This window comes from Protopterus annectens, chromosome 5.part1 (genome assembly GCF_019279795.1).
Source record: "Protopterus annectens isolate FY-2018-M chromosome 5.part1, PAN1.0, whole genome shotgun sequence".
In the NCBI taxonomy this organism is placed as follows: Eukaryota; Metazoa; Chordata; order Ceratodontiformes; family Protopteridae; genus Protopterus; species Protopterus annectens.
In genome coordinates, this window is record NC_056736.1 from 546,421,661 (window position 1) to 546,493,749 (window position 72,089).

The following is a 72,089-nucleotide window of genomic DNA, read 5'->3' on the forward strand; positions in this document are numbered from 1 at the left end:
TTTTATGTTGGACAAACCTCAAGGGCTTTGAGACTAAGGATGAATGAACACCGTAGCGATATGAAAAACCATAAGGAGACTAGCGCCTATATCAACACACATTAAAGCATCCTCAGGCTAGGTTTACCTTTATGGTTATTGACCGCATTTCTGGAGATAGAACCAACAAACAGGGCTGGCATGGGTTACTGGACCAAAAGGAGAAATACTGGATTACCACATTGGGGGGTTTATTTTATCCTGGATTGAATGACCATTTATAGGAGAAGTTGGTTATAGGAGAAGTTCGCTATTTGATAACATTCATGTTGACTCAACTGACTCCAACAAGTGGATTATATTTCTTTAGGATATCTTTCATCTAGGGACTATGATCATTTAGCATCTTGGCTGGTATTGATTATGGGCCCCACGTTAATTATACATAGCATATGGATTATGTGCAGGTGTAATGTAATATAATGACCAATTTGAATCAATGTGGTCAAATAAACTTTTCACAGTCCTTCATACAGTATCCCAATTGGTTCCATATATCAACATACTTGTTTAGATCTTGGTGGTTAAGAACATGTCTTTTGATTTCTATTTTTCAATACCTAACTGATGATTCTAAGCATGGACCATTTAGTATGTACAATGGCATATTCATATTTAATTATAGGTTTATATTCACTTCATTTCTTGTATACATATGCCTTTGATTTCCCCATTGTTCGGATATAGATTGTTTAGGCCTCTTACCCCAAGTACTTAATATTCAACATTTTTGGTGTCTCAAATGAATAATTGTTGAAAAGCTAAGGATTATTGCCATACATACATTGATTGATACAATATGAGTACAAGACAGGATGGATAGACCACATCATGTAAATAAGTGGCTATATATCATGAACACATTTTTCGATGTTCATGTTAATTCTCAGGACTGTTTTCACTATTATCTTAGACAAGTCATTAATACATAGCTACATTTACTATTACATTATCAGTCTTGGAAGCCAACAACACATATTATGGGCCTAATCTTTGGTATCAGCTTTTCATTGTGGATGTTGCTGATTTTTATTTATTATTTGTTTTATTTTTATTTCTCATTTATTTTTCTATTTTTTCAGTTATTTTGTATACCCATATATATTCATATATGTATACTCATTACCATTTCTTATATATATGTTTTATTTTCTTCATTTTGTCAGTCCATTCAATTTGAGCACTTGATGTATTACACTTTTGGTGCATTTGATGAAGATTGGATTAGTAGCCAGGGTTAATGGCTATCCAAACACTGTTCTTTACTAATATGAGCATGAGAATGGATATACCCTAATATTATAATAACTTTTCAATTCTGTGTAAGCACCTCTTTGGGGTGTTTAGCCTTACATTCAGGAATGACTTATTAGTATACACAGTACCCTTTGTATTTTTTATAAAATGAAGATGTTTCAAATTTATTAATATTCATGAGCAAATGATTGTGATTGGCTCTGGATAAGTATTTAAAAGATGATTAAAATGTAACTTGACTACATTGTGTTACACTGAGGAAGGCTGTTTGCCGAAACTAGTCTGTTATGGACACAAGTATTTAATAAATTTATTGAACTCTGTGCTGCTTTGCTGGTCTATTTGGTTAATTTGGTTACATTTTCTTAAATTTCATCCTGTGCCATCTGTTGCTCTGTCATATGGGAATTCACTGTCCTATCACTCCTCAACATTGACTGTGTCAGAGTTTCCATGGTTTCCTGTTCCTTCCTTTGCTTTCCAGCAATGTGAACGTTTGTACTGGTTATGTATGTATGGATCTGCTGCTGTTATGCAAGGAAATATAGTTGGCTATTTGGACAGCTATAACATCCACATGGGACTGCAGATACCCAGTCTAATAGTATGTGTACCTTAATAGTCACTAGTCCTCATGGTTGGAATATTCACTACATCAGTCAAGGGAGATGGTAAACAGTAGGCTCACATGATGTTTGGACTACTATATATACCAGCAGATCATGTGCTATTGTTCCCCCACCCCCAACACAGCAGTGTACCCATACCCTGCTTTAACCTATCACCAATGGTATATTAGTGGAGCAGGCAATCTCAGGGCTGTAACATATATATTCTTATACCATTGTATGTCTCTCCTCATGGAGGATAACAATGTACATATTTATGCTGTTGATTGTGTGATGAATGTCTCCTCCTTCTCTGGTGACTTGAGTGGCTCAGTGGACTAGGGAAGCTAGCATGGGTGATGGTGTTGATGGTTCTAATCTGGAATTACTCACATCTTTTGCATGTGAGGAAGTACTATGTTGGTGTTTTCATAGTCTGTCATACCTCTTATTGTAAGAAATCTGGAGAAAGCCAGTAAGATTGGGGGGACAAAGGCCCAATCATAGGGACAGATTTCAAATAATGTCCCCATAAACCTAGAAAGTCAATGGCAATAAAGGAGTTGCATTAATACATATGTTCTGAAGGAAATAATATCGGAAACACAAATGTTTGTCTGTAAGTAGTATAATGTAGTGACGTCAATATTCAATACTCTACCAGAAGACCACAAATGTATGAGAAACAGACCAAACATATTAGGCAAAACTGTGGACATTCTGTGGAAATCAGGACGGTTGAGAGGTATGCAGACTGACAAGTCTGTTGGTGGTGTAACATTACCAAAAGCAGTCACATGTTAAGTACAGCACTCAGCTGGAGAATGCTGTGGAGTGGTTGAGTGAAGTGCAGTACTGCAGAAATAGGGGTGGATGTTAATGTCTGTTACATACAAAATCCTGGACTGGAGTACAGGTACTGTAGGTGTGAACTGGAGTCACCTTATTAGGAATTACTGTCCCACTGGGCATGCCCATACACTTAGTTAAAATAAGAGCAATCATGTTGTCCCTTCAACAAAATGACCTGTTATGTATAAATGTGCATACATACAGATATACGTGTACACATCCATCTGTCATTATCTCTCTCTCACATGCATAGTATATCTATCTCTATGCAGTGTCAAATAGATATGTACAAATATATACCTATATATATATATATATATATATATATATATATATATATATTAAAAGGATGTATACACCCCCCCCCCACACACACACACATATATATATATATATATATATATATATATATATATATATATATATATCTACAAAATACATATGCATGTTATACACACATGCAGCTACAGTTATATATACATCCCTGTTATATACAGAAATATGTGTGTGGATGTCCATATTGTCTGACTTACCCTAATAATTGTAAGTAAATTTACACTCTCACACAGCCATACTGTTGCTCAAAGGATCCAAACTAAGGGTGCATCAGTACAAATTCCACTTACCTACAGACCCCTGTGCCTGCTGGATGTTATTGCATAGACAAACACAGGTGAGCAGGTGCTGTAATGTATAATGTTGTCAATGCAGATATGGACAATGCAGCTTGTCCCATCTCACAGGTATGCCTTTGTAACTGCAAGCAGAGACATATGGCCATACTGGTAAATGTGCACACATAGCTAGGGTAATTGCAGGTATCCCACTGCTAGGACACTAGATGCAGATAACACTATGAAGCAATATCACACTGCAGGGCACAGATGCTGGTCAACACAGGCCTAGTTTGTGTAATGCACAAGTACTGTTCATGCAATCACACAATGCAACACTCTTAACATGTGGTGCATGCGATAAGTACCATGATCTATAGTATAGGAGACTAGATAGGGGTTCCAAACTTACTTCAGTCTGCTTGCTACATTACTGTGTCAAAATGTGTATGTGTCTGTGTATCTTCCTGTAAATGAATGGCCATGTCCTCATGGGCTATCCACCTACAATGGTTATGCAGATTTTTGGCCCTGTAACTTGCTGCTGGCTTCCACACTGGCCTCTTCTACAAGGACTGATGATGTCAGACACCTTAAGACTACCACCTGACAGTGTGCAATCAGATGTAAGCTATGGCACATGTGATAAGTACTGTGACCTACAGCGTATACGATTAAGATAGGTGAGTATTCTAATCTCACTCCTACCCACTTGGTGCATGTGTATATATCCATATGACATAGTCTTGGTAGCCTAGACATATGTAAGGCTTTGCAGTGTTATATTTATAGTGGGTAATGTGCCCCCACCCAAAGGACTGACCACAACAAGGCCGGTGTATGTCATCAAGCATATTATGTCCTAAAATGACAGAACTAGCAGACATGAGGTGTGTTGCATGCACCACGTACTGTGATCTGTAGTATGTACCATTACATAGGTAAGTGTACACACCTACATACAGCCAGCCTGCACTATGTGTGTGCCTTGGTGTGTCCTGTATGCACTGATTGGAAGTGGTGCTAGCCTCAATGTAGCCATGTATTTGTGTGAGCCTGTTAGAGCATTTTACAACCTGTCATAGAACCATGTGATGTATGGATTGAACACAGAGTACTTTAGCCTTCAATTGTCACTGGTCGGAAAGATGTGGATGAATTATCTGTTGAACAACCAATACTGACAGGTTTGGGACATACATCCCAAACTGACACTGGTATACTGAATGTGGCAGTCATCATAGCTATCATTGTATGCAATGGCACCCTTGCCATGTCACTGCATAGGCATATCGTACAACTGTAGCACCCACACAGGTGCCAAGATACACAATGCACATTGTATAGAACATGTTCTATGGAGTCCATGTCAGGACCATACATGTATAGTCTGTCTCTAAAATGTTTAGAGGGAATGTGTATGGCTCCATACAGGGAGTTGTCAGTTCCCATTGTGTACCTCTTGTGTATCCATGACAGGAAAAACACATGTGTCACCTGTGCTACACACCAAAACATCAGTGTGGTATGTATAGTACATGCTGGTGACAGAAGTATGTAACACAGGCAGTACACCCTACATGACACAGACCTCCCATGTATGTCATGCACACATCTGCTGTGACACACATCATGTGCAGGTTACACATTGGGATGCAGAACACAACAATCATAACTGTTGCTGGGCAACGGTTGGTACTGGATACAAGATATATGCAGATGCATCATCTCCATCAGAACCCTGGTGGCACTTATGGAGGATAGCAGACCTTCTCATAGGTTAGGGATTCATGAGTATGCTGGATGCCAACATTGTCCTTGTTAGCCTGTTATACACATAAGGACCTATGGATCCATGCAGTTATAGTGCTGTACCTTGCTGACGACATATGTCCTCTGTGCTGACATGCCATCCTCTGCTGCTTTTTTTCCAGTGTCTATCCATAGGTTATCCCAACAGACTCCTGTAACAGAAACATAAACAGGTCATTGACACATCTGTCATTGTGTATCTATACAGCCAATTCAACAACATACAACATAAGGACTGCATAAGGTACAGAAATGTTTGTAGCATACATGTGACAAATGCCAGCATTCAGTATCTCTCATTAACCACTACAAGTGGCATGGTGAACCAACGCTGCATTACACAGGTACATGTTAAGTAATATAGTCACCCTCTGCATCAATCACATAGCTGCATTTCCCTGCATCAATCTCATGGATGACAGGGATGTGGTACAGGTATCATCTCTTGCACAAAATGTTGTGTGGGGGGTGCAGGAGGACTATGCTCACCCAAATGGTAGATAACATGTGTGTGAGTCAGGGAGTAGCACATCAAATGGACCATGTAGGTGTGCTTTGGGTGTCTCTAGGTGAATTGCATATGACAGTAGTGTGTGAGTGTGTACTGAGTTAAGCTCAGTACTAGCCCTACAAGTGTGCATGCTGGACAGCTGTGGACTGTACGTGGTTGAGTTCACAGTTCACCATCTCCGGCCCTGAACATAGGAACTGGCTCTACCAGGAGTTGCACTGGCACCTCCATGCCCAAGGTCAGAAGTGATGCTGGTACCTAATGGTGAGTGCTGAGACTGTGTCCCCTACATGACCACAAGCCCATTGCCTAACAGATTGTGGTGTGCACAGCACACTCCCCTGTGTAGCACTGGATGTACTGCCAGTACAGGAGCATGATTGTGCATGGCTACAAGGACTCTCAGGAGATGTTGTTGCTGACCTACGTCCATGGGTCTGATGCTCAACTTCAACCACACGTTCAAGCATAGACAATGTGTGACCCAAGACAGACACTGTCCCAGCCCACCGTCTGTCCTCTGCATCAGTCAACTGATCCAGGGTGTCCTCAATGTGATGGAGGCTGTCACGGATGTCAGACTGTTTGGCATCCATAACCCTGAGCATACGCCTGGTGTTCCATTCAGAATGTGACTGTGCCTCCATGATGGCCCAAAACATGTGCAGGGTGACCCATGATGTGACACCTGCAACAGGTGGTGGACAGACAGCAAGCCTCCTCCAAGCACCCCTGTCTATCCACCTGTGTGGGACCTCACCAGATCTCTCGTTATGGCCAGTGTCTACACTCACTGGAGCCATAATTGCCACACTTCCCTGTTCAATGTATCCACCCTCTGACTGTCCAATATCTGTGGCTTCTAGGGATGGGGTATGTGTGGGCATACAGACTGTGTGCAATGACAATGGAGGCAGAAGCATGATGTCTACCTCTGGGACAGATTCATCCCCTGACACCCCTACATGTGCCTCACTGTGGCCACCACCATCATCAGAGTCTGAGGAGAAACTGATAGGTTGTGTTGGAGATAGGCACCAACCCCCAAGACCACCTGCAATAAGAAAGAAAAAAGCAGTACATTAATACCTGGATGACTGTGTATGAAAAGCCACCAGGACTCATGAAAATGAAGACGCACAACTGGATTAGTGGTCAAACAACTTTCTTCTCTGCTTTCATCCACAAAAAACTTCCTCTGAACAAGATAAAAATTCAACTCAGGACCTTTATAACAATCACTTGAGTAAATCAAGTAAAACATGACTATTAATATTTACCTTTTAATTAATTATTATGACACTGTACTTGAAAAAAACAACACATGAAAACCCAGTACAACTCTCTTAACAAATATATGGAAATACACATTTCACTGTGTAATGTATTTACCTTCAACTTGTATTTTAAAAGCCATTTTAGATTCATTGCCTCATTTAAACCAGGTGCCATATCTGCTCTTAACTGTAACTGCCAAAGTTTATTTGTTTGTTGAACTACACTCCTGTGACTACCTCTTCTAGAAACCTTAGATACCTGCTCCAGACTGAAATTTAAAAACATCCTATGCTGTTTACACACATAGTTATGTTTACATAGGGCATTATTTTGGTCCGTAACTGTACTAGAATATAATTGTTCCTTAACAAAACAAGTGTCATGCTTACCAGGAGCAGGACCACTGCCTTGGGCAATACCTGATAGCCTTGTGAAAAGCTGAGGGTGGGATAATGTCACTAGCACCACATATTTCAGCACAGCAATGTAATGCATCAATATAGCTCACATTTACAGTAGCTATTGTATTACTTATTGTATTGGTCATAATCTGAGGATGCGTGTATAACTGAGGTTAAACCCCCACCAAAGAACAAAGACTTGACAGCCACACAAAAGTATCTACAGCCTGACACACTGACTGCTACAGTATTACAGTGCTGATCACAGTAAGCTTACCTGCATGCTCATCAGCTGTGGAAACTGTGGCACCCACCTTGACTGTGTATTGTGTGATGGATGCCTAGGGGCTTTTGTGTGTGCCTAGGTACACCAGGAATTCCTCAGTGACTGAGAGTGGTTGTTCCACAGCAGGGTCTCCACCAGTGACAAAACAATCCCAGGCTACATCTGCTGCCCATCGTTGCACAGCATTTATCATGTCGGTTGCTCAGTGTCAAACCTGCACATGTGTCCTGCCCTGTTGGCCCATGCCATTCACATCACAAACAAGGTCAGCCCACAGTGCAGCCTGCTGTTCCCTGCTTTGTCTCTCCCTGGATAGTAGGATGTGATGATGTTGCCTTAGTGCTCACAATGTAACTTCATTATCCACAGCCAAGAAGAGTACATGGCATCTACAGTACATAATTACTATAAGACAACAAAAGGGGAACACATTACAGGATCACATATGTGGACATACACTAGGTACAGATACAGCAAGGCCAATATTGCTGGTGCTAACCACTGCTTGCTCACATATGTCATACTCCACAGTGTGCAAACAAACAAAGTGTGTGGATACAACAGAGATAGTGGCAATAGTCAGGTATTCCCATGTGTACAATGACAGCTACTGTTGTATTATCATACACCCAACACTCAGGTCTACTGTGGTGTGTCCCTTATGGGCAACCCATCGATAAAATGTCATATGAACAATGAACAATACCTCATGAATAGCAGTGTGCTATTACAACCACTATAAAGGGACAGTCCAATGAGACCAGTGTGTCACAATAATAAAATACTATACACCCTTGATGTTTTGTATGTCCTGTGTAGGTAGCAGGAGGTCACTGACATGTCCTTATCACAGGTCTAACACAGGCATAAAGCTATAATCACTATTCCCCATAAGTCTATTCACCCATCTGCAACCTGTTGTACACAGAAACATTTGCATACCTGATACCTGATGGAGTGCAGCACTCCTCTGTTGACATGTGGCAATAGTATAGTCGTGACAATGGAATGCTCTGGGTGAGGAAGGTCTCATACAGAATGGTTCCCCATAGCTAGCTGCTTGCGTTTTAAACCTGCTTCCCAGCAGCAGGTGATTACCTTTTAACCAATCTTTGCTTCTAAAATGCTAACTGCAGCCAAAACAGCTGCTTTGCACTATCATCAGGCAATGACATGCAACCACTGCAGAATATATAAAGCCTTCATGTAGATTAGGGCCCCATTCTGATACGTTATGCTAGAAATTATTGGGGTGAGGAGACTACATCATTTCAGAGTGTAGGTCTGCAGCAGACACCTTTACATAGAGATGGGTGTGCTACAGGCTACAGCTACTGTTGCAGGTAATAGACATAGGCAGAGATTGTGAAGACTTTGGATGACAACAAGTTGTAGGAGTAACTGTGTGAGCTGTGCCAGCCTTATTCCAGAGCCAGACCCGGAGTGAGAGTACCCGCTTTACTCCAAAGAAGGCATGTATTTAAGGTAAGTATGTTAGGCAATGGTATCAATAAGAGTACTAGGAAAAATGTTTGTTGTGTCCTTCAGCAAGATGGGTGTGCGTGAGTGTGTGTGTGTGTGTGTGTGTGTGTGTGTGTGTGTGTGTGTGTGTGTGTGTGTGTGTGTGTGTGTGTGTGTGTGTGTGTGTGTGTGTGTGTGTCTGTGTGTTTGTGTGTGTGTATATATATATATATATATATATATATATATATATATATATATATATATATATATATATATATATATGTCTATATATATATATATATATATATGTATATATATATATATATATATATATATATATATATATATATGAGTCCACTTCAAAATACTAACTTTCAAAATCCCTAAATTCAAAATACTGAGACCAAAATCACTAAAGCTCAAAATACTGAAAACTCAAAACACTGAAACTCAAAATACTGAAAACGCAAAAGATACCAACACATTATATTCCAGTACAAGTACATACTGAAGCAAATAAAGCACAAACCGTATTACTTTTCTACAAGCCCCCCTGCATCCCGCCACACCCTCTGCTACTTAAATATGTCAACTCCGAGATTGCACTTTAGTGTAGTGAATATACTTGCAGAAGAGTAATATGTTTCTGTATGTAGTTCTGTTGCAATATAGCTGTGTTGCTGCACTGTTTTTTTTTCGATATTTTGAGTTTCCGTATTTTGAATTTTCAGTATTTTGAGCTTTAGAGATTTTGGTCTCAGTATTTAGGGATTTTGAAAGTCAGTATTTTGAAGTGGACCCATATATATATATATATATATATATATATATATATATATAGGCTCACTACATAATCTCAAAATTTTGAAATATCGAATTTCAAAATCTCAAGACTATATAGCCAAAACCCCTAAGAAAGACCAGAAGAGCGGAACTCAAAATCCTGAACATACAACACACACACACACACACACACACACACACACACACACACACACACACACACACACACACACACACACACACACGCGCGCACACACACATATACATCACAGTCACAAAACACACTGACACACACTAAAGCCCCTAACCAACACACTTACACAGGGATACTTACCTGAACTTCCACCTATCCATCAACAAACCGTAACACCAGAAGCACTACTTCAATATCACAGAACATCAGGATTTTGAATTTCGTGTTTCTGGTCTTTCGGTATTTAGGGGTTTCAGCTATATAGTCTCAAGATTTTGGAATTCGATATTCCAACATTTTGAGATCATGTAGTGATCCCACACATATATGTATGTGTATATATATATATATATATATATATATATATATATATATATATATATATATATATATTTATAGATAAATGTGTGTGTGTGTGTGTGTGTGTGTGTGTGTGAATATGTACACCATTTGGTCATCTGCCAGGCAATGTATTACAGTCTAGCAGTAATTTGCAGCATGTATAAGGGTAGTCCTTGTTGCAAGCAGAGATTTCAAATGTGTATAAATAATGGTGACCCAAAATGCGTACAGGGTACTATTTTGGAAAGGGTGGAAAAATATAATGGATTTGTTGATGTTAAGAAGAAGCTTATATATGAAGAAGCTCTTTTTATTTTAAAGTATGGTACTATAGCCATTGTGGGGATGAATATTGGTTGTAATTGGAAAGTTTTAATATGAGTATTGCTATATTGCATCACTGAATTACTAATTGAGATGGTTAAGTGTTTTTTTGTGTGCATAAAAGGTGTGATTTGGCTGACTTTTTATTCCGTTGAAGGCATTGTGTGTTGATAAGCTAGAGAACATTAAAACATCCTTTTAAGTGGATGCTAGTTTGTCGTATTTGTGCATTTCTTCTCCTTTTTCCATCATGTGATGTTGTCGTCGGTGCTTCATTTATGTCCAGCAATCCTTCTTATGACCTGCCAAGGAAATTCATGCTGGATCTCCATGATTCCACCCAGCAAAGTATTGAACAATATGCAGTTCACATGGAGGAGCAGTCTATCAGTCGTGGTACAGCTTCCCGTGAGATGGACAATATAAAACATTGGGAAAAAATTTTATCAGAGGAAAATAAGATGAGAATTAACAATCCATTCTCCTCTATTGGACAGAGTGCAGCTGGTACGTTATCTGCAGAAATGCAGAAAATGTATGACCAATTGGAGGGATTCATGAACAAGGAACTTATGGTACATTTTAATATCATGAGCTTGCAGCGCTATTTGGAATTAGATGTTACACCTAGGGTACTAAAGGCATTCCGCAGCCCTTCAACAACGTTTGATATTAGTGATGAAGAGGATGTAAAATTCCAAAAAAGTCGGGTTGCTGCAGCTCACAAATATTCCATAGAAGGGGTTACTATCCTGGTGGAATGGGATATATTAAAACAGCATAAATTGAAGGAAAAAATAGCATCAATGTGTGATGTGTTAGCAAGAAATATCTCTGCTGGCAAGCTGGAACAGTACTTATGTGATACTAATCACAAATTAGCAGAATCAGTGAAGCATTTCAGCTTTAAAAAGGAAAAAACTGCTAAGAGATTTGGGGGATACAAGAAAGGTTCGGTCTTTTTGTGGAAATCCAGTCTGAATATATGACATAAGTACGTCTGCTTCTGGATCCCAGAAGAGAATATAGAACAGTGAGAAGGCGTGCATGCATTCTCTGAGTACACGGAAGAGTCTATAGACTGAGACAGTGACTATACGGAATATCCTGAGTTGCCAGCAGCAAAAGAACCGAACTACATGTAGCATACATTTTGGAAGGAAACAATGGAAGAAAATACAACAAAAAAAAAAAATGGGGGAGAAATGTATATGAAGTTCAGAGGAATACCAGCAACGACAACCTCCATATCAACTGCAGCAGCCAAGGTACAAAAAAATTTAAGAGGAACTGATGCAGTGACTGTATTTTATGTTAATCATGTGAGTGGTGACTATATTATATATTTATCAGGTTATACAGTAAATGATTATGAGCCAGCGGTGTTAAATTTGGGCCTCAACTTTATTCTTACTGTAATGCCTAGGTTGCATATGATTAAGAAGGATATTTTTTGTTTATTGAGAAAATTGCATTTATGGAATTTATTTCACAATGAGAGGGATAATAATGTTGTAGAACAATATCTAAATAAATCATGGGAAACAGATTCAAGCTTTTATTCATGTGTCTCTGATATTGAAGATTATGGTGAATGTAATGCTTATTGTAAACTTAATACTAACATGATGCCCTTTAAAACACACCCCGGGATTCATGAAGCTTGCACCAGGCGCAGCCGTAGCGTAGGCGGAATAACGCCAAATATGGCAGTCGAGCAATTCAGGTACGATCAAATACCATGTGCACTACCGGCGTACGCCAGAACTGCGCAGCCCTCGGCATAGGTATGCTAATCACCCCATGCGCAGTGTCGCACCATGCAAATGAAGGCATATAGCGATTCATGAAGTAGTGCAAGTGTAGCGTAAGGCCACGGAAATGTAAACCAAAAAACACGGTTTACATTTTCCCAAACAGAACATCTGAACTATGGAAGCAGACCAGACTCATGTATTACAAAGTTAACATATGCCAATGGCTAAATACACAGCCAATGGCATAAGAAAGGATGCACAACACCTAAGAAACAACTTTAATGTCATATCCATGTAATGCAAAGTACAACCGCAGGGCATGTGTGTGCAAACTGGAACATAAAGAAAATATATAAAAATGTCATAAAATCGCAATGTAATACAAATCAGGTGTACACCATAAAACACAATGGTAGGCATGGAACACCACATCCAAGGTGCAAGGGTTGCTAAGGGCCTGCATCAGTGTTCAGCATGGTAACTATGAAATAGTAGTCAATGCCATGCAAATGAGGCAGATAATACTGAATCGCAAATGTCCCGCCGGATGAAGGTTGAACCATACGGCACAGCGCTATAACACCGAGGATTGGCTCAGAGGAGAGACATGACATCAGCAGAGGGGTGTGCCACCGTAGCAGTAAGCATATTGGAGCAATGCAAATCTGGCCTGTCCATTGCTAAGCAAAGCTGCAGGACAGGGGTGGGGAGGAAGGTATAGAAACGTTTAGTTGAGAGCACACATGGTGCCCAAAAGCGCATGTGTACGGGGATGAAAACATGCCCGAAACCCAGTAAGCAGATGCACGCGGCACGAACAATAGCACAAACAGGAAGGTCAGGGGAAGAAAAGAATGAAATGCCGAAATAGGGTAATAGGCATACTAATGAGTAATCAACACCAATCAACTCGCGGTGGCCAGTCGACGGCAGCTGTCAAGTCTGCTCGCAGAAACCTGCAAAACAGGATAGGGGAGGCATTGGAATGCAAAGAAAGGAGGGGAGGCATTGGATTGCAAAGATAGGAGATCTGTCATAGCAGAGCAAAGTAAACCAACAGTAGACTGGCAATAGCACACATTACGGAAAATACGCCAGGTCTAGGAAAGTACAAATTAAAGCAGGCTGCCGTATGCATGCCAGAAAATGGTAGGTGGAACATGCAGAAATGTAAAGGGAAGGTTAAGAGGTAATCCACAGCAGCCAAATGTAATTCAACACCAAAGGCACCACAATAGTAGTTCTGGTAGTAAAACACATAAGATATCCTGTAGCTATGATCGTACATACACACCCTATGACATCATCGGCATTCACAGCACAATAGTATAAAGTGTGAAAGCACCCTACACACACCTGTGAATTCCCAAACACTGCACCATAGGTGTAAACACACGGGGAACTTTTAAAATGTACATGTTGGGAGCTGCCATAGCTGTGATTCATCAGCATGTGTTAGAGACTGACGGTGTTGTGGAGGATGATGCCGACAACCACCGCAGGCCCCGGAGGAGGAGAAGAGTGTTCAAACCAAGGGTAACCTACCAGGGGCTACATGATCTGGAGATAGTAGAGCATTACAGGGTGGACAGGGACATCTTACAGCAAATAGTGGAGCTGTGCCGGCCACGCCTGAGAACCAGAAATAACAGAGGGGAACCCATCCCAGTGGACACGAAGGTATATGTAAGCATGCGAATACTAGCCACAGGTACCTTTCAAAGGCCAACTGGAGATATAATGGGGATCTCACAGGCATCAGCATCCATGGTACTACACCAGTTCCTGGATGCCATGTTACCACATGCCAATGAGCATATATACTTCCCCCGAACTCAGGAGGAGTTGGCCAGCAATATGCGTCACTTCCACCGTGTGGCACACTACCTGGAGGTGCTGGGTGCGATAGACTGCACGCACATACAAATCAAGTCACCACCCGGTGAGCATGGTAGGCGCTACATAAACCACAAGGGATTCCACTCCATCAACTGCCAGGTCATGTGCAATGCCCAGGGCATAATCATGGATGTGTGTGCTGGCAGCCCTGGAAGCTACCATGACTCCCATATCTGGCATGCCTCACAGCTGTATCAGGTATTTGTCAGGGGGGACATCCCACATGGCCACCTTGTGGGGGATGCTGGCTATGCACTGGAGCTGTGGATGATGACTCCCATCAGAAATGCACACACACCCATGCAAGAATGCCATAATGAGGCACACGCACAAACCAGAATCATCATACAGCATGTGTTCAGGATGCTGAAATCACGGTTCCAGTGCTTGGACACATCTGGTGTAGCCTTGCAGTACTCTCCAGGCACGTGTGCCCACATTGTCATAGTATGTGCCATGCTACATAATATGATCCTGCAGAAACAGCTGCAGCAGGGACAAAATGGTGAAGGCCCTCATAGTCCACCGCATTTGCCAAGGCCATCACAGGCACAGAGGGATTCAGACCATGAACACACTGTGCCAGCCCCAGTAGGCAGATGGAGGCATGCCCAATATGCCTACGCCTTGGAAAAGAGGGAACGTATAGCACATATGCTGACAGTGTAGGCCCCTACGGACTGACACACCTCTTCACCTGCACACACAGTAAAATGGATGGCACACAAGCACGACCACCTGTAAATTGTAATGTATAGGTGGCCCACTGTGTGAATCCTACATAGGCAGCCCACAAACATTGTACACACAACAGCTATTGGAACAGGGAATGTCAACACCTGAACAGTACATGCTCCTATCACCATATGTTGGTGCTGTGTGTATAGGTTCCAAGGTACATCGGTGGGTACATGGACGATTGTCAGAGGCTATACACCAAACGGGGCAAACAGTGTCTGCTGTCGCCACAACATCGAGTAACCAACTGCCACGTAGAGGAGCAGAGGCAATCGTGGGAGCACATGTGTTTAAGCACTGTTCTGCAGACACTCAGCACGGAGTCCCTGCTGCATTAATGAGGGGCTCCACATAATATAATCATGGATGTTGTGTCAAGGCATGCTCCACCCATGGTCATTTGAAGGTGTAGCACAGTACTGTGTGTGGCTCACTGTGATATACATACCCAATGCCGGAGCACATACAGTAAACATCACATGGACATACCATTAACTGGACTCATCAACATGTAAACTAACTGAGCTACTGATGTGACTGCAGTATGGAGTAACAGCTGTAGTGTACTCCACGTACAAAATGACATAACATGTGTACAAATCCCAGATGGCCATATGTTAAATGCAGTGACCGTCATGCATGTTCCCAGTCCGACGTCCTGCAAGGGATGTAACGTAATCCCGAAGGCACGAGTAATGCATGTCGGATGCAGGTCATCAGATCATATGTTTAGCACACATTAATGGGAATATGCATTGCCCACTGCTGGTAAGCGACGTTTAAATATGACTATATGGATATGCGCAAAACAGGGATAAGCTACTCCAAATATCGCGCAGATCACGGTGAATGATGTCCAGAACAGGTGAAACCAGCATTATTTACCCCTGTACTAATAACGCCTGCTCTGAAGGGTAAAACGACCACTGCCAGGTGTAGAACAAGCAATCATGTATAGAGTCACCTAACACTATTGCTAGGCAAGATGTACCTATGGTAGGGTTGCCACCTCTTCAAAGTACTAATGTGGGACATACGTCAGATGTCTGCAGGCTGACACATACACCCGGCCAGTACGGAAAGCAGAACTGCACTGTTTTGCCTAGATAAAAGCTCTTTCTTGTAATGTTTACTTACTTATTCTGTTTGTTGGTTCAGATACAGAATAACTGTTTTATGCGATTATTACATAAACTATAGGAAATAAGTATGTTCTAAAATCACAGGACATTTGCCATGTTTACAAATATTTTGCAGGACACAACTGCCTAAAGAGGGACTGTCCCTCGCAGAGTGGGACAGCTGGCAACCCTAACCTATGGCAGGTGTGTAATGTGACAAATACAGACACAAATGTGCAGAGTCCAGGAAATAGTATACACCAACAAGTACACAATGAAAGGTGTAGCTTGCCTGTCACTTTCCCCATCAGATATATATATATATATATATATATATATATATATATATATATGTACACATATATACATATATATAATACAGATAGAAAGGGCAATGGAGTGATATATGTTGATATATACGGATTCAGCGATATCTGCAAATATATATTAATAGGTCAATGACATGCATAATACCTTGGAGGTACAAATACTTAGGATACCGCCAACTATGGAATGTGTAACATACCGACATGTGTAACCACGAGGCTGAAAGACCGAAAGAGAACAATGCAATCGCGAGTAATAGTATGATAATATGAATGGATAATTCGGTACCGCTGCCGGTATTGTGGTACACATAGGTACTGTGTTCAACTGTGTGTGTGAGTGCCGTAGTCTGTGTATGTGTGTGTTGAGGGTGCCGTGTGCATCCCTGTGTGACTGTAATGTGTGTGTGTGTTCGCGTCATGTGTCTGCTAGTGCCATCTCGGAGGTAGATGATTACGGTAGGTGTGGGTATAGCTAGCCGTAGGCATACGGTCACCACCTGTCCCACATTAGGAGGGACAGCCCCTCCCTGGGCAGGTGTGTCCTGACATAAAACATTACAAAGGGCAAATGTTCAAGATCATAGGACATTAATATGTCCCATACATAATGTAATAGTTGCATTAAATAGTTATGCCTGTATGTAAGAAACGTGAATGTTACATGCAATATGATAAGTAGCCAAAGTCCAACAACAATAGGTATGTATTGAGGATAAAAGTATGTGCTATCCTGTGTACTGACCGTGGCTATGTGTTGGCCTGTAAACACCGCTGTGTGTCCCGGAAGTGTCCAACAATGGCCATATGAAAAGGTGTCAACCCATGGCAAAGAGGTTCTGTTACCAACACAACCACAATGACTGCAAATATCTGGGACAGAAATACATGGGATAGCTGTCATGTAGACATATCCCTTTACATATCGCTGCAATTCCGGAGGTATGGAAGTATCAACCTCACCTGCATACTATATAGAAACCAATTAACAACGGCCCAATGTACAATCCCGTAACATAAGTCTACTAACTGATAGCTCTTTAATAAGGGACAGAGCCCACACACATATATATGGAATATGTAGAAATGCAAGCCCCACAAACCTGTATATGGTATGTACACCCACCGACATCTCCCACACTAGAAACTATAGCAATACAGACTGTAATAACAGCACAATCATCCAGTTAGTCAATTACAACTGCATATCCGTCAACATACCTTGTGAGAGACACAATTAAAGGCGCCATGCAAAATTGCAGCTATTGTATAATGGAACAAATGGTGATTTTACAGGTTTTGTTTGCAATAGTCCGTTAAAAGATGTTGGGATGACAGGTACACCCACATGTTGAACCTCATACTCTAGCTGTCACACACAATCCACAGGGGGCATGAATCCAAAGTATACTTGTCTCTATGCATAGCAGTTGCAATTACACATAACAAAACGCAATACAGGCTGTCTCCCCGAAGGTAGGGCAAATGGCCAACGCCCAAGTGGAGAAGTCAATTATACCCCACTGTTGCCATGTAATTGGCAAATGTAGTAGCTGCAAAGCTGATATGCAAGTAATTAGTCACTCAGAATCACCAATAGGCGGCAGGAAACCACATGTTACAGGTATCAACGTATATAAGGAAGATTTGCCAGACATTCAAACCGTATGCTCATACAAAATACCCATGTAAGCAGTGTGAGAGAGATAGAGACAAAAGTACGTAATGATAACAAGGTATGTAGAACACTCGGTATGTAAGTATATGTATAGCATGTTTTGTATTAATTATTTACTGTATGTATAGCTCGTTTTGCATTAATTAAAAGTGTCTGCAATGCATAACGTGGGAAAAGGTATTTATATAGTGATGTCTTGCTGAGCATACTTAAGCTTGTAGAAACTGTGCATCCAGCTGTGGGCCACAAGGTACACATCACAGACACCACAAGGGATGCTACATGAGGGCTTTAAACAGAACAATTACATACAACCTGCCGTCAGTGGTAGGGTATGTCCAACAAGTACGTGCCATAGCCGGGGATAGTATATGTTGATATGCTGTCACAGTAGGCATGTGTATGGGCATATAATGACAATGACATGTCTAAGGTGGTCCCGCTGTGCAAGTATGCTTTGCATTATGGGATACTATGTAAAATATGTGTAATGTATAGTATTGTAGGTAGATATGTCAGATATTCTACACAGCATAACAGGCATATCATGCATACCACAGGTATCGTCTGTTGGCATGTACAATAACAGGATACATATGGCTTATAGGCATGGGACATTGTAATAGCATGATAGCTAATCTAAATGGAAGGGCTACCAAGTAACCATGCACAAAGGACATGTAATAGCTTCACAGTTTCATAGTGGGCTACCAAGTAACCATGCACAAAGGACATGTAATAGCTTCACAGGTTCATAGTGGGGTACTATGCAGTCTGGCAAGTTTATGTGTAAGCACAACCACAGTGTTCACACCAGTGGCACCTCTCTAGGGTAGTGTCCTGTGATCAGCAGAGCCATGTGTTACCTGCACCTCTGCACAGTACAGCCACTGCAGTGATCCCTGGCGTACATGTGTGTCCCAAACACCAAGGGAGGTATCACATGAACAGTGCTACTGAGTGTCCCTGCGTGATGTACATAGGAGTCATGTTCCAAAGCATGGTGAGTGTCTGATTTGGGAATGTAACCCTCAAGCACATCCCACTCATTGTTGCGTGTGTGCACATATCCATGAGCATGTTGCTCACAGTGGCATCTGCGTATGTCGCGTATGTGGAGTATATCCATTAATATTGTTGTGGACATGGGCCCTGTCTGTTCAGCAGAGGTCACCCCTGAGTATGTAGTATGCAAATGTGTACAGACGTGGTGCCCGTAGTTCAGCCGCATACCTTAGCTGTCAGAGCTCAATAAACATCATGGCGTGTTAATGTTGTGGTATGTAAAGCTGTAGCTGTTGTGTAAGGCACACCCTAAATGGGGTGGTGTACCCTTGAATGTGTGTAGAAGTCTTGAGTTCAGAGGTACAATGGGTGCCTATGTAGCAGCTACACACCCAGTACAGATAAGTGTGGCCATGTAGAAGGATATCCACGCCACAGTGGCAAAAAGGTAATCACAGGAGTGGGTGTGACATACGTGTGTACTAAAAACATGTACAATGTGACATGTATGTACTGGACTTCCACCTATGTGATAGTGGGTGAATGGTGTAATGCAAAGGTGATGTCCATGGACCTTGTGTCATGCAGCTTAAGGCCACGATATTCATATCAGGTATCTGTCACAGTGACACCCATATGGATGGAGTCAGTATCAGCTGGTGGATCAATCATGGTGCTTTGTATGCAGGGGTTTGTAAAGCTAGGCAGGGAAAGTCCCTCTGTGCTAGCCTGTACCTCAGGGAAGCATATACTGAACATGAGGGGCCCTATGACTGAGGACTGTGGTATGCCAAATGTAACTGAAATGCAGTAGGTACTATGGTATGCTACCCTCATTGTGTGTCCTGGCCATGAGCCACACTGCATAACATCCTGAAACATAGGGTAAGATGTGCAGGTGGATGTGTATGTTGTCAATACCAGAATGGAGAACGGTGCTGAGAGGCAATGAGAGGACAATGTAGGATGTGTGGACTCCCATACCATCATCAACTACCCTGGTAACTGTATGAAAGGAGTCCACCAGGTGTAGGGGCCATGCTCTGGCCCTAACAAGTCCAACCCAGGTGGCATCAAAGGACTGGAGCCCAACAATGTCTCTGTGAATGATGTCCTTGATGATGTGCCCCATAGCCGTGCAGAACAGTCCAGTCAGGTGTGTAGAACTATAGTCCCACTCGTGCATTGTGGTGCCACCTGTGTGGAGTGTGATGAGTGTTGCTGTGTGCCATTCAGTGGCCACAATGTCTGATACAAGGCTATTACTGAATATGGTGGCCTAGTGGGGAGACATGTCATTCAGAGGTCTGTGGACATCACGGCCTGGGACTTTGGAAGGTGACATGGGGCCAGTGTCCCAGGACATATAGAGTGCAGGTTAGTACTGTGTAGGTGTCACTGCAGGGACACCGCAATGTTTCTGCATGGATTGTGGCCCTATAGTGAGTGAGAGGGTGTAATGTTAGCATTGAATCCATCCACCAGCATGTTGCCAACATCACCTGGGTCTGTAATGTTCCTGAGTGACTGCTGTATGTGACAGCAGATGTGGGTATTGCCAGTGACTACTGACATACCACCATAATGTCTTGTGGTACACCCCGGAATGTGTCGCAGTAATGTTTACGTAGCTAGTCATGGAGTATGTGATGAGGGATTCTGTGGCCCTACCGAGGCTGACCAGTGAGCTACCCCACCCATGGGATTGTACACCACTGTGCAACAGCCTCCACCTGTTGTTGTACATTATGTCCATGGAACTTGACCACCAGAGTGGCGTCTGTTATCTGGTGTGTACCATCATGGCTCTGTGTGGCATAGCATGATCCATGCAGTCATGTACGTGCTACTGAAGTGCACTGGGGTGTGTTGCAGCATTTGTATGTGCAATGTCCATCTGCACGGGTGTCATGATATTAACAACTGCTGTCATAAGACGACTGTAGTAGGTGTTGTAGTACTCATATACTGTGTATGCCATGAAGGGTGTGGTGCCGGGATGTGGATAACAAGGTTGATTAGCATATGTTTGGAATCCACCAATGAGGGGATGACCACAGGTGTGGAACACCAGTCACATGTTGGTAGTGTTCATGTCAAGGTTAATGTTGGTCTTGGAATTGGTATGTATGGGTTTATCCAGCCGAGTGTAGGTTATGACTCATGGATGTGTCAGTACATGAGTGGCTATCCCAGTTAAGTGTGGGTTAGTGTCAGTTACACATCAGTAGTAGCTGTCTGAGCCCTACTGTCCAGTACACCAACAAATGAGGTCTGGTAACCATGGGGTATGTAGTGGAATCTGTAGCTTGTTACAATGTGTATAGTGGTTCCGGACACAGTTAGTTGCATGTGGAGCACCTCTGATGCATTGTGCTAAGTAACTAGCTAGGATGTGTGTACAACATAGTGGGATGTGGGAACACCTCAGCTGTGGGGGTGCCAGTCCAGGTATGTGCCTGAAAGGTATGGTCTGTCTATAACCTGTCATTGCAGGTGTGCTCTGCAGAGCCGAGAGGCAGGTCCCAGTCACTGCAGAGATATTGGAGTGGTGCATTCTAAGGTGTGCCTTGTCTGTGTGCATCAAAGAGGAAGATGCAAGCATTGTGTCACATGACCCCATGTCTTGCTTGCCAGTTCCTGTTCTGCCAGTGACTGTTATTGGAAACTGTGCAAGACAGGCAGTATAGAAGCAGCAAGAGCCTTACATATGAGCTGTACTCCCAGGGCTGACAAGTGCAGGTCATCTGTGCCAAAACATTGTGTTTGACCAGGTCAGTCAAAGCGGATAGATACCAGATGCCTGTGGAATGACAGCAGAAGCATAGGCAACTGCTGAAGTGACACAGTCAGGCGTTGTACAGTGGTATCGGGTCTGGATGAATGCATAATGCTCCCCAGGGCTTGGTGCACACCTTCAGGGCTACAAGACTGGTGAGCTATTGCATGTCCCTGCACACGTAGTCTGTGAAGTGGCATCTCAGGGCAGTCACACTAACATGGAGAATGACAAGTCACAGCGTACCTGGTGAGATGTGGCATGGGTGCATAGGTTATGTTGCAGAACCAGTTACCCGACAGCAAGATGTAAGTGACTATTGCCTTGTGTAGCCTGCTGTGTGGAACTGCAGTGTGACCGCCTACAGAGTCACCTATGACTGGTGTGTTGTGTATGTTATAACACACTATTGGCTGTATGTGATGGACACACATGAGGCTGTGGGCTATAAGTTGGTGATGTTGTGTTCTGTATGGGGGCTTCCTCTGGTGCCTACACAGAGTATGGAGAGGTACTGCACACATTGTCCTTGTATGTGTGCCCTGTGGTGGAGATCATGTGAGACTATGTGATGAGTGGGGTGTGTTGCGAATGTTACACATCCCCACATGACTGTCAGGTGCAGTCAGTGTTGGTGACAGCATTACCCCCAGCAGGGCTGCATAAGTGCATCCCCCACAGGCTGTAGTGTCGTATGTCGGGAGGTGAGCATTGAATGTGTACATGAGACAATTGCTCTATTGTCACATGTACGATATATCCATCTTATAGACAGGCAATAGCACTGGTACGTGACAGTTGGACATGCCTGTATATACAACCATGTCTCACAGGATATTTGAGTTACGTGTGTACAACAGTTGTTGTACCATAAGCAAGCTGGAGATCTTAGCACAGCCAGTGTACCTGTGGGAAATGGTGTGCAATGGGTGCTATATTAATCAGCAGCTCATGACATGCTCACAAGTTCTGTACAAGTGCCTAGCATGACCATAAAATACAGATAGGGTGTTGGATATCAACCCACAAGTAGTGACGACAGTCATAATGTGTGACACCACACTATAACCCTGCTGAGTATGGTGTGCATGTCCATAAACCATTATCACTGTAGATGTTAGCAGTACAGATGTACATGACAGTACGGATGTTTGATTACAAATACCTTTGTATGTCACAGGAGTGTTCTACCAGTGGCCTGTTGACAGACTCACAACTACAAATGGTGCCAGAGTGACATGTGCATATCCCACCAGTGCCAGCTACAGTAGAACAGGGTTAATGTGTTGTACTCCACCCTCATTGTAGCCCATACCACACAGACAAATGTTAGGCATCTGTGTATGTAAGGATGTGAATGGCCATGACCTATGAGGAATAGCTGTGTCAGTGTTGTGAACAACATACAGAATGGGCTGTGTGGGTGAGGTGTGTGACATATGTGCACATTCTGATGGATGATATCAGCATTGTCATCGCTAGGTGAACATCCCTGTACTCATTAACTACCACCTAGGCTGTGGTCATCATTATGGACACCGTGTAAGGGATGGTGCTGTGCAGTACACTTCCCTGACTTGGTGATGTCTCCAGGCCCCTTAGGTATTCATACGAGGTACCCATGTCATGACAGGGTGCCATCCTTGAGCACGGAGATCATTGGACAGGCATATACAGCACTGGGGTGACCAATATTGGATCACATATCACCTTTAAGGGGTAATGGCCATGCGTGTATGGGCGATACCAGCCATCACAATCCTCACCTCCACTATGCAGCATGCTGTCTACCTTACATAAAGACATCTGCTACACCATGATGATGAACATGCTACATGTCCATATCCTGATCTATAAGATATATGTCATGGACATCCACCATCCAAATACTAGGATCGCCACATGCTGGACAGATCCCTGTGCCATACATGTGACATACTCCCGCCAAACCATGCAACCCTGTCCATCAAAGCTGCACGTCAACCCAGTCATACATGGTGTGATGCCGCATGGTAGATGTAGTATCAACTGCCTGGATCAGTAATGTGGCACTGATGCACCTCGCAGTGACATAATGGCTGTCTGTTACAACTAGGAAACCTTGCCCATACATGCTATGGTTCATAAGCATCCCTGCGAATGACGTCCGACTAACCATTGTCCCATGTCTACCACATGTGCAACACAGGCCATCCGTGGCAGGATGTTGAACAGCTGTACAGTGCTGTGTAGATGTATATGGCAAAACACATGTATGCACAGGTTTCCATGTGTATGTGTGCATTGTCACTGCTCAAGTCCATTAAGGCTGTGTCTGTGTTGATATGTGACATATACACAGCATCAAGGTCAACAGCATTACCATGGACACATCCAGGCATGTGCAGATAGGTAAGAACACCAGTGCAGGCAAATAGACATGCCCACATCAAGACAGAATTCACACTGAGTATGAACACTGTAATGAGGTGACACACATATATGGTGATATCCAATGCACAACGAGTGTTGCATGTGTATGACACAAACACGTCAGTCGTGTCCATGTCATGATGATTTGCAAAGATAACTGTGCAGATATACTAGATGTCATAGAAATGTATGTGCAGCAGTATCTCTGTACATCTCTGAAACTGTGACCTGTCACCATCATTATGTCTTACAGATAATGCCTCGTACACGCCTTCCGGCGTACAGCCGCCAGGAGGATGATGTCCTCATGCCGTACCTCCATGAGAACTACGAGGTGTTGTTCAGCCATGTGCCACAGCATGCCCAGCAGCGGGATGACTTGTGGCAGGATCTTCGCAGGAGGGTGAACAATGTGGATGGCCATAACCGCACCTACCAGCAAGTGCGCAGACACTGCATGGACTTGATACGACATGCAAAACAGCATGCCACTGCAATTGCCAGGGAACAAGGTGGAACAGGTGGTGGGCCAACAACCCAGCCCCCACTCACACACACCGAGGAGCTACTGGCCAGTCTGGGGACACCCTCAGAACAGCATCCAGAAACTCTAGCTGCCATCGTGGAGGTGGGTGTCTCCCAACCAATGAGCCTGGAGTTGCCTGGTAAGTCAGTACTGCACATATGGCTATTATATCCCATTTAGTTGCATGTGTCACTGTACATTATGTAAAGTAACAACATATGCAAGGTATGTGGACACACAAGCTGCATACTACAGTATGCTACCCTGTGTATGCACACATGTGCACACTATATGCCATTATACAGGTGAATGTGTTAACATGCACAGTGCACTCTGTGGCTGTCATACAGTCATGGATAATGTTCATACTGCTGTTGTCACCCCTATACAGGTACCTCTGGCATGCCGCACAGACATGAGTCCGTTGCAGGTAAGACTGTTATCAGTATCAGGCATGTTAAAGTATTGATCTATTTGCCATGTGGCTAGTTAACACTTGCACACTTGATGTTCGTTCCAGTCACGATATACAGGTTGCAGCACCCATCATTCACACAGGCCACCCATGTGCAATATATACAAATGAAATGATACACCAACGTGAAACCACAGTATTTGTCATTGCTACATGTGTGGTCAGCTGTGCATACAACGGTGGAGGTGTTCTACAATGGAGGAATATGTAGTATGCATTGGAACAACATGTGTGGTACGCAAACAGTACCACACAGTGAGCTGTGATATGGGCAACCCACAGGTGTCACCATTGTGTTGTATGCCCTTGCATTGGGTGCACACATTGTGATGTGCCATCTGACATGTCCCAGACATGTAGTGTTCTGGCTGCAGTATTGTCACACTAGCCCATGACCCATACCCCACATACCAAACATACAACCCGTTGTCTGCATAGCCCTGTGGATGGTGACATATCTGACATCTATGGGTGTATGTCATATGGGACAACACAGACATGTGAGATAGATGGCCATCACACACATTTGACCAACACATGTGCACATATGGCCATGGGGGATGGCCAGAGACATGTAGCCACACAGTAGATGTGATGTGTATACACCCTGTTGCACATTGTCCACACATGGTCCACTTATAGCCTTAGTTGACTGATTATACAGTTGATGAGGTACAGTGGACATCCTAACAGCCTGTGCACAGCTAGTGGAGGTGTCACTGAAGTCTACCATAGAAGATCAGTTGCATATCACGACTGTGTCATAGCATGACAGTAGTCACCTGTACAGCTTCCACAGACATTGACACCACATCAGGCCACAGATACTGTACATTTCACTTGCTACTGTAGGACATCACCGTTAGCTGTGCACCTCGTGTGTGTGTGGTACATCAATGTCATGTGGGAAATGGTGAATTGACATGTCCGCTATGTGTGGACATGGTTGCCAGGTAGCTAAGACTCTGTAGTTGTTGTGCAGGGGTGTCAGCTGTAGGCCTCCAGTGACCTGTCACTTGACACAGCATGGTTTGGTGTGCATACACCTGAGCATCATGGGTCACAATCCACAGTTATGTCATGGGTATGCATGCAGTTATGGCTATGCAATGTGTACATATTATGCATTGTACAGCAATATAGATGCCTCAAGATGCCATGCAATGGCACAGTGTCTGTACTTCACAATGTATAGCAAGGTAGATGGCTCACACTACCCTTCCATGCTCATGCACATTTGCTAAACATGCATTCTATCTGTAGGGCATACAGACAACACCACAATGTGATGCCCATTACGATGCTATACATGTGTCAGGACACCATTGTGTCAGACATGTATGCATGTTAATGCACACATCAGCAGAGTACATGTCAAGGTCACATCGGCCATGTGTACTGTGATCCTGTGCTGGTCCACATGGTGTATCACGGGGATGCATGCATACTACCATGATTGTGTGAACTGCATGGCTACTGATATGACACCTGCTTGCTGTAGTGTGCACCCCAGGGAGGTATGCTTACTAACACTATTAATGTCCGAGCTGCATGCCCTCTGCTGTACCACAGGCATGCTGCATGCCATCTGTCAAATCACGTGCATGGTGTGTCTGTGTGTGTGTGTGTCTGTGTGTATGTGTGTCTGTGTGTGTGTTTGTCTGTGTGTGTGTCTGTGTGTGTGTGTGTCTGTGTGTGTGTGTGTGTGTGTGTGTGTGTGTGTGTGTGTGTGTGTGTGTGTGTGTGTGTGTGTGTGTGTGTGTGGCTGTGTGTGTGTGTGTGACTATGTGTGTCTGTGTGTCTGTGTGTCTGTGTCTATTGTAATTTAGAGTCTTTCTTTGCATTCACATGTGATGTAGGTGCGTTACCCTCCTGCTGTCCATCTGATGTTAGTGTCCCCACAGATACTAGCAGTGATGAACATATGCATGAGGTACAGGCAGGGTTGTCAGGGGCTGAATCTGTGCCAACAGTTGCCATCCCATCTATGCCCCCCTCTTCCCCGCACACAGTTTTGCTGCTAACACATACCGCATCACCAGTGGCCATAGAGGAAGAACAGTCAGCATCTGTTAGCGTGGAACAGGAATGTGTGGTGGCTACAGAAGGTGTGTCTCTACACCATGTTGTCAGTGTAATGACTGCAGATGTGCCACACAGGCATGTGGTCGGTGCTGCTCGTAGGAGGACCTCTGGCAGACATGCACCTGTAGGCCAGAGTGCAGCAGCTGGTATCACCAGACGCATGTTCCAAACTGTAATGGTGGCACAGGCACATGCTGAACAGCACACAAGGGAAGGGCAGAGGCTGCAGAGGGCTGCTATCTGTACCCTAAATAACAACATCCAGGCATTGGCAAATGCTCAACAGCAGATTGCTGATGTTCTTGACAGGCGATTGGGTGACATGGTTGGAATCCTTGACCGTGGCATGGCAATCCGCGAGCGTGAGCTGTCTGTGCTGGAACATCTGGTAGGAGTGAGGCATAGGCCATGTGGACGTAGGCCAGCCACACCACCTAGTGCAGGTCAATGTGAGTGTGCCACCTCACATGCTCGCTACCATAGTGCCGGTAGCAGTGGCAGTGCAGCTGGTGCTGCGCTGTCCACACCAGGACACAGCAGGCCACATGGACATGGCCCTGGACGCTCCCAGCGAGGACACGGTTCCAGTGGACATGTGTCATCGGACAGTAGCCAATCTGTACCTCTGCCTCGTAATGCCAGTGCAGCCCCTGGCAGGCACAGGTCACGTGGCTGTGGCCGGACAGAGTGAGCTGTACAACCTGGTCTGTACAATCTGGAGCTGTCAATAATACCCTGTGTAGGCCTCACAAAAGGCAGATATGTGTGCACACATACACGCACACAGCAAAGACATCTGTAGGGCACAACAACAACCACATGCATACTGAACAGACATGTCCAATCATATCACTGGCCTTTACCCACACACATGATGTCATCCACTGGTGCAGCCTATGCCCCTGGCAAACATTATCACCCTGTGCATATGATGAAGCCTGTGCTGCATCCCTGTCATCCTCACCATCAGTGCAGGGACATGCTCAAATGGTCTGATGCACAGATTGAACAGAATAGTGAGAATTGTAATTTACATTAGTTGTGTAAGAATAGTGAGAGAAGTGTATATTACAATAGTTGTATGAGAATAGTGAGAGACATGTATATTACATTAGTCGTGTACTGTTGACACGCACCAGACATACCATATAGTACAGGTTTAGCATGCATTGTTATATGTTCACAGTATGTGTCATGGTAACAACAGTAACAGTATGTTGGTAATGATGTCCTGGTTCCCTCCTTATGGTCTACTTGCAAGTGCCTACAGGTAGCACTGTTTGCAGTCTCCCATGTGTAACTGTGGAGTACTCACAGGCACATATGGCAATATCAGCATGCTAAACGTAGCCTCAGCCTGACTGTCTGAAAGTCTAACATACCACAGATGTCCACACATATACTGATCCAGAAGCATGTGGGCAGTTTAAAAGGCTACAGTGGCTAGAGACATAACATCCATACCAGGTCACATCACAGGTATGTTGACATGGTGCAGAGGTTGTACACAGCGGTCTGGCCAATGATAATGTTAGAGGCCACTTGATAGCATGAGGCCTCACTGTGTAGCAGTAATACCCTGTCACATTACAGGAACATGCTCACACTAATGGGGTCAACAACACTATAACACACACCCCATAGTGTTGAGGTGAGGACCCTTGCCTATGTGGTCATCACCCTCACAGTACTGTGCACCCACACAATGCGACTCAGAGAAAGAACATGTACAGGTAGCCAGTGCGGTTGAGACCGATGGCATCAACAGGGTAGTGGACTGTATCACCAGGAGGGGTTAGGGATCCTGTGTGTTCTGTATGGTAGCATACACCCTCACTCCATGCACCAGACAGCCATACATACCTACATACACACACACACACACACACACACACACACACACACACACACACACACACACACACACACACACACATTGTGGAGACCACAAATGTTGTACACATTTGGATAGCTGATGTGTGTGATACACACACCACACCTGCCTATGTCATGCTTTCCACACTGCAGTATGTACAGATCTCTACAACAGTGTACAGGGGTGTGTGACAATTGGGTTGTATTCCACACCATATGTGGCATATATGGTCACACAAGCAAACACACATGGCAGTACTGTGAATGATACACCTGCTATATGATGATACGTCTGACAGACATGCAGCAGTATTGGCCGCATTATGTGTACCAATGCTACCTTCGGCAATTGTGCTGCTATATGCACACAGGAGGATGTAAGTGTTACAGGTGTCAAGTGACGTAATGTCGGTAACACCTGACCGCCATGTAGGTGTTATGTCTCCACTGTCAAGTAACGGTAGCATAGCGTACTGTTTGCACATGTCATGGTTGGATGGTGTGTGACACACCTGTGAGCCATCCCTGGCAAACATCCATCTACACAGGTGCATCACCACTTTATGTACACACATCCATCCATACCTGCTGTACATCCAACCGTACTGTCAGTATGTCACCATATACAAGTGTCAATTATGGGGCTGCATTGCAGCTGCATGTTGTAGTTAGGCACAAATGAGTTACTTACATCAGCTACTGTACATGCATGGTAGCTGCATGCACACTACAGATTGTACATGTGTGTTGGTCCTACATGCCTGTCATGTAGCCATGTTTGTATGTATTGCAATTGGTGGACATGTGTGTTGACATACATAACACATGGACTGTTGTATGATATGATGGGTGTCATGGGTAACTAGTACAGAGGGAATGTGTCCTCAGTCAACATTGCTACCTCATGTACTGTTAGCATTCAACAGCCATGGACCCACCTTCCATTTGTGTGCGTATGATTGCTGTAGCCACTTGTCTGCACAGAGGACAGCAAAAGTTATGCTATGTACATATGTGGTGTGTGTTTGGTCCATGCACATATCCACTGCAATTACATGTATGACATAGCCAAACATGTGTGTTTGTTGGTGTACAGTGACAGTCATCTGTCACAGCTGTGTAAGACCCAGGGCCTCTGGTATGTGTAGAGTCGACCTGGTTATGTACAGTGGTATCATTGCAATGCATAACACATGATGGAACCCTGTCGGTACATGTGTAGTCTGCACAGTTGCTGTAGACCTATGTACAGACCACTGGTCATGAGTCACACGGTGTTGTGTTAATGTATGGCTGTGTATTGCTGGTGCAATGACATGGTGATGTGTGACGGCTACATTGTAGATTGCGGTGTGTACCTCTGTGATCTACACCTGAGACAACTGTGATAGCTCCTGAGTGTGTACTGGTCAGTACATGTGAGTGGCCTTCATGTACATGGGGACAGTAATACCATACTGTGCCCTTCTGTGTTTAGAATCCGTGTGCATGCAAGACGGCCCTTTGCAACTGCTAAGTGTGTGAGCAAGCCCAGTAAGCCGTTGTGTAGCTGGACACACAGTACATTCCAAACTGTGCACTTCCATGATTAGAATCCGTGTGCATGCCAGACGGCCCTTTGCAACTGCTAAGTGTGTGAGCATGCCCAGTACGCCATTGTGTAGATAGACACACAGTACATTCCAAACTGCACCCTTCTGTTAGAATCCGTGTGCATGCAAGACGGCCCTTTGCAACTGCTAAGTGTGTGAGCATGCCCAGTATGCCATTGTGTAGATGGACACACAGTAAATTCCAAACAGACGTGTGATACTAAGCGTGTGGCCATGGCCATTGACATCCTGTATAGTGATGGTGGTCATCCAGGCAACAGATGTCCATTTCCAATGTCACAATGGATGCCTACATTGAACACACTGGTTGCTGTCTTGAAGGGTGTACTGTCTGTGGCACGTCCCGTATCTATGTAGTGTTGTTGTAGTGCTCCGTAGATATTTGGTTGCCCCGATCACACCACTGCCGTGTGTTTGTCTATGTCTACCTTTCAGACTGCTCCCCCTCTATACATTCCCTATCGGTGTCCTTGCCTTTGTGGATGGTGTCACCCACCTAGAAGTATGCCTCTGGGAGTGCTGTGCTCAGTAATCTAGGTAATGCATTCTGTAAATGCGTAATGCTGTAGTGTGATAAGGTAGTTAGGTGTATGTTCGACTCCCAGCCCTGTCAAGTGTGTGTTTGTGTGTGTGTGTTTCCAACTGCCTGGGGACACAGTAATGATTTTAGATGCCTCACACCACATACATTCCCTATCGGCGTCTTTGCCTTTGCGGATGATGTCACCCACCTAGAAGTATGTGTCTGGCAGTGCTGCGTTCAGTAATCTCGGTAGTGCGTTCTGTAAATGCATCATGCTGTAGTGTGTTAGGGTAGTCAGGTGTATGTTCGACTCCCAGCCCTGCCAAGTGTGTGAGTGTGTGTGTTTGTGTGCATGCTCCCGTCCACCTAGGGACGCAGTCTTGCTTTTAGATGCCGCACACCACAGCAGTTTGCTACCGACATCTTTGCCTTTGCGGATGATGACACACACCTAGATGACTGCCTCTGGGACTGCTGTGCTTAGTAATCTCGGTAGCGCATTCTGTAAATGCGTCATGCTGTAGTGTGTTAGGGTAGTTAGGTGTATGTTCAACTCCCAGCCCTGCCAAGTGTGTGTGCATGTTTGCGCGCATGCTCCTATCCGCCTGGGGATGTAGTCTTGCTTTTAGACGCCACACACCACAGCAGTTTGCTACCGATGTCTTTGCCTTTGCGGATGATGACACGCACCTAGATGACTGCCTCTGGGACTGCTGTGCTTAGTAATTTCAGTAGCGCATTCTGTAAATGTGTCAAGCTGTAGTGTGTTAGGGTAGTTAGGTGTATGCTCAACTCCCAGCCCTGCCAAGTGTGTGTGTGTGTTTGTGTTTGCAGCTGCCTGGGGACACAGTAATGCTTTTAGATGCCTCACACCACATACATTCCCTATCGGCGTCTTTGCCTTTGCGGATGATGTCACCCACCTAGAAGTATGCCTCTGGGAGTGCTGTGTTCAGTAATCTCAGTAGCGCGTTCTGTAAATGCGTCATGCTGTAGTGTGTTAGGGTAGTTAGGTGTATGTTCGACTCCCAGCCCTGCCAAGTGTGTGTGTGTGTGTGTGTGTGTGTGTGTGTGTGTGTGTGTGTGTGTGTGTGTGTGTGTGTGTGCGTGTGTGTGTGTTTCCAACTGCATAACAACAGTACATTGCTTTTACAGTATTCACTCTCCATAACATCAGTGCAGCGTCTTTGCCTTTGATTTTGATGCTGCTGTCTGCAGGCTAGACATGTGCCTGTGTGAATCATGTGATCCACTGATCAGGGTAGCACATTTTGTAACTGCGTGATGTTGTCGTGTGGTACAGTGCTTACGTTTATGTTCTGCTCCCAACCCTGCCACGTGTGTGTGTGTGTGTGTGTGTGTGTGTGTGTGTGTGTGTGTGTGTGTGTGTGTGTGTGTGTATGTATCTATCTACATATATCTATCTATCTATCTATATATATATATATATATATATATATATATGTATGTATGTATATATATATATATATATATATATATATATATATATATATATATATATATATATATATATATATATTGTATATAGATATGTATGTTGGGATTATCACTCTTGACTCTGCTGCATTGTCTGTACGTGAGCACCATGGATGTATGTACATCTGCTATGGCTCTGTGATAGTGCACATACTGTGTGCTGTAGTGATCGTGGGTTATACATGTGTAGAGACCGGGTATTGTGTTGCTGGGTATTACACTGGCATTGGAAACAATGTTAGTGCAGCACCTTTGACTGGTCGTATGCAGATTTCGGCAACAGTCAGCAGTGGTTATTACATTGGAGTGTGAGTATGGTTCATATCCATCTGTAGTAACTGTCAATTCTATGCACCTCAGGTTAACATTACAGATGCACATTTATCCACAGGTTGTGGTACAGATCCCAGGACTGTATGTGTAGACATTGACAGGTGCAGGACTGAGTTGTGTTGGATGCATGGAGGGGTGTCCATGGCCAGTAATGGGGATCTCTACAGCCTGGCAGGTACGGTCTGTGACTGTCCCACAACCTCCTGTATATGGCTGACACATGCTGTACCTGTGTATATGCAGACACACACACTTACCACAGCTACGGCTATCACATACACACACCCATTGCACCACCATTGGGCCATGCAATAACCATTGTCCCTCACACACACACACCTACGTGTACATTGGATGGCTCTATGACAGCTCTGGACATGTTAACACCACACCCTGTGCATATGATGTCACCTGTGCCACCACCTGTGATGTGCAACATTGATGCAGGATCTGACTAACCTGGTGCTGTTGCACACGGTGGCTTTATTCCACTGTATTGATGTTAGCATGCTGTTAACACACAGTGTGTTACTTCCAGGTGTACTTCAGCAGGCATGATGCATTGCAGCTACGACCATCACTGTAGCATAGTTTACAGCACTGTTACTTCTGATGATGTAGTCTCCATCCATGTGCCATTTCACTGATGTGTTTAGTATTGGCAGCATGTGTGTCTGTGTGTGCAGTACGTGTGTGATGTGTGTAGTACACATGTATACATGCTTACAAACACATACACGACATTACACGGGCTTCACCATTCGTACACTAGCTTACTCGTTCTTCCACACGCGCACACAGGCTAACACAAGCGCGCACATACTTACTCGGGCTTACTGGCGCGCATGGGCGCAGACACACTGTGGGCAGGTTTGCAGGTCACATCGGTGGTATCCATGGCGTATGCCGTCAGTCTCCTGATGTTCCCTAGAATAGCTCATGACACATCTCTTCCACTGAATACTGACAGCACACATGTGACACTGCTCTGGTGAGGTTACAGTGTTTTGTACATACACACTCATGTTGTCACCTATCTTCTACTCTAATAGTCCCCTTACCCTACACTACATGGTAGAGGCTTGGCCCATATGGCATGACATGTTGTGATTCACCATCCTCAGCCTCACTTGCCTCACACTGTCTACAAATGCTTTATTACACCTCTGACAGAGCGCTTCCACACATACGTACCAGTACGCAGTAGCCATGTTGTCTCCAGCTTGCCATTCATCTGCATGGCGTACTAACATCTAACTAAACCTACATTTTGCATGTATATTATCCATATGTCTTGTTTTGAAGCGCAGCGCGTTCTCGTGGCACTGCGCTACACTTCCACACCAGGGATCGGGGGAGGACAACTACTGGTTCATTGATATCCAATGGACAAAGCCGCCACTGGCCTTGGACTTGGACATTGGCATGCTTCTTCGACTGTATTCATACTGTATTTGCAGCTGTCATTGCTCCGTTTAGCAATGTGCAAAATGTTAGTCGCATAACATCCGGGTACATTTCTGCACATAACTCTGCTCTTGCACGGACAGCTTACTGTTTCATGTATCGCGTAATTACGTAGGGTTACCACCTGTCCCACTTTGCGAGGGACAGTCCCTCTTTGGGCAGTTGTGTCCTGCAAAAAATGTGAAAAAATGGCAAATGTCCTGAGATTTTAGGACAAAATTATTTTCTATATTTTATGTCATAGTTGCATAAAACAGTTATTCTGTATCTGAAACACCTAAATGTTATAAGAAACAGAATAAGGAACTAAAATGCTACAAGAATAGACTTTTATTCAGGCAAAAAACTGAAGTTCTGTCCTTTGTACTGGCCGTGGGTATGTTTTGCCCTGCAAAATCTGATGTTTGTAGCACAAATGTCCCACTTTGGGCATTTGGAAAGGTGGCAACCCTATCATTACATCATTTGCATAGCTTACACATACAAATGGGGTATGTTGCAAATCCCAACATTGTCCGTGCAATGATCGTGTTACGGGCGGTCTTGTACGTCCCTGCAGGTGTTTACTAAATAGCCTGGCAGTCATCTTTCCTTGCTGTACTCTCACTCAATCCATACACGCCGGAAGCTTCATGTATCATGGCCTAGGCTTTGCTGTGTGCTATGTCTATTTGTGGTGTATGCATGGCTGTGGGTATGTCCCACTGTCATCATTGGTAAAGGTAACACCCTATAGGTACTTCCTGTAGACTGCTGTGTCATTTCACATGTCAGCACATACCTGCGGATGAACATCCTACTGCAGCGCTTTTCATATCTTCTGAGTTATCTTGCAGTCGATAATGCTGTTTCCTCAGACATGTATCTGTTTCAGCTCATACCTATCAACCTCCTAGTGCAAAACATCTGTACAAAGCCTAACATGATGGGGAGACGGATAGGGGCAGATTCTACATATTGCTCTTACAAACGTAGATAGTTGACAGTATTATAGGTTTTGCACTAGTATGACCTTTCTGAGGGATTTGGGGTCTTAAACACATATGTTTATCATTATTTAATTACATCAGTTCTCAGGTATTTGGCAGACAGGTACAGATTGTGAGAGGAGCACAACACACATATGAGGCATACATCTGCACATTCGTACAGTTGCAAGGTATGTTTCTGATACTGGACATCAATTTCCTTACGCCAATACACACAATACATGGTGCCATCACAGGCCAGTTACCATTACATTCCTATTGCAGGACACACCCACCCACTGGGTTATATTCCTCACACAGGCCAGCAGGTGCTTATCCACACTAATTATTCCATCATGTGCCTTATGTGTACACCGGTATTTGCGCTTTCTGTCAGTGGCAGAGCTCACATACGAGTATGGGGGACTGGACACTGTATCGGTGACACTGCATGACACCCTGAGGGACACATGTCTTTTGAGTCTATTAACCTTGCACATTGACTTTCACAGGCCATACATTGTAATTCACATTTGTGGACAAACATGCTTATGACTTGTACATGTTTTGTCATTTGTCCTGACGTCTTTCTTCTCACCTGTCCACCTAGGATCACTAGTTCTGTACATTTCATTAGGACGGGTTACCTTCATACCTCTCACCTGTACACATTATGGGTATACGCCCTGGGGTTTGACCTATGATTCTGTTACATTTGTCATGATAATGTGCCTTTCTGGTAGATTGCTGGCAAGCCATGACGGACTGTGCGGTTAGGTAATCATGACTGACATTTCTATTTCATGATTACTAACTCTCATAACATTCGTATTCCTGACTACACAATTATTCTATCAATGGTCTGACTTTGTCTGAGGTATATTTAATATAGTCCCTATTTGTCTGTCTTATACTATGCCTTAGTCCAGCTGTCTTATTCTGACATTCTGGCAGGTATGGTTACCATCTTGGTCGTACGCGTGTCCATCCATGTTAATTGCCTACATGGCATTGATATAGGTCCCTACATCTTCCCCCAATGGTTTACACAATATCCAGTAGATGGGTTGCACCTTTTTGGAAAATGTAGGTGTGTGCTATACCCACATAGGTATATTGATCACTCCCATGGGGCGTACCTAATAGATTTGTGCCAACCAACACTGTGGCCCAATTCTGCATACCCATGATTCCCATACCTGACACACCTCCACAGTACCCATTAAACATGTTTAATGTGAGCAATAATAAAGTGTGAGGACACCTCTGAGCACTCCCCACTCTAGGGATATCAGCTCGTACATCATACATTCAATCGACCCATGTGTTATTACCCTTGCACCTGCTACTGTTGCATGCACACCTATATCATAGTTGCAGGTGTGACTTCTTTTGCATCAATGACGGTTGGCACTTCGTACAGGATCAATTTTTGGGGTCCTGCAAAGGACATCTATATTTGTGTTTAACGTGTAGAACTTGCAGCCCCTGTCACACTGGTACTTTCCGGCAATGGTTTGGAAACCATCGGTGTATTCTACTTTCATGCATGTCTGTCTGTCTATCCATATTAGCTATACCGTGACCTATTTATGTACATGTGTTATATGTACAGGGACATATGTTTGTTGTGTATATATCTATTCATGTATCGTGTGTGTATAGATTTATATATGTACATATATACATATGTCTGTACATTCCTCATCTCGTAATTTGCTTTGGATTATGTCTGTGGATATATGTGTATATATATCTCCATATCATACCTTTCAACTGTACAGATTTCTGCTGCATGTACAGCTGTTTGCCTCTTATCTTTGGTCCATTTTTCATAACCTTGTGTCTATCTGGCAAGTTAGTGGCATATCATTAAAGACTGACGTTGGTAAATAATGACAAACATTTCAGGTTACGACTTCATACCCTTCAGAGAATCCATGCTAGTGACACACCTGTTATTCTATCCACTTTCTATGTTTGTTAGGGCAATATCTGGGGATTGTCCCTATTTGTACCAGTTGTTGTCATGGCTTTGTCCGGTTTCATACTTTACAGGTTTAACAGGTATGAGCCATGTACATAGAAAGTGGGGAAAGCACCATTCATTTTCTATTCTGTGAGAAGATTACACACGCGCAGGCGCACTTGCATATCCTTATTGTGGGTTAAATATGTTTCATAGATAATTGTGCTTCCGTGAACTTTCATAATTCTGACCGTAACAGTTACATATCTGTATTCCAGTTTATGGACTACTGCGAAACACACGTTCACCTTTACATATTTAAATGTGTGTACTGCACAAATGCTTTCATTCCACTTTCAGGTTATATGTGCAGTGGTCGTAGGTCAACCGGGACTTCATTCATGTTGGCTGGATACCAGAACCACTATTCTATTGGTGTTCTCCCTCATTGATATGCATACCCATAGTATTTAGCTACATCAACATACGCCTCACCGCTTCACCTACGACACAGTCATCCATTCTCCTGCTGGGAAAAAGGTGGTACTACATATTACACATTCCCTATTGCCTACTGCTGTGGACTCCGGCTGCATTGTTAATCACTCCGAGGATATGCAGAACACCAAGGCATATAGTCCAGCCACATACAGGTCTTTGATTGTCAGGGTGGTCATGTAATGATCTGGGTTTAGACTTGTCCATCTGGTGAATGGAACTTCCCTGGCCGAGGTCAAATATCAGATGAAGCATATGGACAGGGATTTTCTCCCTATTTTGAAGTTTTACCTGTCTTTATAGACACAGGTGTTTGGGCACCTGTCAGCAGCTTATTCTGTTGTAATTACATATTATGGGTGGGGTTGTTATAGTCCATACTCCACGATGAGGGGTGTTCCCATTCACATTTGACTATTACCTGTATACAGTCATATGGGGATTATTATTTTTGGACATGAAGTGACTACAGGTATGCAGTTGTACATTACACAAGTGTGAAGGGCTGTTCCTGTAAATATGTACAGAACATACCTCTCAACCTCTTAGAATACCGAACCTGCACAAAACCTACACGATGGGGGACAATTAGGGACACATTTTAACGATTGCTCTTACAAGCTTAGAACATTGATAGAATGCTAGGTTTTGCATTAGCATGACTGTTGTGCAGGTTGTGGAGTCTTATACTCAGGATATTTCACATTATTTAGTGACGTCAATCCCCAGCTATTTACCATACTGGTGCAGATTGTCAGAGGCACACACCAACACTATGAGGCGAACCTGTGGTCATTCTTAGGGTTGCCACCTTTTAGACTGCCCAAAGTGGGACATGTTCTGTAGAGATGTCAGATTTTCCAGGACAAAACATACCTACAGCCATGTAAAGTACTGAACTTTAACCTTTTTTGTACATATAATAGCTGTATCTAGTAACATTTGAATTGCTTATGCTACTTCACATAACATATTGAGGATTCATATATAAAATAACCGTTTTATGTGACTATTAAAGTAAATTAGGAAATAAACTCTCGGGACATTTGCTATGTGTTGATTTTTTTCACAGGACACAACTGCCTACAGAGGGATTGTTACTCGCAAAGTGGGACAGGTGGTGACCCTAGTCATTCTGCGAATATCCGGACAGTTGAGTGGTATGGCACAGACCTCTGTAATATGCTGTTGTGTTCTGGCACAGCAGTAGCTCAGCATTAAAGACTGCAGTCAGAACGTGCTGACAGACAGTTGGGTTTCAGACTTCATACTCCAGACATTAATGCCAATGTGCAAACTGTTATTCTATCAAATTCTATGTTTTTAAGAGATATGTTTACAGATTGTCCCTGATTTTGGACCTTTGTCTGACTTGTATTCATGGCTCTGTCCAGATATCTTGCTCACACAGGTTGACAGGTATGGTCAGTCATGACTGCACACAGTCAGTGTCCCTCACACTTGATCAGGGTTGACCTGTTTACGTAGTGTCTTCCTCGCCCTCATGCCGTTTTCCACTTTGCAAATGTGTGCATTATATTCTCCCTCCTATTCGTGTCTGGACATGTACGTCACGGGAAGGTATTTTATCCTGGGTGGTAGGTTATGCATGCCCACTTAGGGCTGGACAGTGTCATGGACCTCTACTGCATGTTCTGACTTGTGTCCAGATATCTACTGGATTGGACATCATGTCGTCATACCCATTCTACTATTTACACAAGTTGGTCATCCCGTGAGGGATATCCCAAAAATTGGTCAAGACGAAAACAAGTTAGATAACGAAGATTTTTGTGGCTGTACGAAAACGTGCAGGGGGTTTTACCTGCAGGGGATACATGGTTTGCAATCCTGACACTGCCTAGGGTGACAATACCTACTACATATGCATAGGGGTCACTGTGTGCAGCTGTTTCTGCAACAAACCAATGGACCAAGTACGGCTAGATTTGGTGGACGTTCTGGTATGGTGGCAGGTTGTGTGTTGTGGAGGGTATGCTGGGTAGGCTATTATGCATCCAGGTGTGTTTTGTTTGTTATGGCCAGTTCCATCAGGACCCATCGGTGGGTATGTGACGGTGCCGTATCTATACATTTGTCTCGCATATTTCCATATTCATATGTTTATGAGATTGTGTTCTACACTATGGCCTGTTTGCTTTTCTTGCAGCTGTTTCTACGTGAGGTTGTGTTTCTTTCCACTTCACCCGCTACCCCCTCATACACCTCCGTTTCACCTTCTCTGCATATGACACAAGTATCGCCTTTGAGGAATTTACCATTAAACACACACCCCTCACACGCAAATTACTCACACCCCATAGAGCACTACTTTGGTTATTAGCCCATGACACGGCCAGAGTTACACATTGACTACCCTACATGTGTCAGGTACCTTTATGGTTATGCGGACTACCCTGCCATGTTTGCTTTCCATATCCTATACCTCACGCACATAGGTACACGCCCTTACTTCACTTTCATTACTTGGTTGGTGTATCAGGGTACTACCCATTCGACTGTGTCACATACACATTCGTATTATACAGCTGACTTCCGTATTTTGCCAGCCTGTTCTACTCATTGGTAGGATGGCACCTTTTCCTATGTCCAAGCTATTCCTTACACATGTCCGACCGTTGTGGACATTGCCTCCCCACAGTCAACGGTTGTGTTTCCACCTTTTCAATTGGCCACAGTGTGACATAGGGTTATCACCTGTCCCACTTTGCGAGGGACAGTCCCTCTTTGGGCAGTTGTGTCCTGACATGTAATTGTCAACATGGAAAATGTCCTGAGATTTTAGGACAAACATATTTCTTATATTTTATGTGATAGTTGCATTAAACAGTTAATTCTGTATCTGAAATACCTGACTGTTATGAGAAACAGAATAAGCAACTAAAATGCTACAGGAATATGCTTTTCTGTAGGCAAAACAGTTATGTTCAGTCCTTTGTACTGGCGATGGGTATGTGTCGGCCTGTACAGTCTGATGTCTGTACCAAACATGTCCCACTTTGGCCATTTGTAAGGGTGGCAACCCTACTGTGACAGTTGCGGTGAACACAGCATATTTTACAGGCCGACACATACCCAAGGTCAGTTCGGCAGATTGAACTTACAATTCTTGCCTATATCTAAGCTTATTCTTGTAGCATTTCGGTATCTTATTCTGTTTGTTATGACATTTATGTATTATACGTCCAGTGAAATATGTTTAATGCAACTATTGCATGACGTCTATGGAGGAATTATGTCCTATATTCTCTGGACATTTGCCAGTTTTACATGTTTGTGTCAGGACACATCTGCCCACAGAGGGACTGTCACTCGCAAAGTGGGACAGGTGGTAATCTTGGTCGACGGTACGGATCATACTGTTCCTTTTGGCCTACATGTATCCATGTTGTTATGGCTCATTTATATGCTCCTTCTGTTTTGTTTACATGCGTATGCTATTTCCTATCACATTTGGTATGTGAAATATGGACATACCTTTTGTATGTGACTATTACATGGCTTGTGGGATATGATTCAGACATACGGTCACTACCTATATCTACATTTCTCCTTGTGTATTTTGTTATGGACACATCTGCACAGCTATGTTCCCTCCCTCAAATTATGGGTCAGATGGTGACCCCCTCCGTTGGACTGGACGTACCTACTGGCGGCACGCTAACATCTGATACGTTTCACTTCCACATGGTACAGCTATCAACACTACATTGGACTACAGGCACACGGTTTTCCTGTCATTTGTTCATGGGTAGGGACCCGTTATTCCCTACCGTGCATTTGTGTTTGACTCTTCATTTTCTTTTCGCAGGGACTCTGCTTTGCATACGTTTCAGTCTCCACGGACACTGATAGGTACGATTACTATTGCTGGCGGAATATAATATTCAGCAGTTTAGGTTGCTCCTCGAAAGCCGACATTGACACGCCTCCCTGTGCAACTTCGATACGCCCCTTGCACTCGCACATGTTTCCTATGCATGTGGCTGTGGCAGCTGCGCGCCTTCATTAATATGCATATGGCACATCTACTCCACATCTACGCCGCACGGCCGGTGCAAGCCTTACGCTGGACTTGCGCTGAGCTTCATGAATCCGGGGGACAGTTTATTCCACCTTTTAACCATGATGGAATACAGCATTTTTCCATCATGGTGAATTTTGTTGTGGAAAATGCATTTAAAGAGTTTATAAGACATAAGGACCAAGTTAAATATAATTTAACTAGTTAGGAATGGCAGGCCCTACAAAAATTAATTAGTAGGGAAGAAATAATTTTTAAGCCTGTGGATAAAGGAAATAAATTGGTCATGCTACATTATGAACAATATCTCAAAATGTGTTATGAGCATTTAAATAATACTGATACATATAGTGTAGCTCATATGGAACATTATAAGAAGGCTATTCATAATTATCAGGAATTGTTAATGAAAGGGCATAGATTTGGTTATTTTTCAGAGGATGGTGTAAATAAGAAATTTAGTCTTGAGGGTTGTGAGATGGCTACTTTCTTTTGCCTCCATAAAGTACATAAACATGTTTCTAATCCTCCAAGTAGACCCATTGTATCAGCATTCCATTATTTTCTGAACAAAACTGGCATTTTTTTGCATAATTATTTACTGGATGTGATTAAAAAACAACCTTCATATATTAAAGATACATATGATTTTTTGACCAAAGTCACTAACATCAAATGGGAGAAGGATATGTTCTGGCTAGTGATTGATGTGAAAAGTTTGTACACTAGCATAAAACATAGTAATGGAATTGAAGCTTTTGAATTTGTATTGGGTAGTAGTCCTGTGGCTATGTATATAATAGAACTGGTGGAGTTTAGTTTGAAGAATAATTTCTTTGAGTTTAATGGCACTTTATATCACCAGAAACAGGGCACTGACATGGGGGCTTCTTTTGCCCCCATGCATGCTAATATTATGATGAGTTTGTTTGAAAATGAATATATTTCTACAAATCAGTTTTATAAAAAATGTGTTAGCCAGTATTATAGATACAAAGATGATCGTATATCTGTCTGTAAAGGTGGATATAAGCAGGTTATGAAATTTGTTGGTGGACTAAATAACAATAGATTTGATCTAAAGTCTTATGTACCAATATATGGCCAACAAGTGATATATTTGGATGTGCATTTAAAGGGAAGTATAAGTGAAGGTATTATTACCTGAGTACACAGAAAATTTCAGGATAGTAACCATTTCCTCCATGGTACTAGGTTTCAGCCTGCATATCTTAAGAAGTCACTTCCATATGGTGAACTAATGAAAGTTAGGAGGTTGTGTAATAATGAAGTTATTTTGGAAGAAGAATTTAAAGACATGAAATGTTTATTTCAAGAGGGTATGATGAGGAAATGGTAAAAAATTATTTGTATAAGGTAAAGAAGGACAGTGTTCAAAAATGTATGCATAGATACAGTAGTAACATAATAGATAATGTACTTGAGCAGCAAAAAATTTCTATGGTGACTACTTAGGGTCTATATTATATCATCGAATGCTTAAAAAAGTGAACGCTGATTGATCGAACTAATTTAAGCGAAAGCTTACAATCTCGAACTGTCAGATCAGTGATTTATTTCCCAGGGACAAAAAAATCATTGATCCAAAACACATACAGACAACACAAGCACACCAAACAAACAGAAATCCACACACATACAACTAAAATCTGATACCTAACCCTACACTAAACTATGCACACACCACTAACTATCCACTTACCTTAACCAAAACCCTAACCCTAAGGTCTGTCACTATCGCACACTCACCTCACTTACTCCCTAACCCTAACTCACTTAAATCCACCCTAACCCTCATGTCCACTCAATCGCACACACACCTAACCTGAGCCCTAACCCTAAATCACCCTAACACTCACATAAACACAATCGCACACTTACCTGAATCCGACCGGTAACTTTCCACCATAACACTGAAAATACCGAAGCAACAGAAACGGACAACCAAATTCTTTCCCTAGGAAAAAATTCGAGTTTCTGCCATTTTGGAGGGGGGATTATTAGGAGAAAGCAACATTTTGAGCCAAAATTGGGGACAATTGAGAGATTTGGATATTCTGGATATTCCTAATTCTACAAAGTGATTTGCATGCACCTCTCAACCTCTTAATGCGGGAAATCTGGACAAGGCCAAATATATTGGGGGAACATACAAACACTACTAAAAATTGCTCTTGTATAAACTTAAGACAGTTGCTAGAATAACAGGTCTTGCATTAGCATGCATTTTTCTGAAGGTTATGACGTCTGAAACTCAATGTCTGTCATTTAGTGACTTCATTCCTAAATGATTTGCTACAAAACCACAAACTGTATGAGGAATAAAGCAAAAATAAGAAGCAAATATCTATTCATTCTGGAAAAATATGGACAACTAAGAGGTGTAGTTCAACTGGGGCTGTCTGAGTTTGCTATCCCCCCCCTCACAAAATCATGATAGAATGGAGCCTCCCCCCTGCAGCCATTCCAACATCCCATTCCTTGGTTATTTTGCCCCATTTACCATAAACACTGTAATGTGCATACTGCTTTACTTCTGCAATGATTTAGATTTCATTTGAAAGTTTTATTTTGCATTTTACACACAAACCCTAATATATATCTGTTAAACAAAGCAATGCAGTCTCACAATGAAAATAGACTTAGCATTAAAACTTCTCTGCCCTTGAAACTAACATGCATTGAAACAGCATTGAAACCCATACTCAAAGAAAATACATTTTGCCAGTGGCAGATAAAGATTAACTCTGGGCGGTTTTCAAAATCATAGGCCCCTTGAACAAGAAACATACACATGCTCTTTGATACACCTTCCTGACTGTATTACATTATATTCCTTGTAGAATACAGTACAGTTGTTAGAGGGCATTTTAAATTTATTGGTTTGAACATTTTTCCAGTAAACAATGAAACAAAATGCATGCACCAATGACAAAACTGCCCAATTCATAACGTTTCCAGCATAAAACGTCTACTCAACCTTCTATAGTCCACCAGTATCAGTAAATATGCACAATCTCTGAAGTAGTAAAATCCACATTAAAGAAATCTGTAACTAATAAAAAGGTTGCTGCTAGCAAACAACTTTATATGTCATTGTTTCATCTACAAATAAAGTGCCTGTTGCCCTTGAAGAATAAATTGCCTATGTTGCATGCATTAATAAAATGATAAGCTAGTAATACCGCAATAGGAAATGGATAGCAAACTGATTACTAGGTATCTTTGCCAAAAGGACTGCAGCATCCACCCCTTTTACCACACAGTATCATATCAGCAATGCATCTACCTACTGTGGGAGGAGAACCCACAGCCTTCTGCATCAAAAGCAAGAATGCTACCTGTTGTGCTATTAACAATGCGAGAAGACTTAGCATAAGCAGCACTAAACTTTTGTTACCCTGCAGCTCTCAGCTCCTTGTAAAATCTACTTGACACTCAGCTGTATCGCTGAACTTTGCAGCACAAGATATCTGGAAAAAGCCAACATTTATTGGGGGGGGGGGACAAAAGGCCAAAAACAAGGGACACATTTTAAACATTGCTTGTATAATGTTGGAAAGTTGCTAGAATAAAATGCTGTGTTACCACCACACCTTTCACTGCCACGTCTTGAACCCAAGGGACCCTGTGCAAAACAGTCAGAGAAACATACCACTATGCCAAATCAGCTGAAACAGAGGAAGACAAACTTAAATGGCTATTATTTAATGAATTCAGTTCTCACCATAGCTGTCAACCTCTTAGCAAAACACACCTGAAAAAAAAAACAATAATGTGGGAATACAGCTGCCAAACATATTCAGTAAATTCAGTTCTCTCCATAGCTCTCAACCTTAGCACAAAATACCTGGACGAGGCCAATAATGGGGGACTACAGTCCCAAAAATATGGGCAAATTTCAAATATCTATGTTATAAACTTAAACAATTGCTAGAATAAAAGGTTTTGTTTTACCATGTACTTTCTGAAGAATATGAAGTCTGAAATTCAAATGCCTGTTATTTTTAAACATTTGTTAACCAGGAAACTAGTCTGACTTGGAACAAAACAAAGCCAAATTTCAGGAGAGCAGGGAGAAACACGCCAGGTATCTTTGTAAGGGATGGGAGGACATGCAGACTCCACACAGAAGGCACCCCAGCCAAGAACCAAACCAAAGAACCTGTAGCTGTCAGGCAACAATGCGACCAGTGCACCACTGCACTACAAACCTTTGCAAGGAAATATGAAGATACAGAAACCACAGATTTTATGACGAACAGAACAAATATGAGGCACAAATCTGCATTTTTTTACAAATAGTGGTGGGTAGGGAATTCAGGTCCTTGCCTCCTGCATCCAAGGTACAGGGTTCAAGCCTGAGTATTTTTACCCACCACTATGTGTTAACAAGGGCATTACACACACACACACACACACACACACACACACACACACACACACACACACACACACACACACACACACACACACCCTTTGAATAGGATATGTCCACTGAGATGGTGTGATATTTCCACTAATGGAGCTGCCTTGCCGATCAACACACACACACCTTACCTGTGAATGGGTACGGAAAGCAAACTAGGTCCAACTCCATTGTCCCGAAGCAGCAAACCCCGTGCTCGATGTAACGCTTCCCTTCAGAGCTCCTGAACTCAACTTACCTCACTCCTGATTGGTCCTGCGCTCAAATCCCTGCTTACCTCCTCTCCTGATTGGTCCTGTCTGCAGTTCAAGCAGTCCGGAGATCCTCTCTTCTCTGCAGTCATCTACCACACAGCATCTGCAGGGCAAAAAATACCTTCTCTGCATCTGGACTGCTAACTGAGGCAGTCAGTGTTCGCAGAGATTCCTGGGCATCTGCGGGGCAGTCCACGCATGCACGGTAGTTCCAGTACTCAGTCAAAAAAGAAAATAAACTTTTTTTAAAGTTTATGGTTCATGTTCAGTATTTCTTTTATTTCTAGGTGGGAGGGCTGCAGTCCTGCAGACCGATAGCACGAGTCACCTTACTATTACGAATAGACTTCAAACCTCCAACAATATTTATATTGAATTATGTATGCATTGCACTAGTATTTTAAATTCATTAATTAATCAAATATACTCACAAGGCACAGGTATCTTTTCAGGTGTCACTTGGTCAGAGTCACACAATAGGCAAATGAAAACTGTAGGAATCAAAATCAAGCATATTAGCAGCTAATAGCCTTGATCCTCTTCAAAAACCTATGAGACTTACTAGACTTATAGACACTTACTTAAGAAAACAAGAAAACAATATGAACTCACATTTATTAATATTAATATCCATTTTTTGACAAGGTAGGTCCACAGGACAAACAATCCCTTTTCAGGCACTCTCTGGTAAAGTGACTTGCTCAGAGTGACACAGTCAGCAAATGGTGGCTAGTCAGATGGTATAAGAGTGATGATCTTTATTATGCTATTGTGTCAGTTTTAGGAGGGATAAAAAATAGGTTGATTTTTATGTCACTGCTCAGCTCTCTCTTTTCCTAATTGTGGTAATTTTATATTGCCTTGCAGATCCAACACAGGATGTTGAAACAAGGGATGGGAACCATAGGGCAAGACAGAATGCCACCATGCCCCACACACTTCACATACACACAGTTTTACATCTCTTCAACGGTCTGCCTCTGCCTTTAAAACAAAAAGCAAACAAAAAAAAAAGTGAGAAAGAAAGAGAAAAAAAATGGCCCATGGTTCACTCAATTGTGTGATTTTCCAAACAAGGTATCAGATAACACATTGTCTTGCTAGGAATTCACACTTCTGGATGAACTGCACGGACCATTCATTTGTTTATTAAAGGGATGAGTGGTGATTTTATCCAGGTCTGAGATCGGTAGCCACAGGGCAGCTTCTTCAATTACTAGACGTGAGCATGATGAAAGTGAAGATGGTTAAATGTAGATCTATTTTCTTTTCTTAAGAAAGTATAGGTAAGCAGTCAACCCATTTATTATTTTTTTGGGAGGGGGTGCAGTGTCATGTCACTGCACTTCAGTAAAACTATGTTGTGCTTCCAGCTTCTCACCTTTCTTTTGCTGTTGAATGCACTGTACAGTTTACTGATCAACAGAGGCCGGAAAAGTTCTAAGAGCCTAAAGAAAAGAGATCACCATTCAACATTAACACTCAACAGTTTTGGGCCTAAAGGTAGAATATATCAGGACCAGTTACACATTCATCTTGGGACATCTAATATTGTTTCCAGCACAAGTGTCCTTTGGATCTAATGTATTAGGAAGGAGAAGCCATTTGGTTCACTGTTTTCCAGACAATGACTTAGAATAAAAATATACTTTCCACAAGCAGTGTAGTTGTGACTTTTTTTTATAACTGAGTTTTCATTGTCTGAGTTTTCTTTTTTGAACAGCAAGTGCTAGGAGGCAAAACTGTGAAAGCAAATGATTCAATGCATTTTCTTGTAACTTAGATGTTCAACTGTATGGCTTGTGAATATCTTCACAAAATGGTAAGGAAAATATTTTTGATCTGTCTTCACTATAGTTTCATTTCTCAGAGGAGGTAGAGACAAATCTGCACTTGACTATAAAATAACATTTTCTGTAGAGAATAGCTAATTGCATAGTCTGTGAACATTAGCAAAAATAGAGACTTCCAGGAAAAACATTTAACTGATAAAATGAGAAGAGGAGAAGAAAAGAAATACCTTCAGTAGGCTACTTTAAGTTGTCCTTTTTACACTTTTGTTTTACTGTCACTAATTTTACATACTTAGAATGTTGCTAAAAGAACAGCTGTAGAGTTTCTATGTTATTTCTAAAATATATAATAGGTTCGGTTCTACCTGACATAGTCGAAACCACACAACACCGACAACGACATCACCGACACCACATAATCGACAGTGCATTAACACGAAACCTCACATACCCGACAACGAAATAACCGATGGTACACAAACACGAAACCCCATACACTGCACACACCACAATAACAACAATAAAAAACAAAACACATCCCCATTCCACAAACCACACACACAACACAAGCACACCAAAATCCTTACAAACCCACACTAAACCTTACATACACAACTATCGACAACCCTAACCCTAAGGTCCGTCACTATCGCACATGTACCTAACCCGCTCCCTAACCCTAACTCACTTAACCCGCCCCTAACCCAAAGTCTATCCCTACCGCACACTTACCTAACCCGCTCCCTAAGCCTAACTCACTTAACCCACCCCTATCCCCACAGACCATCAATATCCACACTTACCTGACTCGCACCCTAACATCCGTCACTACCGCATACTCACACAGCCTTTTCCCATGTCGGCATCCTCGGCATCGGTGTTGTCATCCGTCGTGTCGGTCTTCTGCATTGTCGATGTTCTGGCACTCGCGATTCGCGTCGGTCTTCTTCATTGTCGATCTTCTGGAGCTCGGGATTCCATTGTCGGTGTTCTATGCTGTCGACTAAGTCAGGTAGAACCATAGGTTCATAGGTTCATAGGTAAGTACTAGGCTATCTGCCTGAGGGCATCTGTAAGCCTAGCCAGAATGTGTTGGCCTTCGCCACCTCCTTAGATTAGTTCCCTGTGCCTCTGTCCAGCAGAGCCATTAGTTTCCTGTGCCTCTGTCCAGCAGAGCTACTGCAGTGATCCCCAGGGTAAATTTTCTGTTTCCCATCCACTCGTCAAGGTTTCTCTTGAAGAGTGTTAGTGAGGGGCTCTGCCTAATGTAGATTGGAATCCTATTCCAAAGCATCGGGAGTCTCTGGGACAGGAATCTATCCCTCCAGCAAGTCCTATTTATCATTGTGGTGAGGTTTGGATCTCTGGGGGATTTGTTTTTTTTTTAGGTGGAGCATGTCCATCAATTCTGGGTTGACCATGGCCTTGTATGTCAGGCAGAGATCACCTCTGAGTAAGTGGTATGCAACTGAGTACAGCTGAAGTTTCTTCAGTCGGGCTACATATGGCATCTGTTTGAGGCCAGTAATCCTCTTGGTGAGGTACTTCTGTGGTCTTTCCACCTGTTGCAAGTGTCTTGTAAGGTACATCCCAAATGGGGCATTGTACTCTATGATGGGTCTGATGATTGATGAGTAGTGGGGCACAATAACCTCTTTTGTTCTAGATGCAAACCCTTTTGTGATTAGGTGGGCCACATAGAAAGATTTTCTAACCACCTTGGCAATATGATTATCAAAGGAGAGATTACTATTTACTTGGGTCCCCAGATCCCTTATTACATTTTCTGCATTTAGGGGACTGCCACGTATGTGGTAGTTCGTGGATACTTTGTTTTTTCCAAAGGGGATGACTATGTACTTTTTGGCATTTAGCTTGAGGCCATGATTTTTGACACCAGGTATCCATCTCAGTGAGACCCTTCTGGAGGATGTCTGTATCAGCCGGAGAGTCAATTATGGCCCCCAGTTTGTAGTCGTCTGTGAACTTGGTCAGCCATAGTCCTCCTGTACCTTGCCTGTACCTCTGAGAAGTATATACCAAACAGGAGGTGTCCTAGGACTGAGCCCTGGAAGATGCCACTTGTAAAAGGTTTAGAGTCGGACCTAGAGCCTGCAACTCTCACCGTGTGGGTTCTACCCATGAGCCAATTGACAACCCATCTTGTGATGTAGGGGTTTATGTTCAGGCTGGTGAGCTTGTCTATAATACCAGAATGGGGAATGGTGTCGAAAGCCTTTGCGAGGTCTAGGTGGGCTGTGTGGACCTCCTTACCCTCGTCTAAAGCCTTGGTAACTCTCTCAAAGAAGTCCACCAGATTTAGGAAGCATGATCTGCCCTTAACAAATCCAAACTGGGTAGGGTCCAATGTTTGGAGGTTCCCAATGTCTCTGTTAATGAGTTCCATGATGATGCACTCCATAGCTTTGCAGACCAGGCTAGTCAGTCTTATAGGGTAATAGTTCCCGGGGAACTAAAATTTGGATGTTCTTCATTATATAATGAGCATAAATGTAATCCTCAATGATGTGTCAGAATGTTGTGAGGAATAGACCATAAATCTGAAATAAATCTTAGAGATATTCTTTGAAATCATGGTACAGTTGAATGGTATGCTTTTCAGAACTCGATACCATTATTCATTCTCCCCATCTTTTGTTTCTGTATACCAACCAAACCTTAATATGGAATGTTGTGATTTGTCTATTTCTGACCATAGTCCTGAGAGCCCATTGTACACTTTAGTGTGAAGCTGGTAATACTGCCTGAATATTTTCAGCTGCACAATATAAAGTATACAATATGCTGTCAGAATTGTGTTCAGAAATATAGGCACTGAGTCCCTACTTACACAACTATTACAGTTGCATCTTTATGCAGATCAAGTACTTCAACACCCAAATATCATACAGTAGTGAAATTATTTCATTGCTTTTACTTGTTAATTTCCTCTATCAACCTGCCTTGCACTCATCCAATGCCTAGCTAACAGACACCCCTTAAAAACGGTTTTATAGATGGTACAAAAACATGCATTCAAGTGAAAATATGTGTCATCCATAGACATGGAAAGGCCATAAAACAGTGGACAGTTTAGAATGAAACACAAGTACTGCTGTTGCTATTGCAGCACACACTGGGTTCAATGCTGACTGGCTTTATTTCTAATTTTGTGAGACATTCCTATGCAGTGATTTTGAATGCAACTAACATTGAATTACATAAATGCTCCTGTTATGAGAGTAAATAGCTTTAAAAAAATTGCCTCTTTTAAGTCACTAAGTACCCCTCCCCAGCCTTCAACAGCTTCCAGTACCTCTGGTTGAAGATTTTGCTAAAGGCTGTCAGTCAAACGATGGGGAGCAGGAAGACATCCACTAGAGGGAACATGGAATAACCACAGTCATTCCTCCTTCTTTGCTACTTATTCCATTTGCAGTGGCATGACAGGATAGAATACTAGGTGGGTCACAATAATGCAATACACAAAGTCAGGATGGGTGTAATTCATTTCACATGTGTGCTAGTGTTAGTTTTCAAAAATAAGTTAACATTCATTCATCCCATTTGATACAATGGATAAAGCCCTTGCTGTGCCCCAGATGGCCCATTCACGATTAGTGGCATGGGTATTGGAGGGGAGCAGGTACAGTGGATGGGAGTAAGTGGTCAGTGTTGGCTCACCAATTCTAAAGTGAGACACACTGCCTAGACTTGCTGCAATAGCCTTGATGAAGAGCCTGGGAAAGCAGTATTGCACTTTGGCTGATGCTTTGGGTGCATGGAAAGATGCATGCACATGCAAAAGGCAGTAATTTTGGAGCTCTCAGGATTGCTGAAGGGAGTGGGGGTTAGTGTGTACTCCCTGATGCACCAGAATCCTTGATTTCCTCACTAGCCCTGGACATGGCTCACGATGAGCCTGAGGGGAAACTAAGGCAGGTACAGGAGACCCAGTGAATAAGGACAGGAACTGGTAGCAACTGATGGTCGGCTGTTTGATGGTTAAAAAATGTTAATGTTTCATATTTTTGCAGTTGTAGTACTACTTATGTGATCTATTTAAAAATGTATCATTCTGTACATTTTGTATCTACAAATCTTTTATGACTCTGTGAGTTATACTTAGGGGAATATACATAAGACAATGAAAATAAAAGAAGCAATGAGATACAGAAAAAAATATTCTGACAGTTTTCGTGTAAACTAAAATTTACTGGAGTAGAATCTAATCTAAACATCTCGATGCAAGGGATGGCACTGATGACTAATTCTTGCAACATCAGGCAAAATATACAGATTGAATGCTTTTCCCCTTATTGTTTAAACGACCAGTTTAAGTCAAGTCCTTTTTTAACTTATATAAGAAATAAGTGTGAATATGCATGATGTGCATTAAAGTTACTGGGGCAACATCATACAGTATGATGTATCATATGATTAATAAATTAAATGCAGTAAGTTCTGTGCCAGCATTCAGTTAATTAACTAACTGCATCGAGCATGAGGTTGTAATGATATTGCTGCCTGAACATAAATTAAATGCAGCATAGATATGTTATAGTGCTGAAGAAGGAATTTTGTAAGAAGTTTATGGAGTACTTCTGAACATGAAATAAAATAAAATTATAAAGACTCAGTTCTGATCCTTAAGTCTGAGTACATGTTGGATAATCATGTCTGAAGCAATTTACAGCTGCTTGTTGTCATCTTCACTTTTGATGGTTTATTGATCCTGTTGACGGGATTACACCCAGCCGGATTTTTTTACTCAATTCATATTCACTATGCTTTTTGATTTTGACATAAACTTTCCAAACTGACTAGAAATAATGATGCAAAATGTATGTTTGCTTGTTTTTAAAAGTTTTATAAAACTAAATAAGCTAGTGTTGTTACAGACAAGTTATTAAAAATTAATATACAGGTTACAAAACAGTATAAAGTATTTTTTGACATTTAAAAGCATTAAAAGTATATTGCATTGTTAACACAGCTGCTGAGAATTATTGATTATGAAAATGCAACAGAAGGGATGTTCTGCAGATTGTGAACATGGAGTTGTAATGGTATTGTCTGAAAATTACAAAAGAGGTGTTCTTTACAGCAAGAAATAGAAATAATGTGAATCCTACTTCTGAGGATAAAATTTTCTGTATGGGAAACTGTTACATTAATTTGACAAATAAACCAACAGGTGGGGAAGCAGTGGAACAACAAACAAGGAAAAAACAACCACTTCCAGAGCCAATAACAAGTCCCCGAAGCTCTCAATAACCACACAGAAGTGTGTAATTATAAATTCAACACAGGGTAGTCTCCAAAAAACACACTTTAATGTAAAAATCCACACAAATCAGTCAAGCGCTTTCGTCAGAGTGAACTAATTAATTAAATGTATAAAAGGGATGTTAAATTATTTAGATTTGTTCTGATGAAGTCACTCTGACTAGTTATTGGCTCTGGAAGTGGTTGTTTTTTCCTCATTAATTTGACAAATATTGATGAGTCTTGGAAGATTGTAAGAAGCAAAAGTTTATAAGCAGTTATCGTCATCATGACTGCAAATTCTAGGGATAATACTTCACTGGAGACTGATTGTATTGGTATAGTGACATGCACTAATGAACTTAAGGTTTCTGATAAATGTGTTATACTACAATACATTATGATGAGGAATACAGATGCTGATCTGTGGCATTACAAACACAGTATACTCTTCTAGTGTTCAACAACAGAGTTGTGCACTTTTGAGGCAGACAAAAATTATTCTGCTAAAATCTCTGAATATTGAGATGAAAGAAACACATCCTAATGTATTATCAAAAGGCGTAAGATTCTTTCCTTCATCTTACTCTGATGGTTTTGATTTCTTCTTAATGTTAAACTTCCTTGGTTATTCAGTATGATAATGAAGCAATAATCCCTGACTGGGTGTCAGTATTGCAGAATTATCCCAAGGTTTATGTGGTTTAATCATGAGGGTGAAGCTAGGTAGATTAAACTAAGCTAACTGTGGGTTAATCCTATGATACCCATGTCCAGCCATGGATTATTACTATTATAAAATGACATTACTTATCTTTCTTAAAAAATATCTTTGTATAATGGTGGTGTAATGTTTTTCTGTATTTGCTGATGTACTGCTCATCCATATTGGAGTTATGTTCGCACACTTGTACAATACAACAGTACAGTGCAGGAGAAGAAACAGACAAAAGAGAACCTCTGCTGCTGCTGTTGTTTTTTTTTTTGTTCAGCCTTGATCTATTAAAAATGTCAATTACTTATCCTTCCCTGCCTTGAGCACTAAGTAATAGGGACCCCAAGCACAATAGTGGCAGGCAAGATAAGAACTAAGGCTAACATTAACCTAGGTCTTCAAGATAAAGACAAGGCCAATATTAGGCGTGGTGCCACCTGGAAAATGGAGTAGTCGGAATCTTTACATGTTTCTCAGGGAAGAAGCTGCAGATCTGAAAGACCATCACAGGTATCCACCAGACTGCCCATACCGGAATGTCTCTGCAGACAACTTCTATGCCAGTGCAAAATGCACAGGGACCTACATAATTAAAAAACAGGAACTGGTATGAATGCAGATAAAAGGATAGAAAGGTAAGCGAGAGAAAGCATACCAAATAAAATGGTAGAAGAGTTTGTCAATATGACCATAAGTGAAAACAACTAGCTTGAAAAGTAATGGCATATAAAATTACAAGTAGAAAGCAAGAAAAGGCAAAACATAGGAATATCCAATAAGTACAAAAAGATGAATAAGACAAACAAGGAACAAGGAGAAAGTGAGAAAGTATAAGTGCAAATGTCAAGAAAATAAAGTATAACATCATGAAAGTTATAGGATAAAGGGAGAGAAAACATTACAAGGAAATAATAGATTGAGGAAGAGAAGACTGAGAAGCAATCAATGAATAATAAATAAAAGGAAACATGCAATAATATAAGTGATGGATTTAACAGTAAGAAATTTACAATTCCATCAGCAGTATGCATGAGATGAGGAAACTAAAATCATTTTAAAGAACTACTAAGTTAACAAATATGTAAACAGCACCAAATGACTTTCAACCATGAATTTGTTAGGGTTATTAGATGGAAAAGCAATAGAATGATTGCAAAAAGCTAGTACACAATGAACTCAGAAAGGAAAAGGACTCAACTAAGGAAGGTGCAGAAATAAGGCCTTTAGCAAGATGTAAAACAGAAGAAGTCAAAGGAAATGTGCAGAAAAAATAAAATAAAAAACAGGAATGGGAAAGCTGGAGTAGGAGCAGAAGATAGCAGTATAAATGAATAGTAGAAGAAAGGGAGGAAATATGTTTAGACAAAATATACGGCAAAAGTAACATATTTAAAGAAATAAGGACCTATGCATTGGACATCAAATGAAATATGCCAGAATAAAAGGAAATTAAGAAAAACATGCTTATATGAAGGACGTTTCTCAAAAGTAACACATAAATAAATTGGGTAAAATAAGCAGCTCATCCAGCTCCCAGGCATTGAAAAAATAAGCCCTAATTACAACCCAGGTGACCAAGATTGGATCAGCAGCTCCAGCACTAGATGTGCCAATGAGTGGAGATAGAGTCGATGGAAAAATGAGCAATGGAGAATGGTGTAAGCACAGTGCTGCCTGTTGTGCAGGAGAGCACAAGCACACAAGCATAGTGCACACCATCCTGGAGGGGGTGGGTCTTCTGAGGATACACTGTGCTGCTGCAGAAGAGGAGCATGGTCTTGCAGTGCCCTTTTGCATACTCAATGAGGGTGGAGCCCTATGATAGGCACATGTCCACAGAGGCAGGGATGTTCACCTTACTGGCAATGTCTGAAGTAAGCTTGAAACTGGCACAAACGAGTTAGGTACACAAATACATTAGCCCAAAGTATGATACTCTCTACCTGGTCAAACTAGCCCTTAGCCCTGATGGCCTAAGGGAATGAATGGGTCATTTAGGTGGCTGGGGAAGTAAGCTGATGGTCAGCAGAAGGCAGCCAAATAGACAAAAAAAAAAGAAACAAACAAATAGCAAATGTGTTAAGGAGAAATTATAAAATATGGAAATAATGGGTAATACACAATAAGTGATATGAAACATATAGACTGAAAGCTGCAATTGGCTAAGATAGCACTCTGCTCCAAAGATAGAACAATCGGGTTAAAACAATAATGAACAAATATTAACACAATATAATAAAATAAAATCAAAACAATTAAATAATCAAAACTTGAAGTATGTCATCAATATGATTTTCCCAAGTGAAGTCCTAGTTGTCTGAGTAAAGTTCTTGATAATACTGCTAAATCAACAAGAAATAAATGTTCATCTGGTAAAAGAAAAGTTAATGTTAGAAGTAATGGTTATGTCCCCGGAGGAAAAATTCAACCAATAAGCAGTTTTTTACTGAAACGTGAATAACTGTGGGAAAATGCAGCAAGCTTGAAAAATTGAGTTAAACATTTTTGGTGAGAACCAACGTGCTCTCAAGAGATAAAAACAAACCAGTTAAGTTCAGATCATTTTATTCTCCAAAATATAAAAACCTTGTAACCATACCACAACAAAAAGGAGCAGAATTGCTATAAATGCATACCTTCCAACTGTCCAATATTTCACACAATGTCCAGATTTTAGCCTCATATGTTCTTTCTTGTCCTCTTAACATTGGTGGTTTTCCAGGAAATCGTTGATGCTTGACGTCACTAAATAATGTCTTACATTTGAGTTTTAGACTTCATATACTTCAAAGAATGCATGCTTGTGCAATGTCTGTTATTCTAGCAAATCTCTAAGTTTATAGAATCAGCATTTAAAATCCACACATAGTTTTCTTCTTTGCCCCCCCCCACGCACATTTTGTCTTTGTCCTGAATTCTTGTGCTAAGAATTTGAGTAATATTATAAATGGGATCAGCAGAAAAAATATATATAAGAAGACCAACACAGGATCAACAAAATCTACTGAAATAGAATATTAACAGTAGAATGAATAAAGTGATGCAGGAACCAGCAGTTCAGTTATGGCACTCACATTTCTACACAGTATAACTCTGTTACAACAAATTAGCTCTTTTAACAATCAACAAGCTACTTCAGACAATTTGTTAGCAAATAAAGGGAGCTGTCTAGAGAATAGCTGGTATGTTGGAGCTCTAAAAAGGAAGTAATAGAACAGATATGCTGATCAGCAGCTGGCCCAAACAGCAAGAGCAAAGTAATGCAAAGTGCTCTGAATGAATACTTTGAAATCTTTAAGCCCAAAAATAACTTTGGCCCAAACTTATATAGCTATTCCCCTGCCGAAAACTGGAACAACCTTCCCTCTGACATAAGAAAACTATCAACAACACATCAATTCAAAAAAACTCAAACAATGGGCCAGATTCACGAAGGCATGCATGGAGTCTAAGAGTAGTGTAAGACAGCAGACAGCCAACATGTCTGCCGAGCGATCCAGCAACAGCCGGCAGGGGCGTGCATGAGAGCTCCTAAAATTACTCTTGCACGGACAATGTTATGTTATGCAAATTACCTCATTTACTGCTGAAAGCTATGCAGATGAGGTAAATTTGCGATCCAGGAAACACTAACCTGTTCGTGGAAGAGTAGAGTTATTTGCAGAAATGTACTCCATTGATAACGGAGTACCGTTCTGCAAATAGCAAAACGGAGCTATGACAGCTCCAAATAAAGGATGAATCCAGTTGAAGAAGCATGCCAATGGCCAAATATAAGGCCATTGGCATTTTTATCATTTGAAAATTAATAAAAATCAAAACATTTTTTTCCCTGATCTCTGATGTTTAAGCATAGCGCAGCACCGTGCAAACGAGCGGCACTTTAAAAACCAGAAAATAAATAAAAAATAGGCATTCGTATTAAAAATATTATTCTGCCATGCAGGTGAATGGCAGGCTGAAGACAGCATGGCTACTGAGTAGTGGTTGCTAAGGGCGGAAGCTCAGTCTGAGAGATGTAACCAAGCATTAGTAGGCAATCCTATGCAAATGAGGATAAGGATAGTGAATCCCAATTTTCGCTGGCATGTGAGCCATGTCCCTAGAGTGTAAGTGTAGGAGTATGGGAGTAGTAGAGTAGAAGATAGGTGACATCATGAGGGGGGTATGTATGAAAGACTGTAAGCTTAATGGAACAGAGTGGCTTGTGTTTGCTGTGAGTTACTCAGGATTGGAAGAGGCGTGTCTACAGTTGTCCTAGCTGAAACCCAGAAACTGAAGGTGAATGCCGTGGATATCTCTGAAACTTCTTGCAAACGTGCTTACACAGTGTGCATGCCTGTAAACCTGTCTAAGCCTGTGTGCACGCGTGTGCACCCATCTAAGCCTGAGTAAGCCTGTCTAAGCCTGTGTGCACGAATGTGCACCCGCCTAAGTCTGTGTAAGCCTGTGTGCGTGCGTGTGCACTCGTGTGCGCGTGTTTGTATTGGTTTCCGCGGTGCTGCCCCTTGTGGAAACAGAAAGGGAAAAGGAAGGAAAAGAAGTAGTAGGAAGTTAACCAAGGAGAACTATCAGAGCTGCCAGGTGAAATCAATCAGAATCAGCCAATTACACAGGCAGTACACTAACCCAGCCCAGCACTTAAAACTCTGCAAACAACATTCCCCCATGTTTTTCTCAAAAACACTGCAACACTACAGTATACAAAGAGAGTGAAAGCTTAAAAAGCTTAACTCAGACAAAAAAATGTTAGGGGCTGCCATTACTATTATAAGCCAACATGTGCAAGATGCTGAGGGCGGTGCCATTGTGAATGCTGCTGAGCAACCCACAGTGAGGAGACGGAGAAGAGTGTACAGACCCAGGGTAACCTACCAGTGGCTACATGAGTTGGAGATAGTGGAGTGCTATAGAGTGGACAGAGACCTTCTGCAGCAAATTGTTGAGCTGTGCAGGCCACGCCTCACACACATAACCAACAGTGGGGAACCCATCCCATTGGAAACCAAGGTATGTGTTGGCCTAAGAATACTAGCAACAGGTATCTTCCAGAGACCAACTGGTGATATGATGGGGATTTCACAGGCATCAGCATCCAGGGTACTGCACCAGTTCCTGAATGCCATGTCAGCACATGTCGGTGATCATGTATATTTCCCCAATTCCTGTGAGGCATTGGCCAGCAATATGCGTCTCTTCCAGCAAATAGTGGAATACCCTGAGGTAGTGGGTGCAATTGACTGCATGCACATACACATCAAAGCACCAGCCACTGAGTGGGGTAGGGCCTACATCAACCACAAGGGCTTCCCCTCCATCAACTGCCAGGTCATGTGTGATGCCAAGGCCATAATACTGAATGTGTGTGCTGGTTGCCCTGGAAGCTACCACGATTCCCATATCTGGCATCTAATGCAGCTGTACCAGACATTTGCCAGTGGGGACATCCCTGACGGTCACCTAGTGGGGGATGCTGGATACACATTGGAGCCGTGGCTGATGACACCCATCAGAAATGCACGCACACCTGAACAAGAACTCCATAATAAGGCAAGTGCACAAACACAAAATGTAATTGAGCGTGTGTTTGGGATGCTGAGGTCACAGTTTTGGTGCCTGGACACATCTGTTGGAGCCTTGCAGTACTCACCAACTACATATACCCAAATTGTCATGGTATGTGCCATGCTACACAATATGATCCTGCAAAAACAACTGCAGCAGGAACAGCATGGGGCAGGGCCAAACAGCCCCCAACCATTGCCAAGGCCATCACAGGCAGAGCGTGACTCAGAGGAGGAACAACCTGAGCCTGCCCCAGTAGGCAGAAGGAGGCATGCCCAGTATGCCTTGGCCTTGGCAAAGAGGCAACGCATAGCACATACACTGGCTCAGTAGGAACCCTGGAAATGATACCTCTCTCTGACTTGCACATAAAATAAAAGGGATGCCTAACTTGATACTACCTGTTTTCAAACATGTATAGGGAGTGTACTATGTGCATCCAACATAGGCAGCCCTGCAGCACCACCTGAGGCATGATTGCCATGTTTTAAGCAATATAAAGCAGTGCTAAGCAGCTTTTACCACTATTTAGTATATGTAAACAAAATTGCCCGCGCTTACTAGCGCAACATCGGGCAACATTGAGCAATGTTGGGCAAGGTCTGACAAAGTCAGGCAAAGTTGAGCAAAGTCAGGTAAACATGCTCATATTTGCTTTACTGTTCCTTAAGCAGTCCGGCCTGCCCAGCATGAAAATAAAAAGCAGTGACAGGGCTTGACCCCAGGATACTGTACACTAAAGTCACAGTACTGAACCACTAAGCCATGACAGCATTTTGCTAGCACAGACACAGCAGGACAATTGTACACTAATGCAAACACAAAGAAATGCTGTATCATGCCCCTAAAGTGGCATATAGGTAACCTCCCCCACAGGCCTATGCAGACAGAGAACAGCAGGCCAGATGGTGTGATGTAGGTTGGGTATGCTATGAAGTCGCAATCTAATATACGTGACATTGGATGCTAAGATCTGTAGTACAGTAGTATGCCTCAAGCCAGTACAATAGGCAACAGTACAGACTGAAATGGTGTACCTTACATAGCAGTGCAGGCCTAGCAAATGTGTATGTGTCAGGTGAACCCCTCATCCTATGTACACCCACAGTAACAATCAGGTGTGCCCCAGGTAGAAATGTACAAAGAATAGCTGTCCCCTCGTATGTAGAAATGTTGATAAGTCTATGCAAAGTGTCTCATGGAAGCCCTGCAGGTACAGCATGATCCCTGTTGATTTATGACACAAAGGCGAGCCCTGCTGTAAAAATACAACTTGATTTTCCACACACATATAGTATAAATGTCTATACCGGGCATGCTCACACAATTCAACAAATGTAGTGGATTTCATTCAGCATCACACTGAAAGGTCATACTGGGCATGCTCACATACTTAAATAAACAAAGCAAATGTCAGGCAACAACATACTGAAAGGTCATACTGGGCATGCTCACACACTTAGGCCATGTCTGAGTACAGCAGTGGGCCACACATATCTGGCAGTTGCATGTTTTACCCCAGGAACCTGTCACTATTCACCAATCCTGCCTTGTGCATACAGTTATATGAAAATAGACACATATAATATATTGCAACCCTGTTATAATCACACTATGTACCACAAGTACATAAGTTGTTAACAGAAAGTGAAAAAGCAAAGACGATCAATAAACCTGCAATCAGTATTATCAATAAACGATGTGCACTTCAAATATTATCCAATCCATGTTCTGGCAAAAGAATCTCCGAAGGAGTCCATAGAGAACCATGATGCTTCCTTCCGCTATGTCATAAATAGCAATGTACACTCATATATGTCCTGAGTCAGTGCAAACTATAAATGACTGACATTGCCAACACCCTGTCAGACAGGCTCATACATACATACCCCCCTCTCACTGACAAAAGGTCCTATCACCTTACCTGGAGATTGTGAAAGCACAGATATCACATATAGAATGGGTAAACAGCTCCTTCCAAACCTGAAAACATGGTGTCTATGGGATTACATTGTTTCCCTAGCTGTGTCATAAGTGAACTCCAGAACAAACAGACCCTGCACCTGAACAGTCTGTTGAGCCTCACCCTCTGTACAGGATATGAAACAGTTGAATGTGTTACAGCAACGTTTGTCACACTCCACAAGTGTTGGTGCACAACAGACCATGGGAACTATTGTCTTATAAGCCTATTAAGCCTGATCTCCAAGGCCATGGAGTCTATCATGATGGAACTCATAAACAGAGCTATTGGGAGCCTACAAACACCCAACCCTACCAATTTCGGTTTGGTCATGGGCAGATCATGGTTCCCAAACCTGCTAGACTGTTTTCAAGACAGTCACCCAGGACATACATCAATGAAATGAGCTACACATGTCCCACATAGACCTTGAAAAGCCCTTTGCCAACATCCCAGACACATGTCGTATCCACAAAATCAACAACCTGTGCATAAATATGTCTGTCATCTGATGGATTGCCAACTGGGGCACAGATAGATCACACAAGGTAAGAAGTTAAGAAGAGTGGTCTCCTGTACAAGCTGGTAACAACTGCTGTCCCCCATGGCTCAGACCTGGGACCCCTCCTGTCTAGTGCATACTTTTCAGAAATACAGTCAAACACACGAGGGCTATGTTTAGCAAAGTTTGTGGATGACTGCCAAAAAGTTGTCATAATCGATGTGTGGGACAACAGAGACATCCTTAAAAAGGGTCTCAGTCAGACAGATGTGGTGTCAAAATTATGGTCTCCAGCTACAGTCATAAAAATACCACATAGGTGCCAACACCCTAAATATGAAGATGACAACAAGGGATCTATGGACACATGTGGATAGTCATCTCTACTTCCAGAAACACATTCACAAAGTGGTCAGAAAATCATGCTATGTGTTCCCACAAACTGCCAAGGTCTTTGCATGTAGGTCAAAGGAAGTTCCCTCTACTCATCAATCATCAGACCCGTCAGAGAGTACCACAACACACTTGCGATGAATCTGACTAGGCACCTTCAGCAGCTGGAAAGACCACTGAAGTACCTCAACAAGAGGATTACTGGCCTCAAACAGTTACCCCATGCAACAAGACTGAATTTAACTCAATCTGTACTCTGTTGCATACTGTCTACTCAAGAGATCTCTGCCCAACAGATAGGTCCATGTCATGGCAACACTCAGATCTGCTCTGAGTTCCAGCTCAATGGCACTAAATATACAGACCCAACTGATATTGCCAACATCCTGGCAGATAGGATCAGTGTTAATGTTACCCCCCTCACACCCATGAAAGAGCACATCTCTATAATGGAAGACTGCAAAGTTGCTGTTATCACAGCTGCACAGGTTAAAAAAACACTCTCCAAAGCCAATATCATAGCATCCATGGGACCAGATAACTTCCCAGGCTGTGTTCTACACAAACTACAGAACGAACAGGCACCACACTGATGTACCATGTTCAGTCATAGCCTCACCTCAAGCTTTGTGTCTGCTGAATGGTGCACAGCAATGTTTATCCCACTACACAAGGGTGGAGACATCACAGACCCCAGGAACGAGCACCCCATTATCCTGATGAGCCTGCTGTTCAAGGCCATGGAATGTATCATCATACAACTTATAAAAAAAGACATTGGTAATCTCCAAACTCTGGACCACAACCATGTTGGGTTTGTAAAATGTAGATCATGTCTCCTAAACCTGATAGATGAGATTAAAGCAGTCACCAGAACCGTAGACAAGGGTATGGTGATTCGCACAGCCTATGTAGACCTTGCCAAGACTTTCAGCACTCTGGAATTATAGATAAACCCACTAAAGTAGGTATAAATTGCTATGTCACAAGATGGGTTGCCAACTGGCTTACTGACAGAACACACACTGTGAAAGTAGCAGACTCCAAGTATGACTTTGGACCAGTGATGAGTGCAGTACCACAGGTTCCAGTCATGGGTCCTGTCCTGTTTTTTATCTACTTCCCTGAAGTAAACTTTAACATGGAAGGTCTGTGGCTAATGAAGTTTCCAGATGACTGCAAACTAGGAGCCATAATTGTAAATACTAAAGATGTGGACATCCTACAAAAGGGCCTCACTGAGACAGATGGCTGGTGTCAAAGCCATGGGCTATAGCTCAATGCCAAAAAGTGCATTGTCATCTCCTTTGGTAAAAACTCTGTAGCCATGAAATACAACATAAGCGGTAGTATACTTAACACTGAAAGTGTGATATGAGACCTTGGGTCACTGGTGGACAGTGGACAAACCTGTGATAATCACATCCCCACAGTAGTCAGGAAATCCTTCTATGTGGAACACCTCATCACAAAAGGTGTCTCATGCAGAATAGAAGAGGACATTGTTCCCCTCTACTCAATCACTCACTAGATCCATAATAGAGCACAATGCCCCTTTTGCTATGTACCTCACAAGATATCTACAACAACTGGAAAGCCTGCAGCAATACCTCACAAAGAGCATTAGCAGCATGAAATACATGCCATACACAGACCATCTCAAAATGCTCCAGCTGTACTCTCTCGCATATCGCCTACTCAGAGGTGATCTCTGCCTAACATACAAAGCTATGTCAAACACAGAGCTGTTGGATATGCTCCACATAAAACACTCACAATCCCTCTGATCTTCAACCCCAAAACCACGAGTGAAATACAAAAGGAAGGGGTTTATCCATTTACCTTATGGATGCCCACACCTTCAGGTTAGTGGCACAGCATGAGGCCTTGGAGACCATGCAAGTGCAACTAACATCGGGCAAAGCTACTTATCAGATTGTTGCCTGCTACAGATCACCTACCTTGTCTCAGGAACCTCACTCAGTATTCCTGAGAACAGTGGAAAATATAAAGGTCCTGTCAGACACCATTATATGAGGAGATTACAACTACTCAAACAGTGAGTGGGAGAATTACTCATGTACAATGTCCTTTGCCCAATGATTCCTAGAGTTTAAAAACTGAAACGCCCTCGAACAGCTGGTCACCACACCCACTAGAGGTGACAACATACTGGATCTGATCACCACCAACATGGGGTACCAGTGTTCCACAACAGAGATAAACCCCTCGCTGGTAATATTAGATCATAAAGTAATCACACTGGACATCCACATCCCACCCCACCCCCACTCAAGGAAACCACTGTGAAGACATTTTCAAAAGCAAACTGCACACTTCCCAAGACCAAAGTGGAAAGTTCCAAAGCCCCCTTGCTATAAGATAATGCTATACAATCTGCCGAATCATTTACAAGTGCATTCTATGAGCAACTACAGGGATGCATGGATCGAGACATCCCAAATAAAACCAAGATGCACTCCTCCAAAAATAAGAAACCAGTCTGGTGGTCATCGCCCATAAATAAGCTATACAATAGAAGGAGGAAATGAACACATGATAGAGCAAACTTCACAAAAGGAAAGGCATTACTGATCATTATTAGGAAGAAACAATGATCGCTCATAAAATAATCCAAGGCCAGTTTCTAAAGACAAATTGCCAAGGAATGTTAAGAATAACAAACACAAAGCCTTCGTTAACTATACCAAACATTTAGGTGGCAACTTCCAAATATGCTGTCAGCTACAGAAAAATGGCAATAAATAAACTGAACCAACTTACATTGCCCCATCCTAGGGGACAAGTTCAGTGCAGCCCCCCCCCATTACCCCCAAAAGGGCCTGTGTCCATCCCAGAAGAATGCAGAACCCCCGACTTCATGGACATGCAGGTAAAGACAGCCCTCTCCAAAGCTAAGAACACAGCATCAATGGGACTGGATGGTGTCCCAGGCTGCTTCTTACACCAGCCCTAAAAGGAACTACACCCTCACCTACATTTACTGTCCAGACTCAACCTTACCACAGGCTATGTACCCAAAGAATGGCATACACCAACAGTCATCCAGCTTCACAAAGGGGGTGCCACAACAGAACCTGGAAACCATTGCCCTATAGGTCTACTCAGCCTGTTCTGCAAAGCTATGGAGCAAATTATCATGGAACCCATAAACAGAGACATTGGGGACCTCCAGACACTGGACTCTTACCAGCTTGTCCTTGTTAAAGGCAGATCCTCCCTCCTAAACCAAGTTGGATTATTTGAAACAGTTACCAAGGACATTGATGGAGGTGAAAGCAGTCTACACAGCCCACCTGGACCTCACTAAGGACTTTCAACACCATTCCCCACTCTGTCATCATGGACAAGCTTACCGGCTTGAACATTAACAGCTATGTCACAGGATGGGTGGCCAACTGGCTCACAGATCAAACACACATGTTCAGAGGTGTGGGTGCCATGTCCAACTCTAAAACAGTCACAAATGGCATCCCACAGGTCTTGGTCCTGGGACCCCACCTGTTCAGTAGATACTGCTCAGAGGTACAGGCAAGCACGGGAGGAGTATGGCTGATCATGTTTGCAGTTGACTGCTAACTGTGGTCCATAATCAACTCTACAGCTGACACAGACATCCTCCAGAAGGGTCTTACAGAGACAGATACCTGGTGTCAAAACAATGCCCTTAAGCAAAATGCCAAAGAATGCATAGTCATCCCCTTTGGATAAAACAAAGTGCACACAAATTACCACATAGGTTGTAATCCAGTATGTACGGAGAAAGTAATTATGGGCCTGGGGACTCAGGTAGATAGTAAACTCTCCTTTTATGATCACATGGCCAAAGTGTTTAGAAATTCCTTCTATGTAGCCCACTTAATGTCACCTAATGTAATCCACTTTGTCTAGTCTGATGATGTCACCATCCTACAAATATACCTGTGGAAAACGGACCTCCCAGTAATGTGTATAGCATGTTGTGTTAATGCGTACTCCTCCAGGATCATAATGTAGTTAGGTCAGGGATTGAATCCTGTACTTGACATGTGTGTGTGTTTGTGTGATCTCTTTGGAGAGGAGCAACCTTTGTGTAGACTACTAAATCACCTTAAAAGTGGTATACTCATCTTTGTCAAGTCTGATGATGTCACCATGCTTCAAATATACCTGTGGAAAATGGAGCTCCCAGTAATGTGTATAGCACATCGTATTAATGCATACTCCTCTAATGTCATAAAGTAGTTAGGTAGGGGGTTTGAATCCTGTACTTGACAACTGTGTGTTTTTGTGTGATCTCCTTAGAGCAAAGCAACCTTTTTGGAGACTACTAAAACACCTTAAAAGCGGTATACTTATCTTTGTCAAGTCTGATGATGTCACCATCCTACAAATATATCTGTGGAAAAAATAACTCCCAATCATGTGTATAGCGTGTGGTGTTAATGTGTACTACCCTAGTATCGTAAAGTAGTTAGATATTGGTTTAAATCCTGCACTTGACAGCTGTGTGTGATCTTCTTGGAGAGGAGCAACCTTTTTGTAGACTATTAATACACCTTAAAAGTGGTATACTTATCTTTGTCAAGTCTGATGATGTCACCATCCTACAAATATACCTGTGGAAAGACAATCTTCCAGTAATGTGTGTAGCACATCATGTTAATGTGTACTGCTCTATTATCATAAACTAGTTAATTCAGGGTGTGACACAGTTGGTCAATGAGTTGTTGGTTTTGCTTTTACTACTGCATGACATATCACTATGACAACAGTATGTGCATTGCACATGTCAGGTAGCTGTATGGCAAATACATATATGTACATGTGACCTCAATTATTTCATAGGTGGGAACCCTGCTCTCTCTATGAACACATATGTTATCTTTGCCAGAGTGTGCTGCCACTTTCCAGACCTTAGGTCACATCTGTTTGCTTGTGACAAGCCCAGCCACTGCAGTGATCCCTGGCCTAGGTTATCCATGCCACACACACTCATTACGGTTTCTATTGAATAGTGTCAGTGAGGATTTATGCCTGAGCTATATTTCAGACCTGTTCAAATGCAGCAAAGTCTGTCAGTGATGGCTATTCATTATAGGTTTACAACAACCTTTGTGGATATGCATGCAGATCCCTTATTGCTTATGTGATCCACCGAGGGATTTCAAAATACCTTTGGAAATGTGATTACCAAAGGAGAGATGACATAACACTTGGCTGTATGTACTCATCGGTACCTGTTCATCATGTTGGCGGCTACTGCCTATGTGGTACTGTGGGGATACTATGTTTAGTAAAAGTGTATGACTATGCTTTAGTTGGCTTATAGCTTTACAGCATGGGTTTGACAATAGGTATCTGTCTGTATGATACCCTTGTGGAGGATGTGTGCGTCATCTGGAGAATGCATTATAGGCCACAGTTTGCATTTCCAGATGTAGATGGGCATATCCCTACTGTGTTTTCTTGTACCTAAGAGAGCTATATGCCAAACAGGAGTGGTCCCAGGAATGGGTGCAGGTGTACACCACTGGTTACTGGCATAGTATAGTACCTGAAGTATCCAAATGTTACTGTGTGTCCTACATCTGTGTGCCAGTTGTCAAGACATCATCTAACAATCGTTTATGGTCAGGCTGTTGAGGTTATGTATACTACCAGAATGCAAACCAATGACAGATAGTAACAGTATCATCCACAGCACAGTGTCAAACCATGTCATACACACATGTGTACCCAAGTTCCAAGATGTGTGTAGTGCAATGCATACTGGCCACCAATAGAAACTATGGAGTGTTAACACTCTGTAATACAGGGCATGTCACCCTGCCTATGTGTCCACTATGCACGTACATGCAGACAGTGCACCTCCACCATGTTCACAAATGTACACCTGCAAATCTGTGCTGCACACATCCCACACATACTGTCCACTCTCTAACACATGCTGCCAATACTACACACATCAGCAAAGTGGCATGTGGGCGGACAATACACAATTGGAATTAACATTGGTGTAAACAATACTACATTGACAATCATAGCTTTAATGCATAATGCCTGCTCAGCTACACCTCCAAGGATATCATTACACTTTACTGCTGACAACATGCTAACATTGCTATACTGCTATAAAGTCACCCTGTGCATCACCACAGTGTTAGCCTGTTCCTGCATCAATGTTACAGATGACAAGAGGTGGCACAGGTTTCATCATATGCACAGGGTGTGTTGTTGGTTTGCCAGAGGCCTACATTGAGCCATACAATTGACATGTATGTGTGTGTGTGTGTGTGTGTGTGTGTGTGTGTGTGTGTGTGTGTGTGTGTGTGTGTGTGAGGGCCAAGAGTACTGCTATGGGCCAATGTTGATGTAATGTGTGTGGGTATGTGTTAGCGCTAGGTATCTGGTTTATGTGTGTGTGTGTCTGCATGCACACAGTTCCACCATGTGGCTGCCATATATGGGGATTTGTAAGACAGCCACAGACTGTACCTGCCAGGCTTTACAGATCACTGTCTCTGGCCACGAATATGGTACCTGTGCCTGGCAGGGGCACTATTGACATTATCAGGCACTAAGCCAGACTGGGTACTATCCTCAGAGGTAGACAGATGTACACTGGACCCAGGTCCCTGCTGGGACTGGCCAGAGCCACGTGCACGTGGTCTTCTAGGATGGTCTATGGACAGCCCAGCCCAACATTGCTGGGGCTAGTACTGGCACTACGGGAGCGGCTGTGACTTGAGGGATGTCCACAGTGACTGCCAGCTGCTGATGTTGTTGGCATACATCCACGTTGATGTCTCAACAGTCCTGCACTGTCCTGACACATAGACATGACATTGCAGAGAACATCTAATGTCTCACCCCAATGTCTATTAGTGACCTCAGTGTAATTACGGATGGCACCTGCTTGGTCATGGATACTGTCATTTAAAGTGGTGTTATGTTCCCTCTGTGCTCTTAGTCCCTGTCTGGTGTACCGTTCCATTCATGCCTGTGCCTCCATGACAGCCTGGAACATGCATGAGGTTGTAAGACCTGTGACATCTGCCAGGGGCACGATGACCAGCAGTGCTCTGACGAGAACCCCTGGACATCTCCCTATGTGGTACCATTCCAGACATCTGGGTATGGCTGCTGTTTTGGGATGCATGTGCCATAGATACCACACTATCCTAGCCAATGGCGACTGTACACTGTCTCTCAGCTAAGGGCATTGGTGATGGATGTATTGGCAGTATGACTGTGTGCATGGATAGGGTGGACACTTGTGTACTGTTAATTGGTGGCCCAACGATAGACCCTGGCAAACATGTCTGTGCCTCAACACACCTATCCTCATTATCACTATGTGTGTCAGTGACATCAGGTTCCCTGCTGCAGTGAACAAGCCCAACCTCAGCACCTGTGAGAGGAAGACAGGAAACACACTTTACGACCTGTACATGATGTTGGAACACATGCACACATGCACACATGAACACATGCATACATGAAAACATGTACACATGCACACATGCACACATGAACACATGAACACATGCACACATGCACACATGCACACATGAATACATGAACACATGAACACACACACACACACACACACACACACACACACACACACACACACACACACACACACACCACCAGCAATCCAGAACATACTCAATAGTGGTTGATGGCGAGGTACAGTATCACAAGCCAAACAATCATATCACATGTGTCAGCATGCGGGAAGTGTGTTGCTCAACAGCATGCAGTGCCAATGTTGACAGTCCTTGAAAATAACAGTACACATGGCTTTGATGCATGTGTGTTGTTGTTCAGTGATTGGACTCACCCTTGAATGCACTGTGTACATGGACACAACATTGCTGTACAAGTCTTAAAAGCTCTTCAATGTCCTGTGCATCATCACTCACAGGTACACATACCATGGTTGGATGTGTATCTGTGTGTCACAGAGATATCCATTTCTGACTAGAGCATCTGTGTCTTTAGCAGATAATTGTGGACACAGGTTTAGCTCATGCATGCTATGTATACACATAGGATGAGTTGTGCAGGTATACCTGATGGAATATCATTGCTCAACATAGCCATTGTACAGTGGTTATGGTGAGTGTAGAACATATTGTGGACATGCCAGTGCCAGCCATGACATGGCAAGCTACATCACAACTGCAACATTAAACATCACACATACCCAATGTGTGTCATGTGACCTATACACTCAATAGCATTACAAGACATATATGTGTCACTTTGTGCAAATGGTGATTGCTATGCATATTTTGTATAGGTGCTTATGTTTGCACACACACAACATTGAGGTGTATAGCAATGAATGCTATGTGTAGTACTGTGGTTACTGTAACTGGATGGGTTATAGTACCGTGAGCCATCATCATGCAGCATCATGTGGTCACTCAAGGCTACTAATGTGTGCCAGACTGGCAACTATCATGCTGTACCTGAACTGCAGTACTGTGGCTACATACAACATTTCACAGACAGTTGTTACATGGGTTTGTAAGGTGCCCAATATGAGCATTGCCTAACATGAATGTGTTGTCTGTTGAAGAGTGTCGCACTGCCACATGATAGGCCTCTACCCCTCTGGTATATTATGTGTGCTGTGTGGATGACATTTGAGATACTGGAGTGTGACCTTACAGTGGGTGTCTGAATACACCATGTGTAGCATATTAACATGTACTGCGTATGATAAAGTTGTGCATGTTGTGTGCATGTGATTCGACTCTGCCTATCCAATGTCCACTACAGTGTAGCCACAATTGTTTGGGATGCTCTGTGTATTGCA